General features: G+C 45.7%; 3 protein-coding genes across 5 annotated transcripts; all 3 read right to left on the bottom strand.

The window, feature by feature from the left end:
* Positions 1 to 23875: 23875 nt before the first annotated feature.
* Positions 23876 to 24608, bottom strand: LOC125543242 (signaling peptide TAXIMIN 1). Its single transcript, XM_048706527.1, has 2 exons — positions 24261 to 24608; positions 23876 to 24173 (listed from the first exon to the last, which is right to left on the bottom strand). Exons 1-2 carry the CDS (start codon positions 24392 to 24394, stop codon positions 24050 to 24052), a joined length of 258 nt encoding a protein of 85 aa, XP_048562484.1. The 5' UTR covers positions 24395 to 24608; the 3' UTR covers positions 23876 to 24049.
* A 510-nt stretch (positions 24609 to 25118) lies between these two features.
* Positions 25119 to 28471, bottom strand: LOC125543240 (uncharacterized protein HI_0077). Of its 3 annotated transcripts, none has more exons than XM_048706526.1 (8): positions 28009 to 28471; positions 27677 to 27918; positions 27418 to 27514; positions 27072 to 27255; positions 26907 to 26988; positions 26776 to 26821; positions 26616 to 26708; positions 25119 to 25556 (listed from the first exon to the last, which is right to left on the bottom strand). In XM_048706526.1, the coding sequence occupies exons 1-7, from the start codon at positions 28387 to 28389 to the stop codon at positions 26646 to 26648; spliced, it is 1095 nt and encodes a 364-aa protein (XP_048562483.1). In that variant the 5' UTR covers positions 28390 to 28471; the 3' UTR covers positions 25119 to 25556; positions 26616 to 26645. The 3 variants fall into 3 exon arrangements, with proteins under 3 accessions (XP_048562483.1, XP_048562482.1, XP_048562481.1); XM_048706525.1 differs by having other exon boundaries at positions 25119 to 25506; XM_048706524.1 differs by lacking the exon at positions 25119 to 25556 and adding an exon at positions 26004 to 26377.
* Positions 28472 to 28779: 308 nt separating this feature from the next.
* On the bottom strand, positions 28780 to 35836 carry LOC125543239 (transcription factor GTE3, chloroplastic-like). Its single transcript, XM_048706523.1, has 5 exons — positions 34409 to 35836; positions 34237 to 34327; positions 33953 to 34075; positions 33755 to 33830; positions 28780 to 29372 (listed from the first exon to the last, which is right to left on the bottom strand). Exons 1-4 carry the CDS (start codon positions 35663 to 35665, stop codon positions 33769 to 33771), a joined length of 1533 nt encoding a protein of 510 aa, XP_048562480.1. The 5' UTR covers positions 35666 to 35836; the 3' UTR covers positions 28780 to 29372; positions 33755 to 33768.
* Between the last annotated feature and the right edge of the window lie 29562 nt (positions 35837 to 65398).

The raw sequence follows: 65398 nt of genomic DNA, 5'->3' as shown, positions 1-65398 counted from the left end.
GCGCGCCCGCTCAAGTGGTCTTAGTGCGCCATCACTTTCAACTCGGCAGATCAGCTCAAGTGCGCGGCCACCGCCGATGTCCTCCCGATGTTGTGTTCCCCAGTCATCAGCAATGTGCAGGTTACCAAGACCCTCATCGACGGCGGTGCAGGGCTCAACTTCCTATCCGTCGACACATTCGACAACCTCCAAGTGCCATATGAGCAGCTCCAGCCTACCAAACCTTTCTCAGGAGTGACCGATGGCTCCACCACACCGATAGGGCAGGTCCGCCTGCCTGTCACCTTCGGCACGCGCGACAACTATCGCACCGAGCTCATCGACTTCGACGTCGCGCACATCCGCCTGCCGTACAATGCCATCCTCGGGTATCCGGCCCTGGCCAAGTTCATGGCGGTCACCCACCACGGTTACAACGTCCTCAAGATGCCTGGAAGCAGCGGGGTCATCACGGTCCCATGTGAAGAAAGGGATGCGGTGTGCTCCCTCGAGCACGCCTTCCAAGCTACAGCAATCGACGACCCCGACAGCAGAAGTGAGGGCCCTCTGGAGGCCATCCCCAAGAAGAAGAAGCTGCGTCGCGCAGGACCTCAGGAGGATGGCGTCGCGGCAGGAGCCTCGTTAGGATCAGCGTCCATCCCAGGGGCGTCTCCCTCCATCGCATAGGAAGGCGCGCCCAGCGCCCTCCTCGGGCAGGGCTCGGGGGCTCTCCTCTGGAGGGCCTCAGGCCTTGCCGACCTCACGAGGGAGGCACTCGGGCACCACTTGGAGGCGTTCTATGCGGCACGTTTTCCTCAGGAGAACACAGGGCAAGGGGTGCCCACCACTCAGGAGTTCATCATTAAGACCACACAGGAACTGCAAGACGCAAGAGCCATGCGCGGCGACAGCCGCTCACAGGGCGCAGCTCACCACCTAGGCGAGGGTGCTGAGCTGCGCGTCTGCATCAACGTCCCAGGGCTCAACAGGGCCGCGTCTCAGGAGCGCTTCTGGCCTTTGCGTGTGGGCCGTTGCGAGGGCCTGCCACACAGCTACGTTCGCATGCCCCTCGGCTTGCCGAGCGTGGCGTCGGCCTATTAGCGCAACATGCGGCCTGACCTGGCGGCTCGAGAGGCCAGGTACCGTGCCGTCCTGGAGGAAATGGAGACGTTCTTCAGGGAGCCTCCTGAACCCCCAGAGCCTCCCGAGGCTCAGGGCTCCGGTGGCTCGTGAGGAGTCATTTCTTCGGCGCACGCCTTTAGCTGCACCAACTATGCTTTGTCTACAGAACCAGGTGACATCTTCCAAACTCGTTTAAGCTAGGAGCGCCCTTGGGCTGCACTATTCCCAGGCCGCGTGGGTCTGTCCCTGCGGCATGTATCCCTTTTGCTCATGTCTTTAGCTTACCTTGCTGGGGGCGCCCCTCGGGTTGCATCATCCCCAAGCCGCTCGGGCTGGACCCAATGGCATGTATCTTCCTGCATTTACCCAAGCTAATTTGCCTTCCCTGCTTAACCTGCCTACGGTTATCACCTGCTCGATTGCCACCCGCTGCGGGTACATTCACCCCGTGCAATTTGCTTGCGCGTTGAAAGGGGGGCTCCTGAGCATCGCGACTCAGGAGCTCTTACTGGCTCTCCAGCCCTCACCCCCTGGCCTTGATCACGGCATCGCGACCTGGCATACCAGCGGCGGCTGAGCTCGCTCGAGGGCCGGGACCTGAGGACATAGAGTGCTTGCACCTAACCACCTTGAAGGAACACGCAGGCACCAAGACTCAAGACCAGGCGCAACCCACCTTGAGGTAGGGCCTCGTGAGTCCCGGCTGGCTCACGAGTGCCCAGATACACCTCGTAGCCCTGCCGTGCAAGCAACATGTCAGGGCGGGGCTATACACGCCCCGGTGGCTCCTCCCGGAGGGGGTCCCCCATCCCACGCACAAGTGGAAGCACCATGCTCCGCGCTGGCCATCAACACTGCCGAGGAGCGGCTATGCCCGTGCACAAGCAGAAGCACTATGCTCCGCGCTGGTGATAAATAACTGAGGGCGGCCCCATGGTCGTACCAACCTCAGGGAGCCCAGAGCTCAGGTCCGGCCTCACCGCAACGCCTCCTCTCGGGAGAGCCGCGCGAGGGGGCTAGGCACGGGGGCTGCGCTTGGGCTACACCCAAGCGCAGGCCACCCAGCCAGGTCTCCCGAACCTGGGCGTCGTGCGCCCCTCCCGAGGCCTCGGCGAGGGCAGGTATGGAAATTGTTTGCGTGTTAAGGGGGACTCCTGAGCATCGCGGCTCAGGAGCCTAACTGGTCACGTAGCCCCTCACTCCTTGGTCCGTCCTGGTCTCCGGTCGGCCCAATGGTGGTTGAGGTATGCGCGGGGCCGGGCCCTGCCGACGTAGAACATCAGTCTATCCTCGCGAACTCTCCCTATAAGCTGTTTGCGCGTCAAGGGGGACTCCTGAGCATCGCGGCTCAGGAGCCTAACTGGTCACGTAGCCCCTCACTCCTTGGTCCGTCCTGGTCTCCGGTCGGCCCAATGGCGGTTGAGGTATGCGCGGGGCTGGGCTCTGCCGACGCAGAACGCAAAGCAAATAGGAAGGAAATCGCAAAATCTCGAAGCAAATATTACAAACACATTGTCCTCACACATTGTCTTCATGATATCAAATGAAAAGTCTAAACGCCTCCCTGAGGCCTAATGCATGTTGCAGGAACGAAACAGGAGGGTAGCCGCAGGTCACCCCCGGACGCCGCCATCACCTGTGGAAGGAGCTACCTCGTGAGCGACGTTGTCTTCACCTTCACCACCAGCCGCAGGATCGGCGACATCACCAGACAGAGGAGCAGAGACAAAGTCGTGGAACTTTTTCAGCAAGGCCTCCACCTGACCTTGCACGGCTGCGGCGGCAGCCTCGTATTGGTCTTCAGCCACAGGCTCCAGCAGCTCGTCAAGGCAAGCGTTGGGGTCGCGAAGGTGGAGGTGGCTGAAGACGTGAGTCAATGTAGCTGAAGACAGGACGCGAGCTTCCGCCTCCGCCATAGGACCGACGCCATCAATGACTTCCTCGAGCGCCTGCACCAAGAGAGGAAGCAACCGGGCGGGGCCGTCCTCGGCGGCGGCCAGCGACTTCTCTAGGTCGTGCTCGTAGAGTGTCTTCAGTGCCTTGCGGGACCTCTTCTCAAGATCGGCAAAGGCCGCACGGTCTTCGGTCAGGACTCGCGCCTTGGCGTCGAGATCGGCCTCCCTCGCCTTCGCCTCCCGCTTCAGCTCTTCCAACTGGTTGCGCTCGGTGGCCTGCGTCCGCCCCAACTCCGCCAGCTCAGCATCACGGTTCTTGACGGCGTTCTCCCGGGCCTTCATTTCCTCCTCCTTCGCTTGGTGGCAGCATGCTTCTTCGGCGTGCTTGGCGCGCAGGCCCTGCAGCTCGTCCTCCAGCACCTAGCAGCGGTCCCGAGTGGCCTTGGCGTCTTTCAACGCCATCTCACGATCGGCTATGGCGTTGGCGGCACTCTGCTTCTCCTTCTCAGAAGCCGCAGCGGCCTGGCCCAGCGTCGCGCGAACCGCCAAGTCGGAATGGAGCCAGCCTAAGGCCAGCTCCAGACGCCTGGCCACAAGGCGTGGGTCTGCGCCCAGGAGATCCGCCTGCAGCTGGGTCATCTTCGAGAGAGCACGTTCCAGAGTAGCAGCAGGAGCAGAAGAACCTGGGAGTGGAGGTGCAACAGTGGGGGGAGGCGACTGAAAGGATCACGATGTCGCCTAGAGGGGGGTGAATAGGCATTTTAAAATCTTTTATGGATTTGGCTATATCCTAATGCGGAAATAAGCTAAGCGGATACTTTTCAAGCACAAATCCTAAATATACTAGGCTCACTAAGTGCACCAACAACTTAGCATAAACAAGATGAGACTAAAGAGGATATGAGTAAGCACAAGTAAGTCACACAAACTTAATGTATATCACGAGATATGGAAATGAATAATACACACAAGCACCAGTAAGCAATACAAGCTTACACAAATTGTATCACAATATATGGAATTGAATGATACAAGCAAACTCAACTAAGTTACATAAATTTACTTGAGCAATATCACAATATATGGAAGTGTATGACACAAGTTAGTAATTCACACTAATCACAAAGTATATCAATAGTAGCAAGTATGAATTGCGGAATATGAAGTGTAGGCCTAAATAATCTCTACAAGGAAATGGCCAACACAATATAATGAACCACCACAATATAATGAGGACAACAAGATATAGTGAATGCGCGGTCCAATGACCAAAGTAAACCACAAGTAAGGAGTTAGAGTTAGGGATAACCAAAGTCACAAAGACGAGGATGTATCCCGATGTTCACTTCCTTGGAGGGAAGCTAGTCACCGTTAGAGAGGTGGATGTTACCACGAAGGCTCACCCTATTCTCCTTGAGATATCACCACGAAGGTGATTCCCAACCACTAGTGGTAGACCTTGAGGCGGCCTCCAAACCTTCACAAACTTTCCGGGGGACAAATCACAAGTTGATTCCTCATCGGAGCGCTCCTACCGCCTAGGAGTCTCCAACCTCCAAGAGTAACAAGATAAAGGGGGGAATGCTCAAGACTTACTCAAATCACAAATTGCTTTGGTCAAAAAAGTGAGGAGGAGTGGGTGTATGCTTGGATTAAATCACTCTCAGGAACTCTCACAAATCTCTTCGGGGTCTAGCACGAGAAGGCTCAAATCCCTCTCTCTAAAATCCCACCAATAGCAACTAATGATATGGAGGGATGGGAGAGGAGAGAAACAATGGAGGAGGTCAACAAATGAACCCTAGATCAATGGGATAGTTTTCCCCCAAATGGATTGGAGTTTTGAGGCTTGGGGGAGGAGGATAGAGCTCAAAATAATGGGGAAATCTCAGATCCAAAAATCTCTAACTCAATGGGGAAGAAGGGTGCCTTATATAGTGCCCCACCAAATCTGCCTGTTACGCACAGAAAAACGCAGCCCGGAACTTCTGGGCAGGCCCGGAACTTCCGGGCCAGCTATTGGACACATATGTGCAAACTTTCTGGTTAGCCCGGAACTTGGCCCGGAATCTGCACGGAACTTCTGGCCCCCGGAACTTCCGGGAGGCCCGGAATTTCCGGGCTCCCTTTGGACCAGATATGTGCAAACTCTCTGGTTAACCCGGAACTTTCCCCGAAACTTGCCCGGAACTTCCGGCCCCCGGAACTTCCGGGCTGCCCGGAACTTCCGTCCCGGCAGAAAACAGCCAGCATACCAAAAATAAAACATGCATAACTTTTTCATACGAACTCCGATTTTGATGATGTTGGGCTCGTTTTGAAGCTATGGAAAAAACCCAGGTCCTCACATAGAGAACCATCCAAGATCAACCAAAATGGAGGATTCCAAATATGCAAAGGTGTTATCATATATTTGGGAAACCTATTTGGCTTTGGATTTGTTTGGTATATAGGATACGAGTGGAATTGTGTAGAGAAGATGTTGACTTGAGCAAATCCATCACAAACCCCTTTGATCCCCTCTTAATAGTGAGGGATCCCTATAACTCAAGAATCATAAAAGAGCTACACTACATAGCTATCAAGAATCCATTCTTGAGTGTATATGTTTCTTTGGTGGTCATCACTCCACAACAACACTAACGTCAAAGGAATTAATACCTTTGACACGAGCCGTTCACTTGAGATTGATGTTGATGTTTCTTCTTGGCTAAAGATGAAGGCAAGACATTGGTGAAGTCTTCAAGTCTCTCCCCCATACACAATGTGGGAAGCTTTCCTTTGTATTCATCTTCACTTGTCCATCATGTGATCATCCACAAGCTTCAAGCATGTAATCCTTTGGGATGGTTATCTTGAACTTGCCCTTAACAACCATGATCACCAATACTTGATGTCATCCTCTCATAGACACTTGAAATCTCTCTCTCGATGCGAGCCCATGAGAATCACCTAACCCTCAAAAATATAGACAACACGTAGTATGGGTTAGTACACAGAGTGCAATTGATAATTCCTTATCATACCACAAGATCCTATGTGGTGCATCGTTTGCGCTCATGTGTTGACCATTTAGAGTTCGATCTTTGAGCTTAATCTTGGTCAACCTATATATCTACTCCATGTTTAATCTTGACGTCTTGAAGGGTATATTGAATTCTTCACTTGAATAGCTTGCTTGAATACTTGATCAATCATGACACAACACATGAGTCCATTATGATCATATCTTTGAGCCACTCCTAGAATTCATCATCCAAATCATCCTTTTAAGATCTTGATCCATTATGGCTCAAACCATAGCTCTAAGCATGGCAACCCTTAAGATACTCCAATGAACTTCATTTTGATCATCTCAATGTAATTGTTGCTTCAAAGGAGTTTTCTTCCATTATTCTTCAATCATTTTCCAATGGGACTAACCTTCAAATGTATATCTCAATGCAAACATTAGTCCATAAGGATTGTCATTAATTACCAAAACCACACATGGGGACTACGTGTACTTTCAATCTCCCCCATTTTGGTAATTGATGACAATCTCAACAAGAGGGTTTATATAATGAATTTTTACACAAGCACGCAATTTTTTCGAGGATAAATTGTATACTTGTGGTGATTTTGATAGCATCAATTATCACAAAGAAACTTGATGTTTATCAGAACCGGTTATACTAACATCAAAACACTACACAAGCATTTGATGTTAGTAAGACCGCAATATATAGAGCAAGCTCCCCCACAATATATGCAGGTGTGAATGAACTTTGAATTTCATTGCATATATTGGTTGATATAAACTAGTTGGAGTTTTCTCTATATATTCATTCATGCAACAAGCATATATAACTAGGCTGGATAGGCATGAATGACAACAAGAACTTCAAAAGATATTTATCTTAAACCCTTTAAACTTCTCCCCCATTGGCAACAAATGCCAAAATGGAAGACAAAACATCTAGAAGACCAAAATAATATGAGTTCCTCCTTGATGTGTGCATATCACAAAATGTGAGTGAACGCAAATGCACATATTCAACAATGAACAATTTGAGGAGCTCAGAATCTATAGAATGCAACCAGATATGAGGATATGAAAACAAGCATTAGACATGTGAGGAAAACAGTCAAAATACATGAGTGCGCAAGATTATATGCCAAACATACAAGCACTAACGACACAACCTCTTACTGAAGCCACCATAAGAATAAGAGGAAACAAACAAAGTGGCCGGCAAGGAATAAATGATATCAAGGAAAGATATGAACTTTCTCATGTAAAAAAATTCTGAGTGGCCAATCATAATCATGATATGTATCCACAAAGAAACTTTGCATACACAAAATAGACGCAATTGATAAGAACATGATATACACAAGTGAATCCGTTATTATACAACTGAAACCTAGTCATAACAGCAAGGCACATGGCACAAATTGATCTCATTTGCATAACACAAAGTGAAGCAAGCAATCAAAAGATTCGACGAGCCAAAAGGATAAAAGAATATTATGATTTGGGTAAAGGAGTGCTCTAAGGAAAATAGAGAAGCTCCCCATGATTTGTGCACTATTTAGAATTTTTTTTGTATTTGATTACAAGTGCACAAATTAGGATCATCATTCCCCCAAAATCAATCGAAACACAAAACAATTGCAAGTAAGCATAGATAAGAAAAGAAGCCTCGCATTTGCAACAAACATATGGTTGAGCAACATGTAAATGAGGCAACCTAATAATAGGCACAACCAAAACGATGTGTGTGAGTCACGTCAATGCACTTGAGAAGACTAATATAAGGATGAGAATTAAGCATCAACATAGTCTTGAGTAAATGAGATACAAGGTGCAAGACATGTCCTTCCCATACACACGAAGTTAAGCAGGACACACACACATCAAGCAAATGGGCTCACAAGCTCACTAATATGCAAATTTAAAAAATCAAAGCTTGTGACAACCCATGATGAAGATAGGAAGTAATAGGCTTGTCAAGACAAGCACGAGGACAATAGTCTTCACCAAACATGAGTGCACTAAGATGCAAATAGGTAAGACACGCACTCATACAACAGATGCTTCCATGGAGCCACCAAAGATATAAAAAGAGAATGAAACGGTGGACATGAAAGAATAGGGATATCAACTAGGTATGTAACTTCTCTCATGTGTATAAGATTCTAGGTAGATGATTTCCACAAAGAAGGATGTACACATGAAATAGTTACTAAAGGAAAGAATAAGATATCCAAATGGGAGTCATAAAATATACCAATGAGATCTTTGCTTGAAGGCATAGCACATGGCTTAATATAATCTTATTGTATATTAATGAACTCCAAACACACAACCATCAAAGACATCACAACTAGCAACAAGAGATCATTGTTGGGATGCTTTGAGAAAGGAAACAAGTATCATAGGAACGAGTCAACAAATTCATGCCATGATGCAACCTACACAAGGTTGACCCCCATTTCTATATATATGCATGAAGTAAATACGTGTTACCAAGATAGCATTGGTATGAAGTCGTAGATCAATAAAATGTCCAAGCTTGGCTCTAATTTCCTCGTAGTGCCACCACCTTCATGAATAAGCCAAGCACCCAATGCTTCTCAAATGTACCTAAAACATTTGAAGTACAATATGGTCCCCAAACTTATTGGGTCCGAAGTAGTTAGCATAACTACAACACATAGGGTAAAACCACTTAAGTATGTGCATATCGATATGAATTTGAATTTCATGCACATCTTAGCTATTAAGAATTTGATGGAATTACCATATATATATATATTGGATCAAATAAAGCAAACAAGGCATGCGAATTTACATAGTAAATATGCATGCACAAGCCTACCAAAATCCAGGGAGATACAAATTGGAAAAATGAACACATAACTGTTAATACTTCCAATAACATCACTCGTCATTCATGTTGTCCAAAATGAATCAAAGTGACAAATCAACATATGATAGCACACAAAGCTCAACATATGAACCAAGGAAAACCAATGAGCATATAAGATATGCATTGCATACATACTCATAGGAATATCTCACTCAAGTAGATATAGCACGCTATAAACAATGAGATAACAAACTCCCATAACTCCATACAAATCATTTAGATGAACTCGAACAAAATGGTATTTCGAGTTATCATTCGGTGTAGAAATCAAATAAGTACATGATCATCTATACTAACACAATCATAACATGAGAGTTTTAGAAATAAACACAATGCTTGGATAACAACTTATTAACATTCCAATTAGAAAGATCATCATGCAAAGCAACAACTGGAATAGCTTTAATCAAACGATTTTCCAAATATGATTTTTAAGATAACCATGGGCAAAACCGCACAAGAATGCCATACGTAAACAAGGCATTGCATGCCACGGAGATATAAGATAATCTCAAATATAAATTCTAAGTGGCTTCCCTCAATTGTTCATATTAACAAGGATTGTGATATGCACAAAGCATATCACTCCCCCATAATGTGATGATCCATGTATTATACATAAGAGGCATATGAAATCCAGCCAAACATAATCAATGGATGAGAATTTGAGTTTCGAATGAACTTGACATACCACATAGTGACTAGATAATTAATCTTGCACTATAAATACTAGGTGGTATCCCATATATATACACATTTTAGGTTTGTGATGTGCCTAGAGCATATATAACACTCCCCCATAATGTGATAATCCATTAATATCTCAAAAAAACAAGGAAGATTCAACTAATGAAGCAATAAAGGCTCGAGACTACACACACAAATATATGACATGCATTGCAACCTACACATGCTAGATAACACAAATCAATCATATTAGGAGACACAACATATAAAAACACATGCTAGGTACAAAACCTAAGCATGCATGGGGCTAGTAACTTTCAATGTAGATAATACAAATACAAGTTACCGCCACGAGGAGCATTGGAATGACAAATATGATGATAATTCACTTGACTTGGTTTGAACCATAATGAATGGTGAGAATAATTTTTCTTCATGAACAAGCCACGTCTCCAATGCCCTCCACACACCTATTGATCAAGTTTGAGCTCGATGGTCCCCAACCACGTTGGGTCCTAAGAAGTTAGTAACAATAGGCTTGGCAACCCAAATGGTCTTATCCACTTTCAAACCACTTTGGGCACCAACATACTTGGCAAACATATTACCATCAACATCCTTCCTAAGTTAATAATGATCATTGATAATTGGAGGCTTAGACACATTACCGTTGGGACATGATGAAGATATGTGTCCCTTCTCACGGCAAATATAGCAACATGTGCTCCCCTTTCTCTTCTTTTTTACTTTCTCAACTTGGAGAACATTATCTTGGTTAAGCATGGGGAGAGGCCTTTCATTATCTTGAGATTGAACTTCAGGCCACTTCCCTTGACGCTTCACACTTGAAGCCTTCTTCTTCAATGGACAAGACCTCACATGGTGTCCAACATTCTTGCACTTGAAGCAAATAATGTTGGCCGGATTCTCGACTTGATCTTGTCCCTTCTTCTTGTTCTTGGACTTCATCTTGTTGGAGATGAAATCAAGTCCTATTTTGTCTTGAGGGTCCTTTTGCACACTCAAGATATTATCACAACATTTTTCCAAGTCTTTCTTCAAACTAGTGACTTGGGCCTTGAGATCTTTATTTTCCTCTACAAGGTTAGTATTAACAAAAGAACTAGAGGAAATAGAAGCTTCATTGTTAGAGCAACAAGGCATGGTGAGCAATTCATCACAAGATGTATCAATATCATGTAGAGAGGAATTGCAAGGACTAGCACATGGCAATAAGGTATTTTGAGTTGAAGGTGCGATAATATCCACATGAGACTCACACGATTTTACCTTGGTGACCATAGCCTCATGAGCTAACTTTAGCCCATCATGAGAGATTAGAAGATCCTCGTGAGTGCCCGAGAGCTTTTCATGACTTTCTTCCAATTTCCCATAATTGCTAGTTAGAAAATCAAGTTGAGTCCTAAGCTCAACATTTTCTTTTAATATCGATGCTTCACACAAGATAAAGTTAGTAGCACAAGCATCATTATCAATATGAGATGAGCATGTAGAAACTAGAGACTCCGCATGAGTAGCTTGAAGTTCCCCATGAGACTTAGAAAGTTTGGTGAGCTCTCCTTTGACATTCTTGTAGCCAAGGTCAAGGTGCTCAAAATCCTCTTTAAGTTTACAATGAGAAACTTCAATCTCTTCTTTTAAAGACCTCAAATCACTAAGACATTGATGAGCCTTAGCAAGTTCATGTTCAAGTTGTTCACTTTTTGCTTGCTCGTTAAGAAATAAGTCATTACATTTTTTAAAGCAAGCAAGAACATCTTGGAACCTTTTATAAGTGTTATTTTTAGCTCTATGAAGTGTTTTCCCAATCTCATAGAGATTTTGAGTCAAGTCATCATCATCATCCTCATTACAACTATCATCATTATCACTGAGAGAAGATGATATCTCGTCATTACCTCTTGCCATTAGGCACATGTGAACAAAGGGGGTTGATGATGATTCTTTTGGAGAAGAGGGTTATTCATCAATCAAGCATGCCTCATCTTTCTTGATTTCCTCTACATGGTTAGTTATAGGACAACTAGAGGAAACCAAAGCATTTCTATCATGGCAACATGGGAGATCAAGCATATCATCACACGATATTTCTTCACTCACCATGTCATTACCTTGTGGCATGCCACATGTTGGTGAAGTGGAAGATATTGAAGTGTCCAAGTAATTGGAAGTGGAAGCAATAGAGAGTTCTTCATGATTTACAAATGTGGAGAACTCCTCCATTAACTCCCCGAAAATAATATTGTCTTCATCAAGATTGGACCCACCATATATATCTTCAATTTTGGTCCAAGCCTCATGAGGCAACGAACAAGGCGAGATTGACTTGAACACCTCGAAGGTTATAGCTTGGTGAATGACACTTAAAGCTTCACACTCAAGATGCATATCATCAAGTGACGGAGATTGTCCATCCTTTAGATTTGAATTCCCTACAACCACAATCCGCAAAGCATTTGGACCCATGGCCCGAAAGTGACAAAGCATGTGTAATCTCCACCTAATGTAATTTGTGCCATTAAAACAAAATGTGTCCTCGTGCACTAGTTCACTAGTTGACATCGTTACTCTCTAGGTGGTTAAGCCTAATAAGGAGAGACCTAGCTCTGATACCAATTGAAAGGACCACGATGTCACCTAGAGGGGGGTGAATAGGCATTTTAAAATATTTTATGGATTTGGCTATATCCTAATGCAGAAATAAAAAAAGCGGATACTTTTCAAGCACAAATCCTAAATATACTAGGCTCACTAAGTGCACCAACAACTTAGCATAAACAAGATGAGACTAACGAGGATGTAAGTAAGCACAAGTAAGTCACACAAACTTACTCAATGTATATCACGAGATATGGAAATGAATAATACACACAACCACCAGTAAGCAATACAAGCTTACACAAATTGTATCACAATATATGGAATTGAATGATACAAGCAAACTCAACTAAGTTACAAAAATTTACTTGAGCAATATCACAATATATGGAAGTGTATGACACAAGTTAGTAATTCACACTAATCACAAAGTATATCAATAGTAGCAAGTATGAATTGCGGAATATGAAGTGTAGGCCTAAATAATCTCTACAAGGAAATGGCCAACACAATATAATGAACCACCACAATATAATGAGGACAACAAGATATAGTGAATGCGCGGTCCAATGACCAAAGTAAACCACAAGTAAGGAGTTAGAGTTAGGGATAACCAAAGTCACAAAGACGAGGATGTATCCCGATGTTCACTTCCTTGGAGGGAAGCTAGTCACCGTTAGAGAGGTGGATGTTACCACGAAGGCATGCCAATGACACGAAGGCTCACCCTATTCTCCTTGAGATATCACCACGAAGGTGATTCCCAACCACTAGTGGTAGACCTTGAGGCGGCCTCCAAACCTTCACAAACTTTCCGGGGGACAAATCACAAGTTGATTCCTCACCGGAGCACTCCTACCGCCTAGGAGTCTCCAACCTCCAAGAGTAACAAGATAAAGGGGGAATGCTCAAGACTTGCTCAAATCACAAATTGCTTTGGTCAAAAGAGAGAGGAGGAGTGGGTGTATGCTTGGATGAAATCTCTCTCAGGAACTCTCACAAATCTCTTCGGGGTCTAGCACGAGAAGGCTCAAATCCCTCTCTCTAAAATCCCACCAATAGCAACTAATGATATGGAGGGATGGGGGAGGAGAGGAACAATGGAGGAGGTCAACAAATGAACCCTAGATCCATGGGATAGTTTCCCCCAAATGGATTGGAGTTTTGAGGCTTGGGGAAGGAGGATAGAGCTCAAAAGAATGGGGAAATCTTAGATCCAAAAAGATCTAACTTGATGGGGAAGAAGGGTGCCTTATATAGGTGCCCCACCAAATCTGCCCGTTACGCACAGAAAAACGCAGCCCGGAACTTCTGGGCAGGCCCGGAACTTCCTGGCCAGCTATTGGACACATATGTGCAAATTTCTGGTTAGCCCGGAACTTGGCCCGGAATCTGCCCGGAACTTCTGGCCCCCGGAACTTCTGGGCTCCCTTTGGAACAGATATGTGCAAACTCTCTGGTTAACCCGGAACTTTCCCCAGAACTTCCGGCCCCCGGAACTTCCGGGCTGCCCGGAACTTCCGTCCCCGTAGAAAACAGACAGCATACCGAAAGTAAAACATGCATAACTTTTTCATACGAACTCCGATTTTGATGATCTTGGGCTCGTTTTGAAGCTATGGAAAAACCCCAGGTCCTCACATAGAGAACCATCCAAGATCAACCAAAATGGAGGATGCCAAATATGCAAAGATGTTATCATATATTTGGGAAACCTATTTGGCTTTGGATTTTGTTTGGTATATAGGATAGGAGTGGAATTGTGTAGGGAAGATGTTGACTTGAGAAAATCCATCACAAACCCCTTTGATCCCCTCTTAATAGTGCGGGATCCCTATAACTCAAGAATCATAAAAGATCTACACTACATAGCTATCAAGAATCCATTCTTGAGTGTATATGTTTCTTTGGTGGTCATCACTCCACAACAACACTAACGTCAAAGGAATTAATACCTTTGACACGAGCCGTTCACTTGAGATTGATGTTGATGTTTCTTCTTGGCTAAAGTTGAAGGCAAGACATTAGTGAAGTCTTCAAGTCTCTCCCCCATACACAATGTGGGAAGCTTTCCTTTGTATTCATCTTCACTTGTCCATCATGTGATCATCCACAAGCTTCAAGCATGTAATCCTTTGGGATGGTTATCTTGAACTTGCCCTTAACATCCATGATCACCAACACTTGATGGAATCCTCTCATAGACACTTGAAATCTCTCTCTCTCGATGCGAGCCCATGAGAATCACCTAACCCTCAAAAATATAGACAACACATAGTATGGGTTAGTACACAGAGTGCAATTGATAATTCCTTATCATACCACAAGATCCTATGCGGTGCATCGTTTGCGCTCATGTGTTGACCATTTAGAGTTTGATCTTTGAGCTTAATCTTGGTCAACCTATATATCTACTCCATGTTTAATCTTGACGTCTTGAAGGGTATATTGAATTCTTCACTTGAATAGCTTGCTTGAATACTTGATCAATCATGACACAACACATGAGTCCATTATGATCATATCTTTGAGCCACTCCTAGAATTCATCATCCAAATCATCCTTTTAAGATCTTGATCCATTATGGCTCAAACCATAGCTCTAAGCATGGCAACCCTTAAGATACTCCAATGAACTTCATTTTGATCATCTCAATGTAATTGTTGCTTCAAAGGAGTTTTCTTCCGTTATTCTTCAATCATTTTCCAATGGGACTAACCTTCAAATGTATATCTCAATGCAAACATTAGTCCATAAGGATTGTCACTAATTACCAAAACCACACATGGGGACTACATGTACTTTCAGCGACATCGTCACCAGGGCCTGGGAAACCGCGACTTCAGGAGCAGCTGGAACATCATCGGCCGCGCCAGGCACCGGCACTTCCGGAGCTAGCAGGGCCATGGGGGCTGCTTCGACATGGCAATGCTCCTCTTGGCCCCGCGAGGACGACCAGGCTGGGGAGATGCGGGCGCTGCTACCCCCTTTCTCTGAGGAAGGAGGCACGAACGCCGCATCCTCCTTCCTTTTCTTCACAGAAGACGTCGGCCTGATCAACCAAGGGCCAACATCAGGAAATGATGAGTACAAACAGGGACAAGGCGAAGCTTGAGACACTTACTGATCCACCGCGACGTACTTTTGCTTAGGAAGCCTGAAGCCTGACAGGATCGGGATGGAGGCGACATTGCGAGGCACCAATGATGACCTACCCCTCGTCGGGATGGGGGGCTGCTGCCTCTCCCTTTGGCGAGCGTCGGCCTCGGCATCGTCAGGAAGGGCGCGGAGGATCTCGGCCTTGCTCAAAGGGGAAGTCTTCCCCACCTCTTCCAGAGTCTTCTCCGGGTCCTCCTCCTCTTCCCCCTCCCCGCGGGGCTCGTCAGAAGACACCTCCACCGGTTTCGGTGCCACGGGGGCTCCCAGGAGCGCCGGCGGCACCAACCCACGCGCGTCAAAGGTCAGCCTGGAGGCGACGAATTCCTCCCGATCCCTGCGTTGGAACAGGGGGACGAAGGCGCTTGGAGGGTACTCCTGGTTTTCCCCAACTATAGGCGCAGAACAGCGGCCAGTTCATCGTCAGGCAAGGCCCCCGGCCTCAAGCGGGTCTTATTTCCCTCTTCTTCAAGCTCCCACAGGGGGCGTGCATGTGCCTGGAGTGGGGCTACTCACAATGTCAAGAACTCCCTCAGAAGCATGACCCCCGTAACCTTTGCCGCCCTCGCGTTGCCCGACTTCAGGTCGGTCACCATCTGCCCCAACATAGACTATGCCCGCTCATCAGCAAGCTCCGCCCTGGGCCACCCCCCGTGGAGAGAGGGCGCCACCATAGGCAGCGCCAGACAAGGATCAGCGCACTTGGCGTCCATCATGACCCATTTGGATCAAATGTTGTCGGCCCTCTTCCCGGTGCTCGAGATCGAGTTGGCCTTGCCGGATGCGACGAAGTTAGTGCATCCAGAGATGTGACCCTCGCTGACACGGAGGAAAAAGAAATGGCGCAGGAGCACCACGGACGGCATCACACTCAAGTACGCCTCACAGTAGTAGGCAAAGATGGACAGGAGGAGGACAGAGTTGGGATGGAGATGCAACGCCTGCAGCCCGTAGTGGTCGAGGACTTCGTAAAAGAAATCAGAGAAGGGAGGAACCAACCCGACGGCGACACTGCTCGAGAAGAAGGGGAAGAAGGTGCTTTCCTCGGGCTCCGGCAAGCCGGAGCTCGGTCTCCCCCCACTCATTACTTTTGCCCGTCGTCAGCAGGCGCACGGAGGCGAGGCTCTTCTCCGTGACGGAGGGCGCCTCAAGGGCTGGCTCATACCAAGCCGGCACTAAGGAAGCCTTGGCCTTGCGCGGCGCCATGGATCACAGCTACGGGATGAGATTGGAGCGGATCTGGAGATAGCGGTGGCGGAGAACAAGGAAGGGGATCTGGAGCAAGGCGAAGAAGAAGCAATGAAGGCAAGTGCTGCATGTGCCAGCCTTTTGTCAGGTCGAGCAGTTGCCGAGGCAGCGTGGGGAACCGGAGACGCCCACGTCCAATCAACCTCCACGCGTCAATCGAGGCCATAGGCTTTTGGGGGCCCGTGGTGCTCCGTACTTGACCCTTGGCTTCGCCATGAAGCCAAGCCCGAGCGCACCTTGGGCCTGGGGGCTACTGTCATCGTTCTGGGAATGGGGGTCCCCAGACTTGCCTGCCTGTGGCCCGCAGCGTGGCTAAGCTAGCAGGCCGTACGGCCCATCTTCATCAACAAGGCATCCAAGACCCTCGTGAGGGGCCAAGTCTCGCGACGCGGACGACATGAGACCTCCTCTGGAGTGGCCTAGTCGGGCAGGCTCACGAGGGGCGGAGATATCAAGGCGAGGCAAACCTCACGAGCCTCTCGTGACGTGAGCCATGACGATCGACACCAGGCGGGCGCCAGCGTGCGCAACGTCCTTGTTTCCTCTTTGGTGCTAAGGAGGCCGGCACAGGCGAGGAGTACCGAGGCATCAGGCAAAGGTTGCCATATCGGTGCAACAAGACCAAGACCAGAAGGACGGCAAGACGGAGGTCATCGTGGAGCCCAAGACGGCGTCACCACCAGAGCCTTTCGTAGGCGGAGACCACCTTTGTTAGGATAGCTTGTACTGGTTGTCCCCCTTCAAATTTGCCTGTCGTTGTTGGCTCCCTTCCCTCTCAATATTTGGGAAGAGGACCATGGCCTATATAAGTACAGAAAGCCACCACCACGAAAAAGAGCGACGGAGGAGGCGACGGAGGAGGGGACGGACAAGAGAGACAGACAAGAGTGGACAGATCATCAAGATCATCCCCGACCACACAAGTGCATCAAGCACGAGAACACCTCAACCTCAGGAGGCTGTTCTTCCCCTTGTATTGTTCATCATCAGCCCTAGAGGCAATCCACCACCACACTGTAGTAGGGTATTACACCACAATGGTGGCCCGAACCAGTATAAATCTTGTGTCTTTCTGTGTTGCGAGTTCGTAGAGTTCGTCCGCGAGATCTTAGCGAGCTAGGGCGTAGATCGGTGGGAGGAAAAGACTTCGCACACACCCTAGTGTTCGAACCTTAAGGGTTTGCCGGAACCCCACATCCGACAAAAAACAATAATACTTCAAGGATACTAATAAAGCAATCATGTCTTCTCAAAATATTATGGCTAAAGAAAGTTATCCCTACGAAATCATATAATCTTGTCATGCTTTATCTTTATAACACAAAGTATTTATCATGCACGACCCCGATGACAAGCCAAACAATTGGTTCATACTTTTAACGCTCTTAAGCTTTTTCAACTCTCACGCAATACATGGATGTGAGCCATGAATATAGCACTATAGGTGGAATAGAATATGATGGTGGAGGTTTGTGGTGAAGACAAAAAAGGAGAAAGTCTGGCATTGACGAGGCTAATAAATGGGCTATGGAGATGCCCATCAATTGATGTCAATACATGGAGTAGGTATTGCCATGCAACAGATGCACTAGAGCTACAAGTGTATGAAAGCTCAAAAGAAAACTAAGTGGGTGTGCATCCAACTTGCTTGCTCGCGAAGACCTAGGGCAATTTGAGGAAGCCCATCATTGGAATATACAAGTCAAGTTCTATAATGAAAAAAATCCCACTAGTAATATATGAAAGTGACAAAATAGGAGACTCTCTATCATGAAAAATGTGGTGCTGCTTTGAAGCACGAATGTGGAAAAGGATAGTACAATTGTCCCTTCTCTCTTTTTCTTTTTTTTATTTTGGGCTCTTTGGCCTTTTTTTATTTAAGTCCGGAGTCTCATGCGAACTTGTGGGGGAATCATAGTCTCCATCATCCTTTCCTTACATGGGACAATGCTCTAATAATGATGATCATCACACTTTTATTTACTTACAACCCAAGATTTACAACTCGATACTAGAAAAAATATGACTCTATATGAATGCCTCATGCATATCATGCGAAGCAATATGACAATGATGGTATGTGTCATAATAAAATGGAACGGTGAAAGTTGCATGGCAAAATATCTCGGAATGGTTATGGAAGTGTCATAATAGGTAGGTATGGTGGCTGTTTTGAGGAAGATATAAGGCGGCTTATGTGTGAAAGAGTGTATCATATCACGGGATTTGGATGCACCGCCAAAGTTTGAACCAACTCTCAAGGTGAGAAAGGGCAATGCACGGTACCGAAGAGGCTAGCAATGGTGGAAGGGTGAGAGTGCGTATAATCCATGGACTCAACATTGGTCATAAAGAACTCACATACTTATTGTAAAAGTTTATTAATCCTAAAAGAAAATTACTACTACGCATGCTCCTAGGGGGGTATATTGGTAGGAAAAGACCATCGCTCGTCCTCAACTGCCACTCATAAGGAAGACAATCAAAAATAAATCATGCTCCAACTTCATCGCATAACGAGACCATATGTGCATGCTTCGGGAATCACAAACCTTAACACAAATATTATTACTAAACCACAATTACTCACTAGCATGAATCTAATATCACCATCTTTATATCTCACAACAAATACAAGGATTAAACTTGTCATATATTCAAGGATTTTCATGAAAGTTTTTATTATATCCCTCTTGAATACATTATCATATTAGGACTAAATTCATAACCTAAGCAAATTGCCATACTATTTTCAAGACTAACAAAATAATATAAATGATTCATTAGAGTTCATCAATTTCTTCAAAATAAAACCACTGATGTGCTCTAAAAAGATATAATTGAAGCACTAGAGCAACTAACTAGCTCAAAAGATATAAGTGAAGCACATAGAGTATTCTAATAAATTCACGATTAATGTGTGTCCCTCTAAAAAGGTGTGTACAGTAAGGATGATTGTGGAAAACTAAAAAGAAAAGACCCATATAATACAAGACACTCCAAGCAAAACACATATCATCTGGTGAATAAAAATATAGCCTCAAGTAATTTACCAATGGATTGAAGACAAAAGAGGGGATGCCATCCGAGGCATCCCCAAACTTAGATGCTTGGTTGTCCTTGAATATTACCTTGGGGTGCCTTGGTCATCCCCAAGCTTAGTCTCTTGCCACTCCTTATTCCGTAGTCCATCGAAACTTCACCCAAAACTTGAAAACTGCACAACACAAAACTCAACAGAAAACTCGTGAGATCCGTTAGTGAAACAAAGCAAATAACCACTTTTAGGTACTGTTGTAAACTCATTCCAATTTTGTATTTTCATTATATATACCATATTGTAACTTCTCCATGGTTCATACCCCCCGATACTACCCATAGATTCATCAAAATAAGCAAACAACGCAATGAAAACAGAATATGTCAAAAACAGAACAGTCTGTAGTAATCTGGACTTTGACCAAATTTATGTAACTCCAAAAATTCATAAAAAACAGAACAACATGGGAAATTTGTATATCAATAAAGTGGAAACATTTCAAGAATTTATCATGTTCCAGCAGATCGGATCAATTTTGTTACTGGGCGCAAAAGTTTCTGTTTTCTCACATAATCAAATCAACTATCTTCCAAACCATCCCAAAGGTGTTACTTGGCACATACACTAATTTAAAACACTAAAACACAATCATAACAGATGTGTAATTTCATATTTATTGAAAAATATAAGCAAAAACATAAAATAAAATTGGGTTGCCTCCCAACAAGCACTATTGTTTTACGCCCCTAGCTAGGCATATTGCATAGATCTAGGTATTGTCGTCTTTGGTATTCAATCCATAAGTGGCCCTCATAATAGATTCATATGGAAACTTAATTTTCTTTCTTGAAAAGTGTTTCGTGCCCTTCCTTAATGAAAATTGAAATCTAATGTTTCCTTCTTTCATATGAATATTGCACCAATCGTTCTAAGGAAAGGTCTACCAAGAATAATAGGACATGTAGGATTGCAATCTATATCAAGCACAATAAAATCTACGGGCACATAATTCCTATTTGCAAAAATAAGAACAACATTAATTCTTCACATTGGTTTCTTAATAGTGGAATCCGCTAAATGCAAATTTAAGGAACAACCATCAAGTTTATGAAAACCTAGCACATCACATAAAGTTTTCAGAATAGTGGAAACACTAGCACCCAAATCAAATAAAGCATTACACTCTTAATCTTAATAGTAGGTTCCCATTCATCATAAATCTTTCTAGGGATTAAAACTTCCAACTCAAGTTTTTCTTCAAACGATTTTATCATACCATCAACAATATGTTCAGTAAAAGCCTTATTTTGTTTACAAGCATGAGGTGAATTAATCATAGATTATAACAAGGAAATACACACAAGAAAAGAGCAATTATCATAATTAAATTCCTTAAAATCCAAAATAGTGGGCCCATCAGTAGTTAAAGTTTTAACCTCGCTAATCCCACTTTTATCTTTTTTTTTCATTAAGATCTTCACCCTCCAAATTATTGGGATGCCTTCTAGCTAAAGTTGACTCATCTTCAGTCCCTTATTTATCAAGTTTTATATAAAAACAAAGATTAAATAGGAGTCACACCATGCACTTTAAGATCTTCATCATGATTATCGCAAAAACTAGAAGAACATACTTTTTCTAGCCATTCTCTCTTAGCACGCATCCTAGCGGTTCTCTCCCTACTTTCATTAATAGAAATTTGGATAGCTTTCACAGACTCATTAATATCAAGCTTGGGTGGCATAGATCTAATCTTAAAAGAATCAATCTCATAAGAAATTATGTCAATGTTTCTAGCCAAATCATCAATCTTGAGCAATTTTTCTTCTACCACAGCATTGAAAATCTTTTGGGAGTTAATAAAATCTTTAATATTATTCTCAAGAGATATCTTATTATAATTAATAATTGTTGTAGGAATTTTCATAATTATTAGAGAATTACTAGGAAATGGCCTAGGATTATAATTTCCTCTATACGCGTTATTACCAAAATTGATCCTACCAACAAAATTCACATCCATAGATTCATTATTATTCTCAATCAAAGTATACAAAGGCATATCATTAGTATCAATAGGAGCACTCTTGCTAGCTATCAATTTCATAAGTTCATCCGTCTTTTCACTCAAAGTACTTATTTCTTTAATAGCATGCACTTTTTTACTAGTAGAAGATCTTTCGGTATGCCATTGAGAGTAATTTGCCATAATATTATCTAGGAGTTTAGTAGCTTCTCCTAATGTGATTTCCATAAAAGTACCACCCGCGGCAAAATAATACCCATACCCTACCCATCGGGCATAAATCCATGCCCATGCCCATGCCCATACCCTATGGGTATCCATGCCCGATGGGTACCCATCGGGCATATTAATATATACATCAATGATGGGTATATTGGTGCCTCTGAGAGGTTTATATGGTTGTTGAAATGATGATTGTGAGGAGGATGGGGGCGGGGTATTGTTGGGGGTGTGAGCATAAAATGGAGGCGGCCTATGACATAGATGTCAAGTTCTTTAGAACTTATATGCAAAGACTCGGTAGCATAGGTTTATGACTCATATTAACCACCTATATGATCATTTCGTCGGATTTGGGTGTACCCATGGGCGCATAATTGTACCCATGCCTTATCCATGACTAATCGGATGCCATGTCATTTTTTAGAGTAAGAAGGATGGCGGGGTACTTGACCATGGATGATGAGTTGTTGTGCGATTTGCGGTTGGCCGTTTCCACGGATTTCGTAAGCAGGAGCAGAGGAGTGACATTCTACCAACAAGTGCATGAATCGTTTCACGCACGAAATCACGTTGTGCCTTATGACATGCACATCATCCATGACAACATTGTGAGGGCGCGTTAGTGCATCAGTTTCTCCCATAAAGTGGAGACAAAGTGGGGGGTGCGCGAGTCCGGCAGCACCAACGTTGGACTCTGACACCCCAGGCCCACTGAATCCGCCTTCCCGCTCTCATTTTCTTCCACTTTGTCAGTTCTCCCCCTTGTTTTGCATCTGCAACCTCCACCTCCACGTCGGCAATTGTACCTCTTTGGCCGCCACACTAGCGTTGTCGGACGTTTGCAACCAGCACCGACGCGCCCGCTTGCCTTTTACGAGAACTCTGTCCACCCTCTGCTCCAGCACCAACATCGTTACCAAGTTTTGTCACGTAGTTGTTCAGCTAGAGGCAGTGGTGGAGCCAGCAACAGGCAACAGGGGCCTTGGCCTGGGGCGTAGCTGCCAATTCCTTAGTTGACTGTTCATAAAATACCTACTACTATTGATCACTGTAGATATTGTAGCTCCGAAGGTGGCCTGGGGCGTGCCTCTGTCCTGGCTCCGCTACTGGTAGAGGCAAGGTGGCCATTGCACGCGGCAGAGGAGCAGATCATAAGTTTTGCTTCTTCTTCCTCAACTTGTTGATTGATTGAATCATTCATTCACTCAATGTTGCTCTACACATTGTGTAGCCCGTACGTGCTGCCATGATGTACCACACGACAGAGGAACGTCCATTTATGTGCACATACCGTTGGATGAAGCTAAAGGGACAGTATGTGTGGGACAACAAGATCCGCCGAAAAATTGGATGAAGCTAAAGGGACAGTATGTATGGGACAACAAGATCCGCCGAAGAACTTGTTGAACGTCAAACTTATTTGCATGCTATGTATGGATGATAGTGCTATTTTCTTTCTGAACATTGATGAATATTAGCTGGTTTGCATGAATTTCACCCGCTAAATTGAAACCCGGCTTTAAATGCATGCAGACAACGTTGGATGGCCGCCTCCCAATCCGTATCCACGGATTGAGGAGATTTGCAGGTCGGCGGTGGAGTTGCCCTAAGATCTTGTACAATGCTAAGTGTTTAAGAAGGTGTTTAGAAAAATAAACTGAATTTTTCTGAAACACCATGGTCTATTTTCATAGAAGAGACGCTTGATTAAGCGTCTACAATAAGCACCGGTGCTTAAAGAAATACTGATTTATTTTTCTAAGCATCTTCCCTAACAGACTTGCATTGTATACAAGCCTAATCAACAAGAGCACACGGTAGACATCGTCCATAGCAATCGCTGACAAATAAGTGAATAACCAACAGCCGAAGAAACTGACGGAAACAGAACTACATGCAGTCGCTAACAGTCGCGAAAAGTAAAGTCACAATCACCAAACATCCGGAAGGGATCACAGAAACGATCGAACCAGAGGGGGAAACGAGCAGGAATCATCAGCCACGGTACGAATATACACCAATCAATCCGCGAACATATATGTTTCCAGGTGGGAAAAAACAACAAGAATCTGCGGGCATGTGCAGCGCCGACTAAGCCATGAGCGAGGGGGCGAGCGAGCGGCCCCTGGTCACCGCGGAATCAGCAGGGTATCTTGGAGGTGAACCACGTCATGACGTGCAGCGGCGCCTTGACGAGCTCCACCGCCGCCTCCAGCAGCAGCGTCACGCACAGGCAGCACGGGCAGATGCACGAGATGGGCAGCCTGCTCGCACCAGCGGATCACGTCAGACCAACAGCCAGGTTGGTGGTGGCAAATTCGCAGAACGAGGAGGAGGAGGAGGAAACGTACCCGATGATCCAGATGATGGCGCCGACGATGGAGACGAGGACGGCGAGGAGCGCGAAGGGCAGGCCGAGCAGGAACCCGAGCGGCCGGCAGCCGTGGTCGTGGTCGCGGTCGCCGCCGCCGCAACAGCAGCACATCTTCCTCTGATCCTCTCTCCCTTTCCCTTTCCCTTTCCCTTTCCCCGGCGCGCGTGCGAGGCAGGCGGAGGGAGGCTGGTCAGATCGGCGCCGGCGGCTGTCACGCGTCGGAGTGGTTAGGCGTGGGAAACACAGTGCTGGTGGTCATATATCGAGGAGGAGAGGAGACGGGCCGGCTCTGCGGTCGCTTTCCGGCGCGGCGAGTTTGATTTATCCGCGTGCGGCAAGGCTGGCAATAATGCGCTGCGGTGGGCAGGCGGCAGCGAGGAAATCCGGCAAGGGCGATCCCGGGCCGTCGGTACGCAAACGAACGGCCGAGATGACGCGGGAAGCTGCCCGGAAGGACCCGTGGGCAGCTGCACCGGCCCGGACGAGATGTGTTGGTGCGACGTCAGTGTTTGACCGGTGAGGCGGTTCTGTTTTTGGGGATGCGTGACGCCGCCGGCGACCGGGGACGCGTGCCGGCGCGACACCGGGTCGGTTTAGTCTGGGGACATTGGACACGGTAGGCGGAGTTGGAAGTGGGCGGCGAACGATAGCCTGTGGCGGCCGCGCCACCGGCTCCCACGTGCCCGTTGGGAGCCTACAGCCGGCAGCCGGTACACACCGCTGGCCAGATCATTCCAACCCGATAATTCCACCTCCTTTCCAGAAAGAAACTCAACAAACTCAAAATGCTCGCTGACAACATCGGAACACTACAAAATGGCAGAGGAAAGCTCAGTGAAACAGAATTTCAGAACTGTGAAGCTTCAACTTTCAGGATGACAAGCGATCGGCCGATCGGATCAACACATTTTATATTCATTGATTTAAAAATAGCATCGTGGTCAACTGTGACACACGTCCGCCGATACATCACATAACGTGAAACGTTTGGCTTTCCCCTGAACTGTGACTGACATGAACTGGTTACCATATGTTGTCCATCGTTCTCCAGCTCTTGCAGCTCAGGCCAACAGCACCTCGCTCCCAGCAGCAAATTATGCCCCCAGCCGGTAAGAGACTTGACTTGATGACTTCTGTACAGGGCGCGGACTGTGCAAAACTGAGGCGTTTCTGCATCCGCTTTGCCTTGGGGCAGCAACTTGGCAAACGCCACTACAGCTAGCCTAAGCATTCATGAAAGTAGTAAATACGCAACTGAATCACCATGTTTGAGCTGGAGAAGAAAATTGGTGTTTAGCAGCAGAAATCTACGTAATTTGTTAAACTCTGTGCCGTGCCATCAACTCATTGGATGGAGAAACAGAAGTGTACGTGACAAGGAAACAACAAACCGGATTTGTGTTCATCCTGGTACCAGAAGCTTACTTTAAAGGGCAATATTGCTCGATCACGCAAGAGAATAGCGTCCAGGATTGACACTAACATGTGGCCTCAGGCCCCACATGCCATCCTTACATTGGATGGTATTCACCAATTTACACCACTGCAATGATATTGAGCCGATGCTTTCTATTTTTACCCCGAAAAAAATAGAGAGCTACCTACTGCAAATGCTTTCTTACTTTAGTTAACTGATCAAAGGGCACCAGAAGCGCGTCCCATTTGAGAATGAAGCCAACTACATGAGGCCTTGCGTGTTGTGGAATACACTTATACACATGCAGAAAAAAGAATGTTCAGGTCCTTTTTGTTCATGACATTTGAGCAGGTATATACTAGACTGTAAATTTATCAGGATGGCTATTCTGGCAAAGTGATGCAGGTGGGTCAATCAATACATCCATCCATTTCATTCAATTGGTGGTTCATTTCCTGCTAATTGCTGTCCATAATCCTCGTGTTAGTTGTGAAGCAAAATAACTAGGATGGCTTAGGGGGTACCCCTGCCCAACTTGCATTCCTAATTATGGGTGCTTGCCCATCAAAAACTTTGAGGCTAAGGAAACTTTGTGCGTCCCTAATCCTTGGCTTGTGAAGCCGACTGGCAGGCAGGACCCCACTGTCAACAACTTGAACACTCGGTGTTTTTCTTTCCTACAATCATTCGAAGTGCACATATAGCTGAATCAGCTGATGCATACTAGCATAACAAAAAAAATCTTATCTTTTCCATAATGATAATACGACATAATAGATGTGATCATGTATGTCAAACTGGAAAGGTCCAATAAGTAGAATATAGACAAGGGACGAAAGCAGTTTGGTGGTGGTTGGCATCAAAATAAACCAAGAAAAAAGTATCAGTGTGCTAGAATATCTGCGTCGTACGTACCAAATCTCTCATGTATTCGTCAGGTGAGACTTAGCCATTCAAACTAGCATTCTCTTTCTCCATCTCAACAACACATGCTAGCCTATCATGCACCTGTGAGGTACACGCCACAAGTTAGATACATCAAAACACACTGGATAAACAATAGATAGTCCCTCACCTCTGAAAGGTTGCTTGCAACTTCAGGTTTAAGCGTCTCATCATACCTGAATAACAGCATCAACAACATAACCTATTCATATATACATGCAATACTTCTAGATTCATAGTCACAGTATAGTCAAAGCTTACCATTCTCGAGGTATACCAGCTTCATCACGAGATTGGTAGTTAAATGGACCCCTCATTACAACATCATGCTCCTTTATCAAGTCTGGAATGTTACAGAGAAACAATCCATTAATCAACATAATTTCATGAAATTGTATTTAGTGGATCATAAAGAACCAGCCTAACCTCTAAAAGCAGCACCAGGGACACGGCCCATCATTTCGCATACTTTCAGGAACCAATATAAACCTACAGAAACATGTGCAAGCTCTTCCTCTGCTACTTTTGCCACAATGTCGGCAGATCTATGATCCGCAAAGCCAATTAACTTCTGGACTAGTCTTGGTCCAGCATCAAGGCCTCTAGCTTCCTATTAAGGTTCTAATCATCAACATATCGGTCAAGTCTAGTAAATCAAAATTATTCACCAACTACTGTCATCTAAAAAGATTTGGAAACTCATGGTTCAAACCGAGCAGGTCATAAACAATGTATTTTTTACAGTATCGCAGAGAAGAAGATGATCTGGCACCTGTACTAGAGGTATAACAGCCATCCGTGCAGAAACATCACTTGAGGATTTTGCACACTCCCTCCACAGAAGATTGTGGACAGGCATATCGCCATATCTGTCCACAGAAACTGTTACAAACTTACAACAATCTGACATAGGTCATAAAGGAAACTATCACCGCCAATGTATGACAAGTTGACAACAGGCAGAACAACCAGTGGACAGAGATTTCGCATCGATTCAACATCCACACTGCCGCATTCTTTGTGCCACTCACCTGAACCCAAGCTCGGCAAGCCGCTGTGAATACCACCGAAAATGCCGGCTCTCGTCGTCGGCCACACGCGCAAAATCGGCAAAGAAGCCATCTCCCAGGGTGTCCCGGAGCGGCGAGAACCGCACCACAGTATCCCAGGCAAGGTCGATGGCATTGAGCTCCACGTGCGCCAGGTTGTGGAGCATGTACGCGTTTAGCGGCACCCCCATCGCCTTGTGCGTGGGGACCTCCTTCTGAGTCACCTGCAGCAGCAAGAGCACCACACAGCCAAACCTGCTCGATCAAATGCCTCGACGAAGAGAGCAACAGGAGGATGGTGGATGAGCATTTACCGCGAGGGGCTTTTCCGGCCTGGCGGGGTGGTCGGGGGCCCGCGCAAGGCCCACGGGGAGCCCGCCTGCCGCCCACCGGGAGAAGGAGGCGTGGGTGAGGTGCGCCTTGCCGAGGGGGGCGGCGGTGGACAGCACGAGGGCGCCCATCTCGGACAGCGACGAGCCGTGGCCGGCTCCGGCGCCGGCTTCTGGCGCGCCCGCCTCGTCCGTGTTCGGGGCGCAGGGGCCGCTGGGGCCCCACGAGCGGAGGTCGCTGGGAGGGGCCCGGCGCCAGGTGTGAAGGCCCGGCCATGGGAGCGGTGAGGCCCCGGTGGCGAGGAGGCGGCGGCGCGTGGAGCCACGCGTTAGCGGCAGCGCCGGAAGGCGCCGAAGCGGGACCATTTGGCCGGCGGAGCAGTTTTGAGCTTTGGAGAGGTGTGGGGTGGGAGGTTCACGGCTAGGATAATGAGACGGATGAACGACAAAGGCCAGGTCAAAGGCTAGGACCATTTTTTGCAGGGAGAAAAACTAAAAATTGGTTTGCATAGCACAGCTTATTCACCACACAAAGTAGAAAAAAAATGGAAGCCCCTCAAAAATAAAAGTAAAAACAATTGGAATGTTTTACGGTGTGGGCACAATCACCAAATGAGAACCATGAGATCAGGTCCTGAACGGGTAATGTTGAGAGATAGAGAGATGCAAAGAACCACCAGCAAGAAAAGTAAGAACCATTTACTAGATCACTTGACCACTAGCATCAGTGAAGTTTAGAGAACTGAGAAGTGAAACGACTGTACTAATTACGAGTACTTTTTTACTGCCAAGTGAACCTCCAGATTGCCTCCATCATTGAGGTAAAAAATGTTTAATGTTACAGCTCAAACGAGCGTGTAGAGATCTTTAGAACAATCAGAGCAATGGGAAAGATGAATTATCCGCGCTATTCCGACCCAACATAAATTACAGACTAGCTAGTTCCAAAATAAAACAAAAGAAATTAACCAACTATAACAATTTTACAATCTTACAACAGGGCGAGGTCTCCAGGTTCCTGGTCTTCACCGGCTGTCTTTACTTGCCCAATTTGCAGGTGTCTTCTATCCAATTGTCAGATAACTTCCAGCGAATGACTAAGTAAACGCAGCACTCTACAATAGGTACATAACTGCAAATAATGGTACAGACGCATGAAATGCATGCGTGATCTCCGGCATCCACTATGAGGCTAAAAAGACCTAACAGCAACACGGGCAGCAGCAGTGGTTGTTAGGCTTCCCTACATGACCAAAATTTACAGACGGCAACATTGAATCGTGTCGGCAATATCATGCCAGAATCTTTGGTGAACTTACAGGTTATCATCTTCTGTCTGACGTTAAGATCTGCAAACACAAGGAAACTGGAGATGTTAGGTTCATCATTTTAGACCATAAGAATTCTATCATTCTATAGACTGCAGTTAGGGCTAGATACATTTTAGATAACAATACGGGGTGCACTTTGTTGTGCTTGCGTCACAACATATATTCAAAAAAATTAAATGCTCTGCTCAGACATATTTTTGGACACTAATCTCGACAAGAGGGTTGAAATATGAAATAGAGATGAAGAAGTAACACCAATTGCCAATAATATTTGTTGTGAGATGAATCTATGACTACCATGTCGTTATTTTCACAGAATTTCTCAGACGGCAGAGTTTATGGTGTCGTTTTGGACAGCACAAGTAGGTCAATGCCACAGTTCCAAATTTTGACTTTTAGATAGTGTCTCGTGAAAATTTAAATTTTCAGTAATGCAGTATGTTTGCCCTTTCGCAACCAGACTGTTTGGACATTGGAGCACTACTGTAATATTTTATATAGGATAATAAAAAGCTAGTTACCACAAACAGACAGTACAAATGAGAAAAGGCATAATCAAGAGTTTAATGTATTAGATCAAGCCCTTCATTAGTAAATAATAATGCAATAATTACCAACCATTACATTAAAATTTATCACAATGTGCAGAAGTCTAACTATGCAAATCATATATATTATATATTTACATATGGCTTGAAAATAGCGTTCATGCACATGCTTTTTATCAAATGAAGTACGCAGACACCAAAATTGTTGTACTTAGTGTCGATGACAGGTTTAATGATTTCAACAAATCATATGCAGGAAAATTTTGGTACATATAGGTATTCTAATGCATCTAGGCTCTCGAGCTAGTCTAATATAGAAACAAGCCAAACGAAACAAAATGTAGCATCCCTACTCAAGAAGATTCAGATAGTACGAAAATTATCCCTGTCTACTTTCAATAATTTGAGCAACTTCTCAAAAGTTCACCCACAAATTAGGAATGTTTTTATTGCAGTAGTTAAATACCAGTATTCAGAAGGGGAGCCTTAGCACAATGGTAAAGCTGCTGCCTTGTGACCATGAGGTCACTGGTTCAAGTCGTGGAAACAGCCTCTTACATAAATGTAGGGAAAGGCTGCGTACTATAGTCGGACCCTTCCCCGGACCCTGCGCAAGCGGGAGCTACATGCACCGGGCTGCCCTTTTAGTCTATGTTTTTAAGGCGACGCCTTACCGCCTTAGGGAGGGGGGGGGCGCTTTGGCGCCTAGGCGACGCCTAGGCGGGCGCTTTGGACGCCTAGGCGCCCAAAGCGGTCGATTTTCCAAAGCGGAGGGGGAGCGCTTCGACGCCTAGGCGTCGCCTTAGGGACGCTTTAAAAACATAGCTTTTAGTTAAACTAGACGATGCCCCGCGCGTTGCGGCGGAATTTTACATGCAATAAAAATTATGCGAAACTAATCATGTCTTTACAATTTCTCCTATAGTAATATAGTAAGATAATTTGTTTATCAGTATTTTACAAATAAATAAATAAATGAAGACATATCTCAATCTATATATATGTTCAAAGTTAGACGAAAACAACATAAAATATGCATGCACTACTCACTTTTCTTCCATATAGAGCACTCACGTATGAGGCTAAAACCTGCATGCATGCGTCAATTTATTTTCTTGATTAAAACACTCGTAGGAGGTACTTACTGCGTGCATTTGCCTGCATGCATCAGTTACCACATATGGTGGGTGCAGCAGCTCTCAGTGTGTAGATCAGATGGATATTATTGATTGATCTAGTATATCCAAGGGCTAAATTAATTTGGGTGATGTGGCTTAAGGAGAAGCGAGGGAATTCCTAGTCGTGGGGGCTAGCTATTTAGATATAGTAGATACCAGTATTCAATGATTAAATTTACGTTGCACTGATGCGCTTGTGACAGTAATTCGTGAATCTGCAGTGTGGATATCACAGCATGTTTCCTTCCAGTTGGTACTTGAGATAAACATCACCACAAATACTATAGCTGGATTCATTAATAGTTTAGTCAAAGTTTACAAGTAAATTTATATTCTTGAATGGCCCACAGCAGAACTACAGAACAAACCCACCTAAGCCGCAACACTAACTGCCACTTGGACGATACTAGTAACAGCCACTACAATGATACTAGTAACAATAGGCTGGACCGACATGGCCATTTCTAGAAGGCTCATGAGAATAGGAAAAAAAATGTAGCTATTTCTATGGTATTTGGAAAGTCATTATCCATAATTATTAATTAGCAAAGCTGGTAATGTTAAATGAGCTCAATATTAATCCCTTCAAGTATTTAAACTGTATCCTGCAATTTTCAATGAGGACATTTATAGTAGTTTAGAGTGGAGTTTAACAAACAAATGAACTGGGGCCCCAGAAGATAACTGCCAACTAAGTTTAACAGAAAAGTTAAAGACTGATACATGTTCGAGTGTAAGCATTGTAATAGTATGTGACTACTGTAATGTATAACTTGGACAAACGCAGCCCAAATGAGCACTATAGAAGTTACTAAAATCCAACTTGTAGAAAAAAGAGTGCCATATTTTTTGTTGTAAAAATTAAATCATTTTCAGACATTTCTAGTTGGAAAAGCAAAGAGTCCATACAGTAGATTACAGCAAAAACGCATGGGAAATGAATTATAACTCTAAATACAATTTATACTTAAAGTCATGTGATGGACTAGACACATGACACCACTATTCAGGGCAAGTGATTCACACCAAATATCCACCTTTTGAATGGGTGTTTGGATTGTGTCCTAGGCCACACTAGCCTTGCCGAAACGTTTCCAGGAGGGAGCATGGAGCACGTTTGGTTACCACCCCAGTTTGCTCCCCGCCAGGCGCAGGCCACCAAAAACGGACGACTGGGGGCATGTACCATTCTTCCTCTTTTCAGACGGCATTTCCTCCTGCTAACCACACGGGTGATCATTTCTCCTCCTCCGGAACTAGTCGCAGACGCCAACACCAAGGTCGCACCAAAATGCGTCATCGCAAACACAATTGAGGGGGCGTCGGAGTTAAGAAGTCCCCGTCAGACTCACTGGCCACCGCCGGTGCAAATGCAATGGAGCCACCGCAGGTCGAAATCAGGCATCTGTGTTTGCGACTGAGGAGCCATGAGTCGCAACTCTGCAAGAAAACTACTGTGATCCTTGGTGAAGCAGATATCAGTGGCCGGTCTTGATGTACTCGGCCGCTCGTGCAGGCTTTGTCCAGAGGCGGGCAGGGGAGAGGGATCTGTGCTCCAACGCTGCGTCGAGAAGCTACCTAATGAGGAGCGCGTCCACAGGGCATATCAATTTAAACTAGAGCTTTTATTTTTTCTTCAAAGAGCATGTCATGTGGTTTCGCTATCTAGTGTGCGTGCACTTCGCATAGTTACACTTCCTCACCAACAACACATAGTGTTGTTCTTTACGTGTTTTTCTCAGGCCAGAACTCAAATCGAACACCGCGTCTTCATCAGCTCCTGACTAGGCAAAAATCATTTGATTTAGAGGCTACCTTTAGGCACCTATTTTTACCACCCATGGAGTTGCATGGAGTCCAGCCCACGAACCAAACAAGCCATGAGACCATATGCAGACTTCTTCGACTTTAAAAAAATTATCAAGATGCCTATTTTATTAAAAAAGGAATGGTTATTTCTTTCACTACTATACCGTGAATTATTATGTATCACAGATGATTTTGAGATATATGAACTTTCCCAGCTAAATAATCTGCATCATTGCATGGTAATCCAATAATATACTTGTGATCCTATTCCTACCTACTCCATAAGCATGTAAGGTAAGTTACTGCATCATGTCTTACCTATGACCAAGAGCAAGGTCATCCTCTAGGCTCTAGCATATCCATTTTATTTCTAACCTACAAGCTAACAACAATAAAGCAAGACTGGTAATCTGGTATGCATGATGCCTGCTGTTTGTGGCATAGGTGGTCTCAAATAGTACATCCAACTATCTAAAGCCATCAAACCATCACATTCTGGTTCTTCTTGCTTCTTCAAAGATTCACATAGCCGAACAATAGGACAAATAAAGCAGAAAACATAGAATATTGTATTATTGGTAGTTAAGCCTAGTACAACACAATGAGCTATACTGGCTTGATCTAGTTAGCTGCTTATTTGTTTGTCAGCAAATTAGCAACCTCTGCATAGCAGGTAAAAAAATCTAAGTCAATACAGTGTTTCCTACATAACTAAAAGTTCAAAAGCTAAGCAACTTGCCAAAACATGGATTTTCTCATTATGCTTATTAATGCTTTCTGGCTTGAATGTGTTTTGCATGCATTTAAAGACAAAATACAAAAACTGAATTATTGGACAACAATTGTGAGGGAATATAAAATATACCTGGCCTATAGATGTTACGATTTGGGTGACTGTGCGGCATCAGAGCCATCTGCTGATGAACTATCAGAATCCGTATCTGCACATGCTTCTCAAGGTAAATACCAGGTGTTTTGCATACTTCTAAAGAATACCTTGTATAGAATCTTGCACAATGTATTATTCTTGTTATAAATTTCTGTCAAACGAGAGGGTGTTTACCACTGGAGGAAGACCCTGATTCGCTGCTAGAGCTTCCAGAACTACTTGATCTACCGACATTGTCTCCTTTCTGATCTTCTAAATGAGCAGGTGATGATGAACCCATATATCTCCCATTGTCATCTGATAGGTGAGAAAACTTATGTGTTACACTTACACTGCACAAAAATATGCTACAAACAAGTAACCATAACATTTATAGTAATAGCCGACACATTTGTTCTGATCTGGAAGGCAACAACAATAGTTCCAAAAATGCTCTAAGGGTGTGTGTTTAGCCTTGCCTGCTGCAATTTCCTTATGTGGTTCAGCTTCAACCATAGGCGGTTCAACATCAACCACATCAACTACATCAATTGCTTCTGGTTCTGGGATCTGTAATTGCAGAGCAGTAGTAAGTACCCATATTGCTTAGCAATTCACAAACACCTATTATACTATCTATAAAAAGCATACCGTATTATGTACTGTGCGCATCTGATCCTGCTCTCCCTCATCATGCCTGGCATTCTCAATCTTCTCCAAATCCGGCTCATGGTCGGACTCATCCTGCCTTGCTACGGAAAGCTCGGCCTTCCGCTTATTCTTGGTTATACTTTTCTTGTAGTTTGTCACAAACCTATCAAGCTCCCATAATGTCTCAACATCAAAGCTATCTATATCAACCTCAATCTCATCGTCATGCTGATTAAGTGATGAGTTCCTCTTCTTTATGATCTGTACAACATTATCGAGCTTCTCGGCTGGCAAGTCCTGGAGGTCGTTACTAAGCCGCTGCTTCTCCCAGAACGTCATCTCCCTCTTATTAGGATCCCTTGCCTTTGGCTTCTTTAAAACTGGGGGTCTGGCGGTACCAGCGTGCGGCTTCGGGGGAGCCTCCAATGCTGCAGCATGCGCTGTGGAGTCAGACCTCTCTAGTACTCTAGCACTATCCATCTCCCTCTCTCTCTCCCTCTCCCTCTGCTTCTGCTTCTTGGGCGGGGCAGATGATGGTGTAGGTGGCTGCGGTGACAGCTGTGCCATCTCAGCTTCAATCTCTGGCCACTTCTCCTCGAACATATTTAGAAGCTGCTCGGCCATGAAATACACATCCTGCCCCTTGGGGTTGTACCTCATGGCGTTCTGAAAAGTCAGACGGACTTCGGTTGCGAACTCCCGCGGCGACTTGTAGTGCCCGGCGGCCAGCCTTGACTTGACGGTGCCGAGGTCCATGGGCTTGGTGATGATGGTGTGGTAGTCGTGCAGGCCAAGCGCGCTGGCGTCGACCGGCACGTTGAACACCCAGCCGTGCTTGTGCTTCATCAGCCGCGCAAGCACCACGGCGCAGCTCCTGAAGACGGGAGCGTAGAGCTTGCGCCGCGCCTCCGCCGAGCCGGACGGGTTCGGGGGGCCCTTCTTGGACTTGTGCTTGGAGACGGAGGGGTGCGGCGGGAGCGGGGTGGAGGGGTCAGTGGCGGAGAGCGCGGAGGAGGGGGCGGGAGCGGGGAGGGAGCTTATGCGCTTGTAGGCGGCGCGCACCTGTGCGAGCTCCGCGGAGAGGCGGCGCCGCAGCTCTCGTCGCGTGGCCGGCGTCGAGGGGAGCGAGAAGGTGACGGTGGGGATCAGCGGGCCATTGTGAGCGTCGAAGGAGCGGGCCTTGGAGGATTTGGGGCCGGGGCCGTGAGATTTGCGGGAGTAAGCCTTGCCGGAAGGCGACGGCGGGCCGGAGGTCATTTGCGCGGGTCAACGGCGGCGGCGAATCGGGGACGGCGGCGGATCGGGGGCTGCGATTTGGGGATTTGGCGGAGGACCGAGGCGAGATGGGAAACAAAGCCGAGGGGTTCGGTGAGGGCTTGGTGTCGTTGGCCGCGCAGGTGGTGGGAGCAGCTCCTGCTGCTGTGCGACGGAGGGGTCGGGTTTTTTTCCTAGTCCGAAATGTCTTTTTCTCTCTCTCTCTCTCTTTTTTCCTATTCTGAAACTCCTTTTCTAGCTTCTTTTCTTGTCTCATTTCCATTGCTGGAATGCTGGTAAAAAAATCGGTTATTTTACCTCATTTTTGGTGTGTGCGGCAGTGGACGAAACGAGATAAGTGCGGATTTTGTGTACCACCCGAATTTTAGAAGGAGGAACATGTGACCATCTATGCATCATATTAAAAATAATCACTCATATTTCTTTCAAAAATGATCCAGATCAATTATCATAGTTCACCAAAAAGTACGAAGCACCTTAAACATAATAAAAATTACATCAAAAGTCCGAAACCACTGAACAACCACTACCGCCACTAGAACAAGCCGCTGACGCGCTATTATCGTCGTTCGCCTATGGGAGCCGGCTTGACCTGTCGATGACAGATGTGAAGTCTTCATGCACGTGTCCCTATGGACCAGCGCCCTGGAGCCACAGTCGTCGTTGTTGAATCCTTGAATAGATTTGAAGCGTCTGACACCAAATCTCGTCACATGACGAGAAATCCTAACATCACCGCCCCAAAGAGATGGTGGGAATCTACGCCGGAGCTTCGTCAACTATATCCAGAAGAAAAAGCTCGAGGAGGATCAGGACCCGGAACACAAACTCGAAGAAGAAGCGGCGTCATTCGTCTAAGCGCCACACCTATGAGGACTAAAAACCCATACCTAAACTACTAACCGAAGCGAAGGCTTCGGCCCCTCCTCGGCACCGGCCGCCGGAGCAGCAGGAAGAGGGGAGGTGAATCCACAGGCTCGTCGACGAAACCTAGAAGGAAGATTTTACCCTAGCCGTCAAGGGTCAAGGGGTAAGGAGGGAAAAGAAAACCCTAATGATCACTCATATTGTTATTTTTAAAAGAAATTAACAAACATTGGTAAGTACTATTTTGGGTGCAAACTTTCATGATGAAATGACATCAATCTTGTTAAGTTGTTTCACCCCAAAAGAAAAAAATAGTCGGGTTATTTTACTTCCTTTCAACTTTAAACACATTCTCTGTTTTTAAGTACGGAAATGTTTGACAACGGCGCGCCGGCCGAAGCTTCGGCCGGTCCTGCGTGTACCGCTCAATCGCGTAGTACGCATCTAATGCCTACGCTGCGACAGGCACGCCGGTGCCTATTAGAGCATCTACAGCCGGACTTGGCAAATCCGACCTCTCAAACGCCCGCGGGCGCATCCGGATGGGCCCTCATATTTCGTTCTGGGCATCCACACATCTCAAATACGGACTCTCAAATCCATGCAAATACATGTGTGTCGATCATGCAACACAATGTCACACGTAAATAGCTATTGTTGGTATCAAGCATAGATAGCGTTTACATAAAATTTATTTGAAGTGCCAAACTCAAGCATTGTCTCCTTGGTTGCCATTGTGAATCCACATGTGCTCCACAAGATCATTGAGTAGCTGCGTGTGCACCTGCTGATCTCGAAGATTCTAATGCATATGTAGAAAGTTCATAAGTTGAGCCGCATCTTGATCTTCTGGGATTTCAACTTGTTCTCCGGGTGCTTCAGAATCATGGGTTTGGGCTACACCATCACCCTCATCCTAGACAATCATATTGTGCAGAATAACAGAACATGTCATCAGCTGCTACTAAGTTTCTGATTCCCACATCATTGCAGCGCTCCACACAATTCCCCAACGAGTCTGAAGCACACTAAATGCCCTCTCTGCGTCCTTCCAAGCCGCTTCCTGCATTGTTGCAAAGTGTCTCTGTTTATTGCCAGGCGACTCGAATATGATCTTCACAAACGCCGCGCACTGAGGATAGATACCATCGGCAAGATAGTACCCGTCGTAGTCCCGATCGTTGATGGTGTGGTTGCACGACAGTGATTCCCCATTACAAAGCCTCATGAACACTGGAGATCGTTGAAGCACGTTGATGTCGTTGTGAGAACCGGGCATTCCAAAGAAAGCATGCCAAATTCATAAGTCATGTGATGTCACTACTTCTAGTATGATGTCGACCTCTTTTGGTGTGACCTTGATACATTCCCCGCAGACCTTTGGGGTAGTTCTTCCATTGTCAATGCATGTAGTCAATTGATCCGAGCATTCCTGGAAACCCCCTTGCCTCTCCAATAGCCAACAACTTCTCCGTGTCCTGCGAATCTGGTTCTCTGAGATACTCAGGTCCAAACACCTCAACCACGGCGCGGGCAAATTTGACAGTAGTCTTCCGACACGTGCTCTCCCTCATCCTGACCATCTCACCAACGACGTATGTAGTAGTACCAAGTGCAAGCATCCTCAGAGCATCCGTGCACTTTTGCTTGCCCAAGAAAGAGAGTTGGCCACAGCAATCCCTTCTGAGGTTGAAGTAGTCGTCGTGTGCCTCCACTCCCTCCACAATGCGCAAAAACAATGGTTTCGCATTGCGAAAACAACGACGAAACCATGGATCATCCGGGAAAGTAGGTGTGGGAGCAATGTAGTCATTGTGCAGTAGCTTTGCTCCAGACAGCCTGTCCTGATTAATCACTCTTCTCCCTCTAATTTAGCCCTTGAAATTGAGAATATGCTCCGCTTGCCGGTCCATTTACTCTTTGCATGCTCATGAGCATGATCATGTCCACTTCTTCGTCCGAATCCGACGAATCGAAGAACTCATCTTGAATCATTTGGTCAAGCTCCGTCGATTCATACTCCTCCTCCGATGAAGCATTGGAACCCTCATTTACCTAACAAAATCACAATAATTCTGGTCGGTCAATGTGTCGAATACATCAAGCGCAAGGCAGAGCCGGAGTTGCCAAACGTACCACGGTGGCATCCGGGCTGGCGACGACGTCCCCCACGGCGAGGGCAGGAGCGCTCTTTTCGGAGCTGGCGGCGGAGAGCCTGGGAACGGCTGCGGAGCGGGTGCGGTGACAAAGCGCGAGACGGACGCCACGGAGGAGAAAGAACAGAGGAGATAGCAAATGGATCCGGCTGGTCTACGGGGTGGATTTGGTGCAATTTCAGGTGGGGTCAGGCTGTCGGGTCCGACGTGACGGGTGTGCCCGCGTGCCCCCATATCTGCCCCATATTTGGGCTGGATATGGGGGGTTGCCGATGAGCCCGGACGTTTTAGGCCGTTTGAGGGGTATGTCTACTCTAGGTCAAAAAATCATGACCGGGTAGTACCGGGGGCCCCGCCCGGATGTATGAGACGAGTTTTAGAGGTCTGGCGGTGATTCCCGTTCCTAAATTAAACCGTCAAAGGGGAGTAAGAGCTGAGAAAATTGATTATATGACACACTTTTCCTGGGTGTCGGTGTCAAAACCGGCGGATCTCGGGTAGGGGGTCCCGAACTGTGCGTCTAGGCCGGATGGTAACAGGAGACAAGGGACACGATGTTTTACCCAAGTTCGGGCCCTCTTGATGGAGGTAAAACCCTACGTCCTGCTTGATTAATATTGATGATATGGGTAGTACAAGAGTAGATCTACCATGAGATCAGAGAGGCTAAACCCTAGAAGCTAGCCTATGGTATGATTGTCTATTCTTTATCGACTAGCCTGGCCTCGGTTTATATAATGTACCAGAGGCCTAGGATAACAAGAGTCCTAGCCGAATACGCCGGTGGGGAGGAGTCCTTGTCTTGATCACCAAGTCTTGTGGAATCTTCCATGTATACGTCAACTGTCCGAACTGGCCCATGAGTATACGGCCATGGGGGTCCTCGGCCCAATCTAACAGATCGGGAGATGACGTGGTGAGTACCCCCTAGTCCAGGACACCGTCAGTAGCCCCCTGAACCGGTCTTCAAGTTAGGGACGCTCCTCGATTCTTCCAAACTGTTCTTCATCTTCGGTTGTCGGTCTTGAAAACTGGTTCAACAAATCTTCTCATCTTCGATCTTGAGGATTGCCGAAATGCATTCGACGAGTTTACACGTCGGGTATCCGAGGAGCTCCTTTAAGTTTCCGGCCTTTATCAATGCCTTGTTATTTTTATGCCACACCTCGGGTTTGAAGTTGTTCCCGGGAGGCAGTGTCCTCTTGCGTCCGAGTTCTAACGCCGGACTGCATTCGAGGTATTTTTTGCAGCCGAGCACCAATGCCGGACTGCTTTCGAGCTCCAACGCTGAAATGTATCCGAGCTCCAACACCGGACTGTGTCCAAGCTCCAACGCCGGACTGTATCCGAGGTGTCGTAAATCACCTTGGTTCAAAGAAGTTTGAAGGAGTTTAGCCGAGCTTAATGCCGGAAATGCCCTCTATGGAGCCAACCACTAGCGCCCGAGCTTTATGCCGGACTGCTTTCGAGGTGGTGCACCACCCCTAATGTGGGCCGATTTTTGTGAATATTTTTTATTGGTGCAATTTATTCGCTGCCGAGATATATAGCCAGTAGCCCTCAAGGTGTGTATCGGTCTAAAACCCGAGATGCACCTAAAGGATGATGTAAGACCGCTAATCCCAGTAGCCGCTGAGACTCAGGTTGATTTACAAAATCGGCCTGAGGATCAAGTCCAAGCTCGGCAGAATACTTCGGGACACTAAAAGCGGCGTGCTCAGTCCTCGAGACTCAGGTTGGGTGCGGCCGACCAACCTGAGGATCAAAATCTCCTCGGAAACTATATTGCACATAAAATTTTCTGCATTGGACAAGCAATGCAGTAGCCCCCGAGACACTGGTCGGGTGGCAACACCGGATCAGGGGATCGATGTGCCCCTTTAATATTTGTAAATAATAGGCCCGAAGCCCAGTAGCCCTCGAGCCTTAATGCGGGTACGGGTGGCCGAATTAAGGATCAATATCCATAGTAAAATCGCAAATTATGTGTAATGACTCTATGTATCCAAGTACTTTACGTCATTAATGCTCGAATCCACATTGTACCAAACTTTGTTGACCGACCATCGGCTTCCACCTCCTCGGCCAATAGCCGAGGAGTGTTTGTCCTACTTTATAAAGCCTTTATGAGGGCAAAGATTTACGACAAACAAGGCAATCTGGCCACACAGTTTTATAAACAAAGGTACGCAGAGAGATATGTTATATTACTGTTTAACAGAAGAAATGTCTTCCAAAGAAAATAGTCCCGCTATCGGTTCCTTTCTTTGTGTTGTCATGCTAAGCATGACCATGAAACCTCAGCTCGAATGTAAGAGAAAAATATCGAGAATTTAGTTTGGGAGGCCAGTTAATAGCCCTCGGTAGTGTTCGGCGACAGTCGAGGTCAAGCCGTAAACACTTCGGCCAATGTTATGAACGGCCCATCATTTAACATAGTCATCGGATCGCTGACCAATTTACGCTTATTGTGACAGTCAGTTTTCGGCTTTCTCCACTGAGGTGCTTGACCATGCGAGCTGGAAGCACAATCGCAGTGGTTCTCCCTTTGCACACCTAGCCGAACAAAGCGGAACGTAGGAGGAAAGCACAAGAGCCAGGCAACCCAACTATTGACCGAAGACACAATTCGAAATTGATGCATATATAGCAATATCCGAGAATGTTTTTGCCGAATCCCTAAAGGTGTCTGGCGTTGCACTGTGAGACTAATGCTGGAAAAGCACAAATAGTTTAAAAGTGCCAAAAAGATTGGAAAACCAAAAAACGTCAGTAAAAACATGACGTCCGAACAAGATCAAGTGTTCGGTGCCAATCCGAAAATTGGTCTTAAAAAAGTGCTTCTGTCGTGCTTTAATGTGACACATCCTATCTCAAGACTTCAAGCGGGTCATCCTACGGCTTCAACCTCCTATCCCGAAGGCGGAGTACTTTTCATTAGGCCAGTTTAGCAAACTAAACTCTAGCGGCTTTGAGAGAGAAATTAGGCTCCCCGGCTAGTGACCACACACTCGTGTCGAAAATAGGAGTGATAAATAATAATAGTAAGAAAAACTTTGCAACGACTAAGAAGAAGAACACTTATTATAAAACGGCTCACATAAATTTAAGAGCCCCCCAAGTGACTTGGGTAAAAGAATGATTGCATGTACCGAAGTACTTATATCATATCTATGTTCAACCGAACTTTAAACGCGTCTTAACCGACCGTCGGCTTCTCCCTCTTCGGTCAAGGACCGAAAAGTGTTATGTATTCCATCTGTCGAGAATATCGACGGTGTTTCCAATAACCAGGCAATCAGGTCATAAGGCTGTAACAGACAAAGCGCGCTCAGGGAACTTATGCTATATTACTGCGAAGTGTAAGAAGCATCTTCGAAGAAAATAGTACCCCCACCGATACCTTTCTTCGGTGCTCATTGTTATTATGAGACTTGTGCAATAGATTTTTTGTACTCATGAGTTCCATTGTGTGCCGACCATCATTCAAAACTATAAGAGCGCTAGTTTTCGGCTTCACCCAGTCTGAGGTCCGGCTCGGGTGATCCGATCGTGACAATCGCAGAGGTGCTTCCTTTACTCCCTAGCCGAACAATCGGGAACGTAGGGGTAAACACAGGAGCGAGGCAACCCAGCTTGCAAATCGCTTAGGTCAATATGGTGCATATTGTGGCGTAATACACAAACAAGGAACGAAGCCGTACAAGTATAATCATATGCAAGAGGAAAAGCTCCATCAAGGGAGCCCCCAAGTAAACGGGGTATTTGAATTTGTGTGTCACAAACAAAGTTTTGACAAGGAGATTCTCTACAAGCAACTTTTTTTTCAAAAAGGTATAATGCTTGGTCGAACCGAACACAAGTTAAAAATTTAAAACTTTGAGCATGAAGGTAACTTAGCCGGTTAATGTGTTCGATATTAATGACGCGGCCCGAACTTGATGCGGGACAAGGTTCCATCCCCCAAGCCGGTCCCAAGGTGGCGGAGCAAAGAGCTCGGCACTCCGAAGTGGTGACATAGCACGGTCAATGCGGGGCGGCAGAGTGATGCCGAAGTCCCTGGCATGGGGTAATGAAGTGTTGACGAAGCCCCCCGTCCAGCCGAGGTGACGTGATATGTCAGTACGCCGAGTTGACGATACTGCCCAACACGGATCATTTTCCTGTGCACAAAAAATAGTGCAAACCGGAGATAATAGTAATAATGATAATTAAAAAAATCGTTGCATAATAAATAATTTATGCAAAGTGAGTAATAGAAGAAATATGGCCTGGCGCCGAAGTCAATGTCGATGCAGGGTGTCGGCGTGATGCAGTAAAGGCGTGGCAAAGCCTGAATTCACAGGTCGGTCCGAGCTCCGGATGCGGCGTTCACCGGACTATGTACGAAAACTGATCGAACCACCACGCGACCATCATTAATGCGGCCACCATTTGATAGACATGTGTACATATGATGGACAAACCAGAGTAATAATTCCTTGGGAAAAATGAACCCAAACAAAAAAAACAAAGATTAATAGCACCTAGTTTATTTGTTGTAGCAATCCGAAGGAAGGTGATTCCCAAAATTGGGACTCGCTCCGCACACCCATTGCCTGATGGGTGATAAAACGACGGCATGGCAATGCTGATAAAGGTTGACTCGCCGAGGCAAAGCCCTCGGCCCAGCTAACGTGACGGAGCTGGTCGGCTAGTGACGCCGAAGTGTCCGGAGTAGGTTGATGAAGAAATGGCGAAGCCCCCGGTCTAGCCGAGATGTCGAAGCCTCGATGTCAGCCGATGAGTCTGTCACAGCCCTAGAATTGGTTGTAACTAGTTGCACAATTCATGCATCATGTATATATTTATGAAAGTTGAATTGGGGAAAGTGGAAAGCCTCAGAAATCTTTTCTAAAAATGATCAACATTAAAAATTGCTTCAAATAAACCCAAGAAAATGTTCCTGTTCATTTCTGGAAATATTGACAAGAGGTAAAATTCAAACCAATATTTTTGGAATCACAGAAATATTTATTTGGGCCTTTGAATTAAGTCAATACTTATTTGAATTGGAGCTACTAATTCCTATAAAATAGTTGGTAGCTCCAAATATTCTGAAACTTGGTGAGGGCCTCTGGTTTAAATCAGATAGTGCCCATAAAAGTTTGCAGAATTTTATAAAGTGTTTTAGTATTTAAACTAAGTCAAAACATACTGCAAAAAAATAGAAAACAGAAAATAGGAAAGAGAGAGAGAGAGAGAGAAGAACTCACCTGCCTCACCCACTTGGGCCTCCTTACCCGGCGGCCCAGCTAACCGGCCCAGCCCACCAGGGGCATACCTGTCTTCAACCTCTGCCTACTGGCAGAGGCGAGGCCGAGCACGACGCCCGTGCTGGCTGGCACACAGCTGCCTGCCTGGCCCTCGCTGGCCAGCGCGACACCGCGGATGACCACCCGTTGCCGTACGGATCCGCCCGACCTCTCACTTGCCCCAACCCTGCTCTCTGCCTCGCTCCCCCCTCGGACCCGAGAACATCGGAGCGCAGCCGTCGCCACCGCTCGCTGCTGCCGCGGCCACCGGCCACCCCACGCCTCACCGACGCGCCCAGAAGCTCCGCCACTTCGTCCTCGACCTCCTCACGGAGCCACGCCCCGCCGGACACCCTCGAACGCCGGCCACGCCGTCTTCTTCAACCTCGGTCCGCCGAGATCGCCATCGCCGCCCCGCTTGCTCCGGCCCCTTCCCGAGCTCGCCGACCAGCCTTACACGATCCCCGTGAGCTTCTACACCGTGTCCCCCTTGTCTCTGCGACGTTTGCTAGCTCTAGTCACCGTTTCGCCGATGACCGAAACCCGCCGCCGCTTGTGACCGCCGCCGACGTGCCTCCGGCCACCTAGCGGCCCGGCCGTCGTGCTTAGCTCCCTCCCCGCGCTGCGTAGATCACGTAGGTGCCTCGCACGAGCCTCCCCGGCCACCGTAGCATTGACCCCGAGCTCGACCGAGCTCCGGCGACTGCCAAGGTCGACGCCGGTGACGACTCCGGTCATCTTAGGCCCAGCCGCTGCCATTACTCGACGCGGGCGAGCGCCCGCGTCACGTAGACGCCCTCCGCCGGCCATTTGGTCCCCGGAGGAGGAAACCCGCAGCTCTCCGCCGCGTCTCGCCTCGCCGGCGTCAAGTCGCCGGCAGGTGTTGACCTAGTTGACCCGGGTTTGACCCTGCTAACCAGGGGGTTTGACCTCCCTTGACTCACTGACTTGTGGGACCCAGGCCGCTAACTAAACTCGGTTAATGTTAGTTTAATGCTAACTAAATTTAGTTAGCTTAACTAACCACTGACAGACGGGACCCACAGGTCAGGTTTGACCTGGACCGGGTCAGTTGGCCTGCTGACGTCACGGTGACGTAGTGCTGACGCCATAACTCATTTTCTAGATTAATTATAATTCAGAAAATTCCAGAAATTAGTATAAACTTCTAAAATTCGTAGAAATTCAACCGTAACTCCAAATGAAATAAATTATATATGAAAAATGATAAGAAAATCCAAGGAATCTGAATATGGCATTTTCATGCATGTTTGAACAACTTAACCTCACTGTCTAGTCCAAAACATGATAATGCACTATTTGAATTCATAGTTTGAATTTGAATTTGAACCTAGTGTTCAAACCAACTCCATTTAACTTGTTGCTAGTTGCATTAGCTCAATCAACGACATATTGCCATGTCATGATCATGCATCATATTGTTGCATCGCATTGATTGTGTTCTTCCTTGTTTGCCGGTAAATGTCCCCTCTCGGTAGACGCTGCTCCGACGCTGTGATCGTTGACACTGATGAAGACTCAATGTTATCTTCAGAAGTGCCAGGCAAGCAAAACCCCCTTGCTCATTCCGATACAATCCCACTCTCTCGCTCCTGCTCTCTTTTACTGCATTAGGACAACAACGATTCAACTGTTATATGTTGCGGTAGTTGAACCCCTTTCATCTGCATGACCTGTCATTGCCACAGTAAATAGATGAAACCCACTAGCATGAGTAGGAGTTGTTTGAGCCCTGATGTGCCTACTCATCCATGCTTGTTTGTCATGCTTGCTATTGCATAGAGTCGTGTCAGGTCTGGTTCATCGGGGATGAATTGGAGGTGTGTAAACATGTCCTACGGTGTGTGAGCTAAGTGTGTGAACACGATTTGGTAAAGGTAGCGGTGAGAGGCCATGTAGGAGTACATGGTGGGTTGTCTCACTGAAACCGTCCTCAGGAACTGCGTTCTGTGTTTGTGATCCATGAAACAGCTACTACCACACATTGGGCCCTGAAATATGACCCCGCTCGACTTATTGACCCCTCTCGTCCTCTGTCCAGGAGTTGCAACTAGTTTCTGGTGTTTGTAGGTTATGTGTTGGCGGCCGTGCGTAGCGCTGACCCTAGGGGTGGGCTATGATGCGGTACATACACCGTGGCACGGTGTACCGAGTCACTCGTTTAGTGTCTCGAGAACCCTGCACACATTGTTTCTGGCCGTTGAGGACACCCCGGCCAGATTTCCTTGTGGATGAAACCCGAATAGGCGATAAACCTGGACTAGAGACTTGTGAGGTTAGTCAGGTCGTGGTCTACACCCACGTCGGTTTTCACTTGAAGTCTGCCGAGCACATGTCGTGTGCAGACGCTAAGTGGTGGAAACATGTGTGACGAAGTACACCCCTGCAGGGTTATAAATGATCTATTCGAATAGCCGTGTCCGTGGTAAAGGACTTCTGGGTTGCCTATAACAGTTCATAGACAAGTGAAAGTGGATACTCTAAAACTCGCAAGATAAGTGTGAGTGCTATGGATGGCGTTCTCGTAGGGAGACGGGAGCGGATCCATAGTGGTGTATTGAATGGTGAATATGTGGACTCGTGTGCGCCACCTCAAAAGAGTTGCTTGCAGTCGTAGTTCAGGTTAGCCACTGAGTCAAAGCTGGCTTGCTGTAGTTAAACTCCACCACCACCCCCTTGTTGATACCGATGCATATGTAGATAGTTCTGATGTAAGTCTTGCTGAGTACCTTTGTACTCACGTTTGTTTAATTTATGTTTTGCAGAGAGACTTCAGTCTCACTAGTAGTTCCGTGTGGACTTCGACGTTTAGCTTGATACCTCAGCTACGATCTTGTGCCCTCGGCAGGATCTGGTAGATAGTCAGGCTTCTTAGCCTTTTTCATTTGTAAATGTCTGTACTCAGACATGTTAAGCTTCCGCTTGTGCCTTGATTTGTATTCTATGATTGTTGGGTCATGAGACCCATGTTTGTAATATCTCGCTCCTCGGAGCCTAATGAATGAATACTTGAGTTGTAGAGTTATGTTGTGATGCCATGTTGTATTTACACATATCGAGCATATTGTGTGTATGATTGAAATGCTTGGTATGTGTGGGATCCGACAATCTAGTTGTTTATCCTTGGCAGCCTCTCTTATGGGGAAATGTAGTCTAGTGCTTCCATGAGCCATAGTAGTCCGCTACAGCCCGGTTCACCGGAGTCCTGCTAGCCCAGCACTACTGCTCAGGACACTTGACTGGCCGGCATGTGCTTCACTTTGTTCCTGTGTCTGTCCCTTCAGGGAAATGTCACGCGGTGACATCCGGAGTCCTGCCTAGCCTGCTACAGCCCGGGTTCCCGGAGTCCTGTTAGCCCAGTGCTACAGCCCGGATTCACACGCTGCTGACCGACATGCTCGATGTGATTCATGTATGCCTGTCCCCATAGGTTAGTGCCGCTTTGGGTTCACGACTAGCCATGTCGGCCCGGGTTCTCTGTCATATGGATGCTAGCGACACTATCATATACGTGAGCCAAAAGGCGCAAACGGTCCCGGGCCATGGTAAGGTGACACCCGTAGGAACACCGTGCGTGAGGCCGCAAAGTGATATGAGGTATTACCGGCTAGATCGATGTGACTTGGAATCGGGGTCCCGACAGAGTTGAAGTAGGTCGGCGTGATGGACACCAGCTTGAAGAAGCAATAGTGCGGCCCTGCCGATGCAGGTCGTAACGTGGTCGATGCCGGCTTGATGAAGCGACCGTGCGACGATGCCGGTATGCCCGCTCCGTGTAATCCGTGGGGCGGCAATGTTGGTGATGATTTATCCTTCGCGATGCCGGACTCTTGTTCGGCTTGCCGAGATGATGATCCGAAGAAGTTGAGCTCGGCTCAACAAAGTGACGCCGTGTCTAGCGTAGGTCGGCAGCCATGGAGTGATATTGCCGGACTAGTTTGACACTAGCATGATGTTGAAGATCATGTTCAAAAGATCTTAAAGTTAGTGGGATATGTTCGGGAACAAAACACAATACCCTATACAAAACTTCCTTCAAAAGGGATGTCCGAAATCCCGTTCATAAAAAAGATGAACTCGGGTCGGATTCGTTTTCGCGCAGAAAACATATCCGGAAAGTGATGCACTAATCGGAAGGTTCCTGGAGTTTGGACGGTCGGATCGAGCTGAAATTTTGAGAGGTGGTAGATATAGGAATTCTGCAGCTGATCAACGGTTGGATCTTCCAAAGGATGTCCGAGCTAGAAGCTGGACACCATGCCCTAAACTCATCCAAATTCCCATTCAGATTTGACAGGGCTCCGGTATATCATGGATTGCCAGAGATTCCTCCATGGGAACTCGACGAAATTTTCCAGGGTTGTTATAGACTCAATTCCGCACAATTCCACCAAAGCGATCGTCAAAGCGATACTCGAGGAGGTGGTGGCGGCAGATACGAGTTCGCTGTCCAAAAAAAACAACACGGTCGCTTGATGGCAATGTTGACGTTGAGCCCCCGAGCTCGATAGATGATTCCTTCGTGATCTTGATAGAGATCGGAGTTGATGTTTGATGAAGGCCCTCGTCCGAACATGGTGATCCAAACACGGGGCGCAATTCTTGGTCGAACCAAGGTGACTAGTCGAGCTGGTGATGAAGATGCCGAAGTCGCAGTTGATCTGCAGGCGAGCCATCGATCCTTTTGTCGATCACACAGCGGAACTCTCAATGAAAGCACCAATGTCGGTGCCAAAACCGGCGGATCTCGGGTAGGGGGTCCCGAACTGTGCGTCTAGGCCGGATGGTAACAGGAGACAAGGGACACGATGTTTTACCCAGGTTCGGGCCCTCTTGATGGAGGTAAAACCCTACGTCCTGCTTGATTAATATTGATGATATGGGTAGTACAAGAGTAGATCTACCACGAGATCAGAGAGGCTAAACCCTAGAAGCTAGCCTATGGTATGATTGTCTATTATTTATCGACTAGCCTGGCCTCGGTTTATATAATGTACCAAAGGCCTAGGATAACAAGAGTCCTAGCCGAATACGCCGGTGGGGAGGAGTCCTTGTCTTGATCACCAAGTCTTGTGGAATCTTCCATGTATACGTCAACTGTCCGAACTGGCCCATGAGTACACGGCCATGGGGGTTCTCGGCCCAATCTAACAGATCGGGAGATGACGTGGTGAGTACCCCCTAGTCCAGGACACCGTCACCGGGACTTTGATCTGATGACACATCTTTCTTTTAGTTTGATTAGATGGCACACTTTTGATTGAGAGCTAGATTAAATGACACAAATCATGTTTTTCTCTCCTTTTCTAGGTATGGGCCCCTACATCATATTTTATAGGACGATTTCACCCCTGGTTGTTTCACCTGCCTGGCTCGATAGCTGGTTGGATCGATCGTTCCTGGAACAGCGAACGAAACAAGGAGCCACTGCGTCGCCGCTCCTGCTTCGTCCCACCCGCGCCGCTAGTGCCCCAACACCGCGCCGTCGACCCTGCTTCCTTAGCTCAGCACCGCCAATGCCCCAGCACCGCACCACTGTGCCTCTTCCCCGAACCCGAGTGCTGCAAGTTCCCGCCTCCTCCTGTCTGTTTCTTCTCATCCGGCAACGCTCCAGCCATTCCGCCCTATCCACGCAAGACCACACCTCGTCCATCGACTCACAGATGGAATCGATCACATCTCTCTCCCTCCTTCTGTCTCTCCCTCTCTCTCTCTCTCTCCCTCCTTCTCCCTCTCCCTCTCTCTCTAATTGTCTCACTTGTGCAGCCATGAATTTGAGGCATACAAGAATCCTAGATAATTGAGATTATGGTGGAGGAGAGATAATGGGCAGGCTTCACTATGAGTAGAACATACTGATTGTGGTGATGGAGCCAGATGGTGCAGCTCCGAAAGGGTTAGTAGCTTATGAATTGGAAACACTCTGAATTTTTTGTCAAAACTTTATGAAATATTAGGCCTAATCATTGACCATGTTTGAAAAATCATGTGATTTTGTAGGGAAGAAGGTGCAGGGTTGTGCGTTGTCATTTATAAACTAATTGTCAGAGTTCTTCGATTTGTCGCAAAGCTTGATGATGGCAGCGAGCGTCAAGTTGCCGAACATGACGTGGAGTTTGAGGTTAACATGGAACATTTTACGGTTGAAAAATTGATAGAACCCATTAGGTCAAAAATTATATGGGGGCTTGATCAAGAGGTCCATATTTTGTGTCAAGATAAGCACTTTGAATCAGTTGAGAGGATTGATAGCTATTAGAAGTTGTTGACATCATTTCTTGAGAGATGGGAAGAGAAAGAATTGCTTGTGCTTGCACAAGTTGTGGACATTGCGAAGGGGGGGGGGGTACAACATCATCTTGCTCTGAAAATATCCCATCTAGTGATATAGTGGACAATATCATTAGCTCAAGTTCTGACGTTTACCAGTCAAATGCTAGCAATGCATCATGTATTACTGATTCTGTGACTTGTAATTTGCTACCTAGTAATCAGAGATATGTGTGCTACCTCTTGAGCACTGCGTTGGTTTTCCCTTGAAGAGGAAAGGGTGATGCAGTAAAGCAGCGTAAGTATTTCCCTCAGTTTTTGAGAACCAACGTATCAATCCAGTAGGAGACCACGCGTGAGTCACCTCGTACCTACACACACAAATAAGAACCTCGCAACCAACACGATAAAGGGGTTGTCAATCCCTTCACGACCACTTGCAAGAGTGAGATCTGATAGAGATGATAATAATAAGATAAATATTTTTGGTATTTTTATGATATAGATTGAAAGTAAAAGATAGCAAAATAAAGTAGATGGGAAACTTATATGATGGAGAATAGACCCGGGGGCCATAGGTTTCACTAGTGGCTTCTCTCAAGATAGCATAAGTATTATGGTGGGTGAACAAATTACTGTCGAGCAATTGATAGAAAAGCGAATAATTATGAGAACTAGTGGATACCCCGCGCGTTGCTGCAGGAATTTATACTGGTTTTTAGCATCTCTTTAGGGCATAACACAACTTATAAACTTGCTATTGGAAGTGTCTAAGAGGTGAGCAACACTGCAAGAGCCTTGTTGAGTAGACAATGTAAACAAAAGATTTTCCATGAGATCGATCTAATAAAGTTGTAAACCCCTTACACCTTACTATACTAAGATATTGGAACATTCATGAGAAAAAAATAAACGATTCGACCTCCTATAGTCCTACCTACCTCAGTAAGTTAAACTTGGAAAGTTCCATAGGACAACTATTTGTGATCCTCACTTGTTTAGGCAAATGAATTTTCTATAATGGAACACACATTTTGGTACATAACATGGAGGAACACCCTGGTTCTATTTTCCACTAAAATGAAACCCATCATAGTCTGTTATTACAACAAAAAGCAAAAGAATCCCCACGAAAAGAAGCAAAAGAAGGAAAACTAACAATAGCTCTCGCGGATATAGTTTAGACAGGTGAACAAAGGTTGGATGCATCTCATATAGCTTTAGATCGCCAAATGAATATACAACACAGCTCACAAACAAACGGTACCCACAGTTTCTCTTTAGCTGTCTCTGCGTCCACCTCTTCATATTTTCTGGTTGGAGCAGGCTTGCTGGCCTAGGCACAAATCTGAAGCTTCGCTGATGGTTTGGGAACATCATACATAGTATGTCAGCTTCTAATTTAGTTGGTGGATTCAATCCACAAATGTAAAAGCATGAGAGCATCTTATTAAAATGGCCACTGGAAACTGAAGAATTGTGTTGTAGAAATTGCAAAACATCGCTTGCAATCTCTGAAATGATAAACTTAGCACTCCAAACCAAAGTTCTCTATTTGAGTGCCTCTGAAATACAATAAATTGTATTCTGTACTCTGTTGGAATCAAAAGCAAAAATAAGCTTGACCTTGAACAAAAACTTTACAACGTCGCATATCTCATAGAGCTCCGTTCAACAATATTAGAAATTCATTAGCTCTACCTGAAGACACAAACCAAACGCCAGTACCACAATGAAATGGCTGTATAAAAATGAACTTAAAGAGTGAGAAAATTTGAACAAACTATCGCACAGTAAGGATAAAAATAGGTTGCATAAGCCCCATCTTAACTGATGTAAAAGAACACTGCCAGGTCTTGTTACATCAAAATATGGCTGTATCGGTGGCTTTGATGTGGTTGTAAAGCTTTACCTGCAAAACTAAAGATGGATATAAGTTCAGCGATCATATAGAAATAGGTCAGTGTTACTGTTACCCATAATCGCAAATTGGGCAAAATATACTTCAGTTTTCTAGCAGGACAATAAGAGTACATTTTATTTAAATTCAATAGATAAGCACCACAATGACAGTGTCGATATGTTGATAGCATATAAATGATTCCAGCAATGTCGTTTGCTAACTCCCAGAACCGCATGTCACTATATGTAACCTGTAGGTAACAAAAAGTAGTATGTAATAAGCTTACAATCAAGGAATAGAAAATAATAGATACTTTTCAACCAGAGTCCCCTTAAAATTTGAAGGGCAAATATTATTCAATTACTAAGGAGTGAATTTTCTTTCATGGAAGTACAGTCACAGTCAGGAATCCTTGGAAAGTAACTTATATTACCCTCGGGAAGGAAAACTGGGAGAATTTCATCAGTCGATCATTTCATCTAATTTTTTTTGCCTTACCTCCCTCGGCAACGAACGTCTAGGAATTCAATCAAGAACGTAGCAAGCATAAAATTGTTAGCGTGGAAGGATGATAAGGGAGGCAGTCAGGCATGACACACTACTGGAATCAGTTACTTTGCCATCTGCCAGCTCTTTGCCGTCTGCTAGCAGACGGCAAAGAAGCTCTTTGCCATCAGCTACCCAAAAGCAGACGGCAAAGAACTGGCTGATGGCAAAGACCTTCTTTGCCATCAGCCAGTTATTTGCCGTCCGCTAGCAGACGGCAAAGATTCTTTGCCGTCGGCTAGCAGACGACAAAGAGGGAGGGGGCCCCAGTGACGAGCTGCTTAAAAAAACTTAACGGGCCCCCTCTTTGCCGTCTGCTAGCGGACGGCAAAGAGCAAATAAGCGGACGACAAAGGAGGGCGGACGGCAAAGATTTAACATATCTAACGTTAACGGCCGCGCCTCACCCCGCCCCTCTCTCTCTGTTTCTCTCCCTGCTCTTCACACGCGCGCCGCCGCCCCCACCACTCGCCGCCGCCCCACCGGCCCCCCGCCCTGTCGCCACTGCCGCCCGGCGCCGTTGCCCCACCACCCGGCGCCCCACCGGTCCCCCGCCCCGTCGCCCCCGCCGCCCTGCCGTCTCGGCGCCGCCGCGCCTCGGCGCCCCGTCCCCCCCACGCCCCACCGCCCCGGCCGGGCCCGACCCCGTCGCCACTGCCGCCCGGCGCCGCCGCCCCGCTCCCCTCCTCCACCGGCCACCTCCTCCACCGGCCACCTCCTCCATCGGCCCTGCCCCAGGCGAGCTCTCCTCCTCTTTTTTTCCTTTTTTTTCTGTTTTTTAGTTTTAGGTTTATGTTTAGTTTAGATTTAGATTTAGATTTAGTTTTAGGTTTAGTTTTAGTTTTAGATTTAGTTTTTTCCTTTTTTTCTTTCTGTTTTTTAGTTTTAGGTTTATGTTTAGTTTAGATTTAGTTTTAGTTTTAGTTTTAGTTTAGTTTTAGGAAAGAAGAAGAAGAAGAAAAAGAGGAGAGGGGGAGAAGAAGAAGAGGAAAAAGGAAAGGAAGAAGAAGAAGAGGAGGAGGAGAAGAAAAAAGAAGAAGAGGAAGAAGAAGAAGAAGAAAAAAGAGGAGAGGAGGAAAAGAAGAAGAAGAAAAAGGAAAGGAGGAGGAAGAAGAAGAAGAAGAAGAAGAAGAAGAAGAAGAAGGAAAAAAAGGAAGAAAAGGAAGAAAAGGAAGAAGAGGAAGAAGAAGAAAAGGAAAAAAGAGGAAAAAAACCCCGACCCGACCCGGCACCCCGACCCCGACCCGGCACCCCGACACGACACCCCGACCCCGAAACAGCACCCCGACCCCGAAACGGCACCTCGACACCGACACGACACCCCGATCCCCCGACCCCGAAATAGCACCCCGACCCCGACACGGCACCCCGACACCGACACGACACCCCGACCCCCGACACCTCCCGAAAAGGTGTTCTTTGGCCTTCTAGAGGCCGACGGGGTCATATATTTGTGAATTATTAATTAGGTCATATATTTTGCGATTTTGTTATGAAAAACATCATATATAATTGTGTTGATCGGGTAGTTTTAAATGCGCAGTTGTTCCATCGCTGCGAGGTTTGGTGTTCGACGACCTCGCCGTGTGTTTGACGAGCTCTGCCCCTTCGTTCGTGGGTGAGCACAAATGACATGTCCTCCTCCCCCATTAATTATTTGATCTATTCCGATGAAACTTGATAGCTAGCTATATATGTGTCTTGAATCATTAGTATGCGTAACCAATATGTGTCTCCCGTTCGAAAGCGTCATAGTTATAAATATGAATGCATTTGCATATTTATAACCTTGATTCTTTCGAATTGTCCAACGCTATCCATGGACAGCCCGAGTATGTGTAGATTGGGTTCGTTTTCCCATATGCTTTGCCCCGGATCCGACGCATAAATTTCATCAGTGCCTCCCCTGTTGTTCTCCGGGTACACATCCTCTCTGTTTATTGCAAAGACGTGTATCAGGAGAACAGCGGGGAGGTGCTGCCGAAATTTTGCGTCGGATCTGGAGCATAGCATGGGAAAATGAACCCAATCTACACATACACGGGTGGGATTAGGACCTATCATTACCTATTAGAGTGTAGGTTGCATGGACGTAATAAAATTGACAAAGTAGATCAACCGATGAATATATACATGGTGAATTACATATATAATTGTTGTGTGTCCAGTAGCTCTGAAAGTCAAGATGAGTGATCGTGCGTGGATGTATACCGGTCACACTGATCAGAACAAATGGAGCGCTGAATGGTTCACAAAAACCAAGTGGTTTGTGCAAGCCGCATTTGCAAATGGCCAGAAGAAAACCCGGTGCCCCTGTTTCCGGTGCGGCAATTGGGAAAAGAGGACAGAGGCTGAAATGGGCAAACACCTGTAGAAGAGTGGTGTTACGCCCGATTATACGGTGTGGACATTTCATGGTGAGTCTGCCCAACGTGACCGAGCTGAGGTGGATCGTCGTCGCACCGACGAGCATGGTACCGGGATGGAAAACATGGTGCAAGACTATGATGATGCTCGGGATTCGGACGAGGATATGGAGGAATCTGCAAAGGCCTTCAATGAAATGTTGGAGTCTTCAAAACGTCCGCTCCACGAGCACACTGAGCTTTGTCAGTTGGATGCCATCTCACAAGTAATGGCTCTGAAGGCTCAGTTCAACTTGGGCAGAGAATGCTATGACGCAATTATGACAGTATTTGGACGCTTTCTACCCAAAGGCCATGTAATGCCTGCAAACCTGTACCAGTCGGACAAAATCCTCCGTGCACTGAAGATGCCCTATGAGAAGATACATGCCTGTGAGAAAGGATGTGCCTTATTTAGGCTTGACTATGCGGACTTGAACTATTGTCCCATTTGCAAGTCTTCCAGGTATATTGTGGTAGACAACGGTATGGGTGAGAAGATACAGACCAAAATCCCCGTTAGTGTTCTTTGGTATATGCCAATCGTACCAAGACTTCAACGTATTTTCATGGTCGAAGAGACGGCCAGACAGATGACATGGCACAAAACAGGCAAAAGAACCGAACTAGATGCAGATGGGAATCTGATGATGGTACACACATCGGATGGTGTTGCGTGGAAAAAGTTTGATGAATTACATGCTGACAAAGCGGCAGATCCGAGGCATCCTCGAGTCGGCATCAGCACGGATGGGTTCAGTGTGTTTGGTATGACGGCAGCCCAATACAGTTGTTGGCCCGTATTTGTCTTTCCACTCAATCTCCCCCCGGATAGATTACACAAAGAAAGAACATTTTCCCGACGTTGATAATTCTAGGGCCCAACTATCCGGGGGAAAATATGAATGTGTACATGCAGCCGCTTAAGGACGAATTGCAAGAAGCCTGGGATAATGGGTTCAAGACATACGACGCCTATAGCAAACAGAACTTCATAATGCGTGTCTGGTACATGTACTCGATGCATGACTTGCCGGCGTATGCGCTATTCGTTGGCTGGTGTGTGCATGGAAGGTTCCCGTGCCCCACATGCAAGGGAGCTCTTGAGTTCCGTTGGCTTCAGGCCGGTCGCAAGTTTTCTTGCTTCGACATACATAGACAGTTCCTGGATCCTCACCATAAGTTTAGGAAAGACAAGAAGAACTTCATCAGAGGTAGAGTTGTCAAAAACTCTGCACCACCTGCATTGACAGGCCAACAGACCCTGGATCAGTTAAACGCTCTCGATCCAGATCCACAACGTCCAGGGTACTTCAAGGGGTATAATACTAAGCACGTGTGGACTCACAAAACATGCTTATGGGATCTGCCTTACTTCAAAGACCTCCTTTGCCCACACAACATCGACATGATGCACACTGAGAAGAATATCACCGAGGCACTTTTTGGTACATTGTTCGGCATAGATGGGAAGTCAAAGGATAATACTAAGGCTAGAGTCGATCTGGAGGCGCTATGTGATAGGCCGTTACAAAACATGAAAGAACCGAAAGGAAAGCAGAACTGGACGAAGCCAAAGGCATGGTTCAATCTTGGAAGGCCAGCTATGAGGGAAATTATCTTGTGGGTGCAACAGCAGTTGATGTTCCCCGATGGGTATGCAGCGAATCTAAAGAGGGGAGCGAATCTTGATAAACTGAAGATATTTGGTCTCAAGAGTCATGATTGGCACATATGGATTGAGCGGGTAATGACGGTGATGTTGTGTGGCTTCATCCCTGAGGATGAATGGCTAGTACTGGCAGAACTCAGCTATTTCTTCCATGTTCTTTGTGCGAAAGAACTATCGCCTGGCGTGCTAGAAGAAATGGAAGAGTTGGCGCCGGAGTTGATCTACAAGTTAGAGAAGATCTTTCCACCGGGCTTCTTTATTCCAATGCAGCATTTGATTTTGCATCTCCCGACCGAGGCAAGATTGGGGGGGGGGGCGTGCAAAATCGTTGGTGCTACCCAACTGAGAGGATGCAGAAGACGCTTCGAGAAAAATGTAAAAATAAACGTAGAATTGAAGCATCGATGGCTGAGGAATTCATCAAAGAGGAGGTGGCAAACTTCGTAACAGGACACTATGAAGCCAAAAATCGTCATTTGCATAATCCGAAGCCTCGGTACAATGCTGACGACCCTAAAAAGGGTGGATCCAACCTCAGCCTATTCAAAGGGAATCTCGCATCAGCTAGTGTTTCACATCCAGTATCTTTGGATAACGAAGAATGGCGGACCATTTCGTTGTATATCTTCAACAACCTGATAGAAGTGCGGCCGTACATCGAGTAAGTTCTCGGTACATTGTTTCGCAACTTCTATTTCCTTTGAACTGCTCTTATTCCTGGATATGTCATACAGTCGATACATCGCCATATTCTCGTATGGAGCGGAGATCCAAAAGGATTCCGTCGAAGAGTATGAGCTTCTCGCAAAGCAAGGAGGCGGCTATCCCGGTTTCATCTCTTGGTTCAAACAAACGGTAATTTCTATTAGACAATTTCATTTCATTCACTAATTTGTGCGTAATGCAACAATCCTTTCATATTAAACTTGTAGGCTAATTCAGAGTCTATGGATGCCGAATTGAGACAAGTCGCTAATGGTTTTGACTATAAGGTCCGTTCATTTGACAAGTATGACATCAACGGGTATCGCTTTCGTACCTATGGCAAAGAGCTATCTATGGCCGACCGAAAGTCTACAAATTGTTGTGTATCTGCTATCGGCGAAGGAGGTACCGAGTATTATGGGAGAGTTGAAGCAATTTATGAACTTCTGTTCTATGGTGAAAACCCACCGAATGTCATAGTCTTCAAATGTTATTGGTTTCAGCCGAAGGAGACTAGAAGGACTCATGAACATATAGGGCTAGTTGAAATCAACCAAAGCACCCATTTAGATGTTCCTGATGTCTATATTACGGCTCAACAGGCGACCCAAGTATTCTATCTACCGTGGGCCTGCCAAACTAATCCAAATCTGAAAGGTTGGGATGTCGTTTATGAAGTGCCGCCACGTGCTAGACTTTCTCCCCCAAAGGAAGAGGATTATGAACCTCACATTAACCCAGACACATATGAAGGAGAATTCTTCCAAGAGACACGTCTTTCCAAAAAGCGTTTCAAGAACCACTATACTTCACCCCAAAACATTGAAGTAGACAGCGACAATGAATCCGACATCACCCCAGAGGAGGAACAAGAAGAGGTTACTGCTGCGGATGACCTGTCAATGCTTGACCGATTACGTCAAGGTGGCCTTGCACATGTTGATGCCAATGAACCCTATGAGCCCATCATTGATTATAGTGATGATGATGATTATGCATTTATTGATGATACTGATCGAGATTATTAGTAGTGTCAGGTATTCAATTTTTTTATGTTGTACTTGATTATGATACATTTAAGTGATATACATATTATTATTCATGTCGGTACTTTTTTTTATGTTGTACTAATTTCGTTTATTCTTTGTCATGGCAGGTGTTGAAAGATGGTGGGCGCTGGTCGGGAGCGCGCCGAGGCCCCTTCTTCGTCGGCGCGTGGTGCGAGGTCTTCCATTCCACACGCACCTCTCCGTCGAGCGTTGCTGGACAGTATGGCGACACCGCCGGGCCCTTCTTCGTCGACCGCGGTGCCCAGCAGGGGACGAGGTAAGAAGAAGAGATGAGGTGGAGCACGTGGTCGCGTGAGAGGAGGTAGGGTGACTCTTACGGCGCCTTCCTCGCCGCCGCCCCCAGCTGTTTCACCCGAGCACGTGACTGCTAGGGTGGACTCGTCTGAGGAGGAGGCTGCACGGACTCCGGTCCACGAGCCTCCGGTCCACGGGTCTTCGGCCCACGAGCCTCGGGTCGACGGGCATTCGGCCCACGAGAGTTGGGCCCATGAGACCCCGGAGGAGCACACGTCTGGATGGGGTACCTGGTCGGGTCAGCCTGAGGAGCCGAGTGGCCATGCTGATGATGGCGGGGAGCCGACTGATTTTGAGGAGGAGGGGGAGGAGGGGGCAACGTCTACCAGCGTGGTGCTACACGGCTCCCGTCCGTGCCGGCGACCCGCGAGCAGAGGTGGTTGATTTTCCCTGATGGGGAGAGGTAAGTGCATTTAATCTTTTTGTACCTTCTGCATTCACGTTTCTTCAAATAACAGATGTGCTGGCCTTGTCATGCTGCAGGGGTTTGGACCACCATGAAAGTGTCCGCCGGCCCAACTCCGTCCTTGGAGTTCCGATTCAGATTGTACCTTCATGAAACTCAGATTGTTGCGAGCGCTCTGTTCATAAGACCTCAAATCCTCGATGTGATGTCTTCCTGCCCATCATCTCGCTGATCTGGAGGAGGCAAAGTGTGTGCCTGTATCTGCATGAAGTTCAACCCTTCCTCCAGATCAATTTTCTTGAGATCATGCCCTTGCCCCGCAGGCCGCCACCGCCGCTGGTTCTATCTCCGTTGGTGGCCGCAAATCATAGAGGAGGCTGGATTCTGTTGTGTCAGTCGCCGCGTGGCATTTGTGATGTTTGGGGAGAGGGGAGAGGACGGGGGACAGGGGGCCAGCTTATGAGGGGGACTCGTAGACGTTTCGATTAGAGAAACGTACGCTTCCGCTTCCGCAGGTCGAGGAAGGAGGAGCAAACGAAAAGGGCGTGGAGCGAACATGGGGACGGGGGGATCAACTCTTGCTGCAGATCTGAGCCACATATGTTCAATCAAACGGCTGAAAACATTTAGGATGACATGGACGCATGAGGAGACAGGAAAATCAGGTAGTGGGGGCTCCTATTTAGATATAGGAGATATCTAGGTATGATAATGTATATAGGCATCACGTCCGTGAAAAGTAGACGGACTCCTGCCGGCATCTACTACTATTACTCCACACATTGACCGCTATCCAGCATGCATCTAGAGTATTAAGTTCATAAGAACAGAGTAACGCCTTAAGCAAGATGACATGATGTAGAGGGATAAACTCACGCAATATGATGTAAACCCCATCTTGTTATCCTCGATGGAAACAATACAATACGTGTCGTTTCCCTTTCTATCACTGGGATTGAGCACCGCAAGATTGAATCCAAAGCTAAGCATTTCTCCCATTGCAAGAAAGATCAATCTAGTAGGCCAAACCAAACTGATAATTCGAAGAGACTTGCAAAGATAAACCAATCATACATAAAAGAATTCAGAGAAGATTCAAATATTGTTCATAGATATACTTGATCATAAACCCACAATTCATCGGATCTCGACAAACACACTGCAAAAGAAGATTACATCGAATAGATCTCCAAGAGAATCGAGGAGAACTTTGTATTGAGATCCAAAGAGAGAGAATAAGCAATCTAGCTACTAGCTATGGACCCGAAGGTCTGGAATAAACTACCCACACATCATCAGAGAGGCCATGGAGTTGATGTAGAGGCCCTCCGTGATCAATGCCCCCTTCGACGGAGCTCCGGAAAAGGCCCCAAGATGGGATCTCTTGGGTATAGAAGGTTGCGACAGTGGAAATAGGGTTTCGTGGTGCTCCCGGATGTTTGCGGTGTATATGGATATATATAGGAGGAAGAAGTAGGTCGGTGGAGCAACGAGGGGCCCACGAGGGTGGAGGGCGCGCCCAGGGGGGCTGGCGCGCCCCCTGCCTCGTGGCCTCCTCGATTGTTTGTTGACATCCAGTACAAGTCTCCTGGATCACGTTTGTTCCAAAAATAACGCCCCCGAAGGTTTCATTCCGTTTGGACTCCGTTTGATATTCCTTTTCGGCGAAACTCTAAAATAGAAAAAAAAACAGCAATTTGGGCTGGGCCTCCGGTTAATAGGTTAGTCCCAAAAATAATATAAAAGTGTAAAATAAAGCCCATTAACATCCAAAACAGATAATATAAAAGCATGGAACAGTCAAAAATTATAGATACGTTGGAGACGTATCAAGCATCCCCAAGCTTAATTTCTGCTCGTCCTCGAGTAGGTAAATGATAAAAATAGAATTTTTGATGTGGAATGCTTCCTAACATATTTCTCAATGTAATTTTTCTTTATTGTGGCATGAATGTTCAGATCTGAAAGATTCAAGATAAAAGTTTAATATTGACACAGAAATAATAATACTTCAAGCATACTAACTAAGCAATCATGTCTTCTCAAAATAACATGGCCAAAGAAAGTTATCCCTACAAAATCATATAGTCTGGCTATGCTCTATCTTCATCACACAAAATATTAAATCATGCACAACCCCGATGACAAGCCAAGCAATTGCTTCATACTTTTGATGTTCTCAAACTTTTTCAAACTTCACGCAATATATGAGCGTGAGCCATGGATATAGCACTATGGTGGAACAGAATGGTGGTTGTGGAGAAGACAAAAAAGGAGAAGATAGTCTCACATCAACTAGGCGTATCAACGGGCTATGGAGATGCCCATTAATAGATATCAATGTGAGTGAGTAGGGATTGCCATACAACGGATGCACTAGACCTATAAGTGTATGAAAGCTCAACAAAAGAAACTAAGTGGGTGTGCATCCAACTTGCTTGCTCACGAAGACCTAGGGAAATTTGAGGAAGCCCATCATTAGAATATACAAGCCAAGTTCTATAATGTAAAATTCCCACTAGTTTATGAAAGTGACAACATAAGAGACTCTCTATCATGAAGATCATGGTGCTACTTTGAAGCACAAGTGTGGAAAAGGGATAGTAACATTGTCCCTTCTCTCTTTTTCTCTCATTTAATTTTTTTCCTTTTTTTATTTGGGACTTCTTCTTTTTTTCTTTTTGGCCTCTTTTTTCTTTTTTTTCTTCCAGAGTCTCATCCCGACTTGTGGGGGAATCATAGTCTCCATCATCCTTTCCTCACCGGGACAATGCTCTAATAATGATGATCATCACACCTATTTTTACTTACAACTCAATACTTAGAACAAAATATGACTCTATGTGAATTCCTTCGGCGGTGTACCAGGATATGCAATTAATCAAGAGTGACATGTATGAAATAATTATGAATGGTGGCTTTGCCACAAATACGATGTCAACTAGATGATCATGCAAAGCAATATGACGATGATGAAGCGTGTCATAGCAAACGGAATGGTGGAAAGTTGCATGGCAATATATCTCGGAATGGCTATGGAAATGCCATAATAGGTAGGTATGGTGTCTGTTTTGAGGAAGGTATATGGTGGGTTTATGGTACCGGCGAAAGTTGCGCAGTACTAGAGAGGCTAGCAATTGTGGAAGGGTGAGGGTGCGTATAATCCATGGACTCAACATTAGTCATAAAGAACTCACATAATTATTGCAAAAATCTATTAGTTATTGAAACAAAGTACTACGCGCATGCTCCTAGGGGGATAGATTGGTAGAAAAATACCATCGCTCGTCCCCGACCGCCACTCATAAAGAAGGCAATCAATAAATAAATCATGCTCCGACTTCATCACATAACGTTTCACCATACGTGCATGCTACGGGAATCACAAACTTCAACACAAGTATTTCTCAAATTCACAAGTACTCAACTGGCATGACTCTAATATCACCATCTCCATATCTCAAAACAATCATCAAGTATCAAACTTCTCATAGTATTCAATGCACTTGTATGAAAGTTCTTATTATGCCTAAAAGCAAATTGCCATGTTGTTCTAAAGGACTCTCAAAATAATATAAGTGAAGCATGAGAGATCAATTATTTCTATAAACTAAAACCACCACCGTGCTCTAAAAGATATAAGTGAAGCACTAGAGCAAAAACTATATAGCTCAAAAGATATAAGTGAAGCACATAGAGTATTCTAATAAATTCCAATTCATGTGTGTCTCTCTCAAAAGGTGTATACATCAAGGATGATTATGGTAAACTAAAAAGCAAATACTCAAATCATACAAGACGCTCCAAGCAAAACACATATCATGTGGCGAATAAAAATATAGCTCCAAGTAAAGTTACCGATGAACGAAGACAAAAGAGGGGATGCCTTCCGGGGCATCCCCAAGCTTAGGCTTTTTGGTGTCCTTGTATTTTACCTTGGGGTGCCATGGGCATCACCAAGCTTAGGCTCTTTCCACTCCTTTTCCCATAATCCATCAAATCTTTACCCAAAACTTGAAAACTTCACAACACAAAACTTAACAAGAGAATCTCATGAGCTCCGTTAGCGAAAGAAAACAAAACACCACTTCAAGATACTGTAATGAACTCATTCTTTATTTATATTGATGTTAAACCTAATGTATTCCAACTTATCTATGGTTTATAAACTCTTTTACTAGCCATAGATTCATCAAAATAAGCAAACAACACATAAAAACAGAATCTGTCAAAAACATAACAGTGTGTAGTAATCTGTAGGTTTCGACCACTTCTGGAACCTCAAAAATTCTAAAATAAATTGCTGGACGTGAGGATTTTATCTATTAATCATATGCAAAAAAAATTAACTAAATAGCACTCTCCAGTAAAAATGCCAGCAATTCTCATGAGCGCTAAAGTTTCTGTTTTTTACAGCCAGATCAAAAAGACTTTCCCCAAGTCTTCCCAACGGTTCTACTTGGCACAAACACTAATTAAACACAAAACACACAACCAAAACAAAGGCTAGATAAATTATTTATTGAATATCAGCAAGGAAAAATATTGGGTTGTCTCCCAACAAGCACTTTTCTTTAAAGCCTTATAGCTAGGCATACGATTTCAATGATGCTCACATGAAAGACAAGAATTGAAGCACAAAGAGAGCATCATAAAACACGTGACAAACATATCTAAGTCTAACATACTTCCTATGCATAGGCATCTTATACGCAAACAAATTATCAAGGCAAGAAAAAACTAGCATATGCAAGGAAGCGGAAAGAAACTATAGCAATCTCAACATAACGAGAGGTAATTTAGTAACATGAAAATTTCTACCACCATATTTTCCTCTCTCATAATAATTACATGTAGGATCATAATCAAATTCAACAATATAGCTATCACGAAACATATTCTTAACACGATCCACATGTATGCAAAGTTGACACTCTTCCAAAATAGTGGGATTAACATTAACTAAAGTCATGACCTCTCCAAACCCACTTTTATCAAAAACTTCATGCGATTGAACATTCTCCAAATATGTGGGATCTAAAGTTGATACTCTTCCAAACCCACTTTCAATATTATTGCAAACATTATAATTAATCTCATATTCATCATGGGGCTTAAATAAATTTTCAAGATCAAATATTCAAAAAAAATTCAAGATCAAAAGAAGAATCACCCCAATCATGATCATTGCAACAAGTAGTAGACATAGCAAAACTAGCATCCCCAAGCTTAGGGTTTTCATATTATAAGCACAATTGACATTAATAGAATTTATACTATCATCATTGCAATCATGCTTTTTATTCAAAGATCTATCGTGAATCACTCCATAAAGTACTTCATCACAATTTTCAGATTCACGAATTTCAAGCAAAACTTCATAAAGATAATCTAGTGCACAAAACTCACTAGCAATTGGTTCATAATAATTGGATCTCTTAAAAAGATTAGCAATAGGATGAGGAACCATAGATATTAGGTTCTCTGTTCAACAATAAATAAACAACTATTCCAACCAAACGAGCAAACGAGCCAAGTAGGACATCAAAGCAAATGGAAATGCGAACATAAGAAGGGCGAATAAAACGGCAAGGGTGAAGTGGGGGAGAGGAAAACGAGAGGCAAATGGCAAATAATGTAATGCGAGGGATAAGAGTTGTGATGGGTACTTGGTATGTCTTGACTTGGCGTAGATCTCCCCGGCAACGGCGCCAAAAATCCTTCTTGCTACCTCTTGAGCACTGCGTTGGTTTTCCCTTGAAGAGGAAAGGGTGATGCAGTAAAGCAGCGTAAGTATTTCCCTCAGTTTTTGAGAACCAAGGTATCAATCCAGTAGGATACCACGCGCGGGTCACCTCGTACCTACACACACAAATAAGAACCTCGCAACCAACACGATAAAGGGGTTGTCAATCCCTTCACGGCCACTTGCAAGAGTGAGATCTGATAGAGATGATAATGTATATAGGCATCACGTCCGTGACAAGTATTCTACGGTGGGTGAACATAAGTATTCTACGGTGGGTGAACAAATTACTGTTGAGCAATTGACAGAATTGAGCATAGTTATGAGAATATCTAGGTATGATCATGTATATAGGCATCA

The sequence above is a fragment of the Triticum urartu genome, chromosome 3 (assembly GCF_003073215.2).
Source record: "Triticum urartu cultivar G1812 chromosome 3, Tu2.1, whole genome shotgun sequence".
Taxonomy (NCBI): domain Eukaryota; kingdom Viridiplantae; phylum Streptophyta; class Magnoliopsida; order Poales; family Poaceae; genus Triticum; species Triticum urartu.
The sequence above is the reverse complement of the archived record's forward strand: the minus strand, read 5'-3'. Positions and strand labels throughout refer to the sequence as shown.

Coding starts and splice junctions, on each gene's coding strand:
- LOC125543239 (XM_048706523.1), bottom strand. CDS start 35,665: ATGACCTCCGGCCCGCCGTCGCCTTCCGGCAAGGCTTACTCCCGCAAA. Junction 34,328..34,408: donor TGCGCACAGTACATAATACG/GTATGCTTTTTA, acceptor CTGCAATTACAG/ATCCCAGAACCAGAAGCAAT. Junction 33,831..33,952: donor ATCAGGGTCTTCCTCCAGTG/GTAAACACCCTC, acceptor AAGCATGTGCAG/ATACGGATTCTGATAGTTCA.
- LOC125543242 (XM_048706527.1), bottom strand. CDS start 24,394: ATGTGCTGCTGTTGCGGCGGCGGCGACCGCGACCACGACCACGGCTGC. Junction 24,174..24,260: donor GCCATCATCTGGATCATCGG/GTACGTTTCCTC, acceptor TGGTGCGAGCAG/GCTGCCCATCTCGTGCATCT.
- LOC125543240 (XM_048706526.1), bottom strand. CDS start 28,389: ATGGTCCCGCTTCGGCGCCTTCCGGCGCTGCCGCTAACGCGTGGCTCC. Junction 27,256..27,417: donor CTGTTATACCTCTAGTACAG/GTGCCAGATCAT, acceptor GAACCTTAATAG/GAAGCTAGAGGCCTTGATGC. Junction 26,822..26,906: donor GCTGGTATACCTCGAGAATG/GTAAGCTTTGAC, acceptor GCTGTTATTCAG/GTATGATGAGACGCTTAAAC.